Below are 72,089 nucleotides of genomic sequence, written 5' to 3'. Positions count from 1 at the left end.
AATAGCTGTAGAAGAGTTGTGGGATAAAGATTTCCAGCTCAATTAACTATGGGGTTTTATTATACACATCTAACAGCTACACATATCCTTCTAGAACTACAAGACACACGAAACCCAAACAAATAAACTTCACCTTGAACCTGAATGTTCATACCAAGCTTTGTATGTGCATTGAAGTGAGAATTGAAAGAAAAAAATTGTTGCTTTTTAAATTAAATATAAAAAGCAAATTGCCAGTAAAAGATAAAGAGCAAAAACCCCAAAATCTAGCTGGCAGACAGACATATGCTTAGTTTCTAGACAGATGATTTTGCTGTGTCTCATTTTTATATTGGATTCTTGTCTAGACCTCAGACAAGAGGCTTGCTGATTACCCATTTTGGAACAAATTAGGAGATGAAGTTCATTGTGCTGCAAAAAAGATTTTATTTGTGGCTATGCAGCTGGCTAAGAGCAAATTAGTCTGAGGCAGTATACAGGCCATCCTACCTTCCTAAACTTCCAGTCCATAATAAGTGCTTATTTACCCAGAAATATTTTAGTCTTCAGTTTACTCCACAAAGCTAATAAATGATAAGAATATAATTCTAAATAATAATTATAATATTATTGTTTATAAATCATAAATAATAAAGCATACACTGGTCACCCAAAAGTTTTTTCCTGTCATCTGAAAAGTGTTTTTCTTCATGGAATACTATGCAACGTATTTTAAGTCCACAGATGTTTAGGAACTGAAAAGCAGCAAGCCATTTCTTGAAGGACTAGAAGCTTTCTTCCTCTCCAGCTGAGAGATTATTGCAAGATTTGTCTGATGACATTTGTTTTGCAAATTCTAGAAGCTTTCCCTGGATTTTTTTTCACCCATCAGTAATAGGAATATAATAATATCTGCACATATTTATCTTTAATTGTTGGACAAAAGCCTGAAATAAACAGGAAGAGTGACTAGCATACCTCATATAGTCATTCTCACACACATCCCATACCACAACAGACAGAAGAGAGTCTTTTTAATGCAGTAATCAGAAATATTTAAGATAATTAACAATGCTCTCTTGTGTTCCTCCTAGATACAATTGTTTCTTGTACAAACTCTTCAGCAAATTTAATAGATTGGTTAAGCAACACGTGAACCATGTAAGTGGATGACATATTTCTGGACTCCTCCTCAGCACCAATAATACACAGCTAATGCATCATATTCAGTAAAATGGCTATAAGTGATAACAGGTGTTTAGTGTAATGGAAACTGCTGCTAGTTGGTCAACACGTAAATTAATTTTGTTATTTACAGAACCAGATGGTCAATTTTGGAGTACCAGCATGGGTAACATTAATAAGCCTCCTTGCTGTAGAACACAGTGTCTCCTCTGTAGCTTCACCAGTTTCTAATTCCAGCTACCATGTGAATTGCAAGAGTAACCCTCTGACAGAAAGATTAACTGGCTTGCCGTCTGCCCAAGAATACTACACCATATATCACCAAGTGAAAGTGGCTAAAGGTCATACAAATGAACTTCATGAGAAATTAAGAGAAGTGGTAAGAAACAATACCATTCAGCTTTTTCACTTTTTTACTCTGTGCTGCTTAAAGTGTCAGTATGATTTGATATCATTTTCTACCTGCTTGCTTTCTTTCTTAGAACAATGGCTTGGTATTGTAGAAAATACAATTTAACTATGGAGTTCAGTGGATAAGCCATTTGAATTATAAAACAGATGGGCTTATTACTATATAATGTTAAGATTTTCTTCAAAACTCCTATTTGAGACTCATAGACTGACTCAATCTGTGATTCAGAAGAAATTCTTTTTCTGTCTGCAGTCAAAGCTTGTTCAGATGAAGTAAGGCAGATACAAGTGCAGGCAGGATTAACAAATCCCACTTGGCTGAACTTCCAGAACCAAACCAAAAGGGCTGATGAAGACCTCCAGCACTACAGCAACATTACCCAGAGCAGCACTCTGTGCCCAGGCTCCCACTGGCAGTCTGAGTTGTGAACAGCAAGCACAATGCAGCTGGGGCACATCAGACCCAGAGCACTCCCTCTGTAAAACTCATGGGAGCACATACAGCACCCAACAGCAGCTCCTGCCACATTGCCAGGTGCTTGAGAATCACAACCAACCTCTCCCTTATCCTCAAACTGCACTTGCACAAAGTCTAAAGGCAGCAAACCAGGCCACTTCAGGGAAGCCCAGGCATGCAGTAGTCCTGCACACACAACGAGACAGATCTTACAGCAGAAAACATTGAATCGGGCTCCTTTGGCTAGCTGTCTCCTCATCTGGGATCCCCTCCATTTGTGCTGCACAGTGCTGGCCTGTCTGCCTGCATGTGGAGTGACAAAGTGGCAGAGAGGCAGGATGAGTGTGCTCACAGCCCCTGCAAACTGCAGAGAAGCTCCTCTCTTCCCATGTGTCCAATGCATTCCTGTTACACACTTCAAAGTTATAATGATTTGTGTGCAGTAGAAAGAAATAGTAATTGATAACAATTTCGTGCCTCACTTAAGTAGGTTTCTTTGGTGAATATAGACAAGAAGGCAGTCACTGCACACTGCATCTTTGACACTCCTCTAATCCAATTTAACTGACTTAAACTGAAGGAAAACATAACAAATATAAATATGGAGTTAATTCTAATCTGTAACTACAAACATACAGACCTTATCTAGAACTTATATCTTCTGTTTCCTTTTCTGTGTGTTCCAAGGATGCTTTTTTTTTCACCTCTTCACTACTAAGAGATTATGCTTTAAAAATGCAAAATGTTCAGTTACTTACTAAGAATTACCATGTACATATGAACTAGTTTTGGAATTCAAGTTGCGTATCTGGAAGCTTCATGTCACACTGAATTATTCAAGTAAAGAGTAATGTATTAAAATGGGTAACATACTGAGTGTCCTTGGTTTTTTTTTTAATCCTGTCTATTTTGGAAATATTTTGGTCTGCTAAGAAAGAAAAGCATGCAGCAAGGTGAAGTAACAGACATTCCTATGGATTGCTTGGATCAGTGGTATCACATACCTCAGTCCTCCACTCACAGATACAGTGCCTCTAAATACATTAAACTGTACACTACTTGTGTTATACAAAACTTCTGCTGTTAGAATGCAGTGCAATGTGTGAGACATCAAGCAAAATGTCATGGAAGAGCATAACTTGTTTTTTGGGGGTTTTTTTTGTGAAATATGTAAAGCTCCAGACATCTGCAAACACTGTGCACTAACAAGGTACTTCATTTTTACAACTGGGAGTCCATGGGGCATTAGTTGGCCAGCTTAGAAGAAGAGGAAATCATGGTAAAACATGTAAAATAAATATATTTAAGTCACAGAAACTATCAAGGCCTTTAATGTACAAAGCAGTAACACACATCTGCAGGTGAGTAAAGGTTATCATTCTGGCTCAAGTGTTTTGACTGAAGCCACAAAAACCAGGGACAAGGACAGAATTAGGGATCCAAGTTGGCACTTAATGAGGCAACATTCATGAGTAGTCATTTACAGCAGGGTTGTGTTGCTCTGTTACATCTGTTGTGTACTGTATGCCCAATGGATATTACATAGATCTCGGGAAAAAAAAATTTAAAAAAAAAAAAAAAACCGGGAAATAAAACAAAGACTGTAGATATATATCTCCCAGGAAACACCAGACAGAAAGGGAGAGAGACTTTGCTTTGGAAGAGTTCTTGCATGTGCCACAGAACTCCCCAAATGGGCCATTAGAAGAACCAAGAAACCTGGGAGTAGACTGCTTGAAGAGTTTTGAGTTGCACAAAATGTTGATGGTTGCGCTCAGCCAGGCAAGCTGTTGGCAGCTGCTCAGAGTGTCAAATAACAACTCCAAAATATCTATTTACAGCCTGAGTCTTTTCAGTGCCCCAGTTTGCAGCACAGTTCCTCAGATTATACATATGATTGTTTTTTGCTTTATTCCTGCTATTGATGTTAAACTGTGCTTACAAACAAGTGTGTAGTGATTTAGAAAAACACTCTGAACACTGAAAACCAGATGCACAGCCTGTGAACTGTATGGTATTTGATGCAGATCCAGCTTTGTACAAGTGAATACATGTCCTGTGATGCAGGAGTCTTCCTTTACAAACTGGTGGAAACCTGTGTCCCATCACAACAGTCCCAGCAAACCCCCTTTGTTACAGGACAAAGGCAATAGAATTTACAAAGCTCAGTCTAAGAAGAAGGATCATTGCTTTTCTGGGGAGTGGGAGGCACATTGTCTGACATTTGCAAGACTGTATTGTGTCGTCCTACTGAAGAAACAGAGACACAAGTGCTATGTGTGCAGCACACCATTTTCCACTGGGGATCTTAATCTCACAACTGCATCACCTACGGTGGAGAAAATTCTTCCTCCCAGTATCAAAACATTTCCTCCCAGTATAAAAATATTCAAAATATATGCTGCATAGGTTCCTTAAAAACAGTCCCTGACTTTTGTCCAGCAGCTGGCAATTTGTTTCTATTATTTAATACCAAGAGTGATATGCTTGAGTAAGACTCTAAAGTAGTTTAATTAAAGCATTAAATAAACAAAAAAAAAGTTTTTCTCTTGGAATCCAAACAAAACAAAGAATGGAAATTGACAAAGGAGAGGAAAAAACTCCCACAGCCAAACAACAAAAAAAACCCAATTAACAGACACCAAACCTCTGATAAACCATTCAAGCAAAACAAGCTTATCTCAAATCACAATGACGGCTCATTATAGAAAAATATAATGCTGCACAAACCACAGAGTTTTCAATAATTGTAATCATCTTACCTGCAATTCAGTGACAAGAGAACAAGAGGAAGGTGAAACTGCATAATAAATTGGGTAAGGCCTGCACTGTTCTCCATCATCTGTAGGAAGTGTGCAGTCATATTGGCCCCAGCTGAAAAGGCTGAGGCGAACAGGTCGTGCTCAAAGTTCTGGAGTGGTGGAGGGGGGTTGGCAACCCCCAGTGCAGGAAGAGCTCCCAGGTAATTCCCAGGTGGCTGTGCTGGAGCACAAAGCTGAGCTAAGGGTCCTGAGCAGACCACACACATGCACTTATACAGCACAGCTTGCAAAAGGAAGGTTAAAGACAGTGCAGAAATGTCAGGAGATGGAGCAACAGCTGGCTACTGGCATATCTTAACATGAAGATGGCTTTTAAGCACTCCGTAGGGGTTAGAATAAGTACCTGCATGCAGCAGTGCTGCACAAGGAAGCGAGCTACCAAAGTACTTTAGATATTTCTAAAGAAAATTAAACACCTTTCCTATCACGGCTTGAGGACTGAATGATATTTAGTGTAAAGACAGGAAGGAAAAAAGTTGCATTCGGTTCACTTAGGAGCATATAAGGACAATAATTGCTTTGAAAATTAAGCTGTGTAAACACCGTAAATTCCATTTAAATAATCAGAATAAAACATTTCTACCATCCCAGTATCTCAGCCATAACTAGGTACTAAATTCTCTGAGAATTCAGGATCTTCCTTTTCTACTCCCAATCAACAACCCCGATAAAACCAGGCATATCCATAAGCTTGTAGAACACAACATATTTCACAAAAATGTGACAGAAGGTCAAGATCAATTACAAATGTCTGAATAATAATCCCATGAAGAGGTAAATTTTTGAATATTACCATAAAAATATGTAAAATCCTCTCTGTGACATCTGAGGAGCTTGTGTGCTGGGTAACTCCCTGTTCTCCAGGGTGCAAAGCAGTTTTGCCAACAGGTAATTGTATTAGGAAGACAGAAGATGGAAGTCAAGCAGGAAAATATGTGATTGTCATGGACAATGCAAGAAGAGAATTTGAGAGGGGAAGTCTCTGTATGTTTCATACAACAATCTGCAGTTTTATTACACTTTTCTTTAAAAAATTCAAAGCACTGTGTAAGCAAGGTTTCATGCAGTTGCACCTTGGCAGGACACCAAGACCTTTCTGCTTATTCCATTTGTTTTCTTCCAAAAAATCCCTTTGTGTCCTTTAAGACTGTCATGTAAAATGGTGAAATAATACCTAGTTGAAACAGACAGTCAAGCACCAAAGTTGATTTTCTCTTCTTGGTCTCTGTGGATACCTCACTATTAAATTACAGCAATATTTCTAAGATAAATCTGATACCTGCACTCTGTGTGCACTTCAAATTTCAACTTCTCAAGGACTTTTGACTAAGAGACCTCCAAGAAGAGGAGCAAGAGAAACCAAGTAAACCACATCTTCATGCCTTCATAGGCTGCTGCCCACATTCTACCCACAAGTCTATAAATGAGCTAAAATGGGAGACTTGTGTTACAAATTAGTTCTTAATTCTCAGCTAAGAGGTTTTGAACCTCTATCCTCGGAAGTATAAAGGCACCCGGACCACAGCATCTGCAATCTTAATGTCACATCTATGCACAAGTTATAGGTTTAGAAAGGGCCTTTTCTAAAAAATCCCTCATAATTTTGAACAGAGAATATTTGCAAGCAAGTGTTTAAGAACAAAAATACAGCCTTCCACAGGTTTCTGCATGGCTTCAGAGATTAAGTCTCGCTTCACAAGTCATTTAGGAACTAAGGACAGGTCCTCTGATTTGGTTTCTATTGATAGTTAAGTTACTGCAGGGTACTAAGGCTTATTAAGTGTGACTGACATGCTACATCAGCAGAGTTCCCAGAAGTAATGTTGCTTGATCAGTATACCTGAAATTTGACCAGTTTAACTTGTTTCACTCAGAGGGTAATTTAATGTACTGATGCTGACTTAATATGCATCACTTTACAGTTCCTACTGAATTTCCTCTTGGAGCAGTTAGCTGCATTAGAATATTGCTATTTCCATACCAGGAGAGCACTACCAGCCTGCACATCATTTAAATTTAATGGGGCTTGATTTATCAGAACTACATTTTAGAGATATTTAGGCTTCTAAGGATGAAGCTAGTGCCTGAGGCACTTTGGAGGAAACAGTATTACCTATGTGCATCCCACGACATCTGATTTCTTTGCAAATAAAGACCTACATGAGTTACTTACAGATATGATTATCAAATTAATCCAGGACTTCTCTAGACGCTGTGGCCAACAGATAGCATAAGCAGAACTGCAATCCACGAAGAGTAATTCAGAAGTCTGTGCAGTAACCACAGAATAATCTTTCTTCCCTTTAACTACTACACTTTTCAAATCAATACACACTGATCAAAAAATACTATGCTTTAAAAATAAAATTTTCTTAGACAGCAAAGCCATTTTTAGAGTCTGATCAGAAGGGAAACTCCAATATTATAGTGTTTGAATCTTTATAAGTCTAATTATATTTTACCAAGGCCTATATTGTAGCCAAGTGTTGGTAGTAATAATTGACTGTATGTGTATGCACATTTATTTTCATTCTTAAATCAGATTTTCTAGCTTTTTTTAATATAAGAATTTTTTATCTGTTTTATAATTGTAACATCTTTTTTTTTTAATTAATAAGTAATTTAAAGAAAATAATAATATAGACTGCTAAGGGACAAGGAGTATTTTCATAAGATACCAAGGGAGATAGGTAGATGATTCTTTCACAAGTTACGTTTTGGCCACAAATCTATACTTTGTTCAATATTTTAAATCGGTGGCTTTATTCAGTACCACTTCTAAAGATAATTACACTACTCAGGATTCATAATACTTAAAAAAAAAAACTATAAAGGTACAGCAAATTAAATTTCAGGAGCACTTTTGTTTCTTAATTGATCAAAAGAATTATGGAGCATTGTACAACTGTAATGGCCATGGGTCTAATGGACATGTCAGCCCATCTGGCCTGTAAATGGCAGGAAAGTCACTTCATCAGACAAGCCAGCAGGCTAAATTCTGCCGTCACTACACTGAAATAGATGGTGTTGGGGCACTGTGTTTAGGAGCAATTTGACCCATTGACTATAGTGGAAACTGTGCTAATGCATGTAAAAGAATAAATGGATCTTTCTCAGCTTAAATACAGCAGACTGAGAATCAGGAATGTTATCTCATTTACACTGGCAGGGGCCATTTGAAGCAATGTTATTGTGTTAATGCAAACTGACATTCTTTATGTCTTCCCAGCAATCTATCAGTCTGCTGCTATGTATATCATATATAATGTGTATTGTTTTAGAGAGTAAAAATGATCATTTTAAATACATAATGTCATGCATTTGTCTTTATTAGAGCCAAAACAACAAAAGTCTGCCATCTCACTCTACAATCAAACCTCTATTTCTTATTAAAGACAATTCCATTATTCTGCAATAAGGGACCTATTAGATGCCCTCATTTTGGTGAAATTACTAATGTAGATTGAGTTTCCTAGAAGAATTACTGAACTTCCGTACTTTTTGAGATTCTAACTTAATTCATGTGCTTATCATGATGATGTGTGTTATTATTTGTTACACCAAGCTGATGAATTCTCCCTAGGCAATGTGTAATTATTAGACAGTCCCTATTACAGGAACTCTGAAAATTGCTATTATAAAGTGACTCCATGTAGTTTACAACATCCCTTTTATATTTCCTCTCCTGACTCAGAGCTGTCACTCTGACCTGTCTGTATTAATTCAAGGACGAAAGTTCTATTAAATTTTCTAATTATCTAATTATAGTGACTATTTCACATTAAGATATAGGAAATAAAATAAGAAGACTTGGCATTGTTTTATCAGTTTAACATTCCTTAGGTATGTGAGGGTACTATCTTAAACCTTATCCACTAAATGCAGCTTAGTCAAAAGTTTTAGGATATGCTCAGTGAAACTGGGTTAAAACACTTCTACAGATGAATAAGCAAAAAGGGAAATGCTATCACTTTTCAGATCAACTTACAAATGTCCCACATCCTTCATTCAAACAAAAGCCAGTAGATCCATAATTAAGAAGAACCCAGAGTATTATTGGCTAAGTATTTCACCACTGATGCTTTTTACTGTGTTGCTGTTCTTTTTTAAGTGTTTATATGCAGAGCTTTAAAGTACCAGAATATTCCAGCTACAATTAAAATTTTAGTTTTATCTCATAAAAATTCAGGAAAAAGCTTAAAGGTGATAAACAGGAACACAAGAAGAGAACACAAGCAAAGACACATGTATTTAATTTTTAATACTTAGCATTTTCCTATTCTAAATTTGTAAGCCTCATTTTAAATGTTCTATGCCATCAGTGAGTAAACGGCCTCCTTGACATATGCTGGGCCAGTTAGACACCAACAAGTTCCAGCACCTGAGGGGTGACAGAAGTAATTCAGCCCAGTCATGGACCTCTTTCCCTATTATAGCTAGCTCAACTGGTCATGGAAATCATGCACTTTCAGCAGAAGAAACCCATCTTCAGAGCCAGCTACACTAATGCAAAGCTGATTTACAGCACAGTTGGTTTCAAAGTTGCCATTTCTCAAGCACCAGAAGATTTATTCTAGGCCTTTTTATTTAAAATCAGAACACTGAACTAAACTGAACTAATCAAAATATTTGCTGAACTAACTGAAATCTTCCACTTAGAATCAGCCTGACATCAAAATGCACTTTGTGCATTTTGTGCTTCATGAAGACCGTAGGTTTAAAGTGTCTGGAGACCAAGAGAGAAGTTGTTTGGCCCTCTGGTCAGCTGCACGGAGGAAGTTCTCTGCAGCATGAGAGTGCAGAAACTTTCCACGAATAAAGCCTGGCCATGAGAGAAACAGTATTTAATCTTTAGCAAAAACAGAGTTAATGTGTTCATTACACTGAATTTCCCCTGTTAAGACTTATTCCACTGAGTTTGTGGAAGCTATAATAGTGAATTAAGCCAATGCAGAAAAAAAAAAAAAAAAAGAAGGGAGCTATGTTTATTGCATTACAAAGCTTAGGAAATAACTTCTAGGACCTCACAGGTCACTATGAATATTTAACATCCCATAACTGCTATGGTAGTGTGGTTCTGGTTTCATTTTTCTCCAATAGAAGAAGGTATTTTTTCAGTGTGCACTTGTTGTGGAGGAATTTCAGTTTACATTTCAGTGATGAGGCACATAAGCAGCAGCAGATGGTATTTGGAACACAGTGAAGATACAAAGATATCTGGGGAGCTGGGAGAGAGGATCTGAGCATTTCAAGCTGCTTTTTAAGCCCTTACTGAAGAAAGCATGCACTTCTTCACATGTTTACTTGCTAACATTGTTTTCAGCTACTCTCTCTAAAATGCTAACAATAAAATATTGTTCACTATTCTTCAAAACATTGCAATAAAGCTCAAAAAGAAATCCCAAAGTATACTTACGTTTTCCATCCTTTATAATTCCCCCCTATGCACACTGCTTAGCAGAAAAGACTGCTGTATGAGTTTGGCAAATGTGGAAATGAGTTGCAGAGGGGCAGAGGAACCTCACTGGAACCTTGTAACACTGCTAAAAATTCAGCAGAAGTCTCCAGGCTTAAGCTTTAATGCATTAACTGTGATGTTGCCTGTAGGAGAAATCAATAAAAGGTACTTGAATGTGGAGAAAAACAGGAAACAAGCAGTAAGGAAGATCTGGTGGGAGTTTAGCTGGTTATCTTTAGAATGTGCAACGAGACAAGATTATTAGGATCTGGAGCTAGTCAAGAGACCCTGAATCCAAAGCAAACCACGTGGATAGGTGATTGAAGTCCTGGACTGCTACTAAAAGCTCAGTTTTCTTGGGAATCAAGTGCTGGTGATGCTATTCTTATGTTACACGTCACTCAGATGGAGAGTTAGAGATCATGCAGATAGAGAAAAAAGTAGCTCAGGTTGTGAATGCAAACAGGTAGGCAGATAATTGCAGTGGAGGCAGGTGTGACATGATGTCTCAGACTGAACTTCTGAGTATTCATGCAGAAATCTACTACTCCCTCTATTACCTTTCATAGAACCTATAGTGAACCAAAGTAGCACATGCCAAATCCTCTGGTTGGCAAAGAGACAAGAAACCAAAATCAAAACTTAGGAGGCTGATCATGGACTATGTTTCTCTGCACGCAATATTCGGGTTGGGAAAACAGAGGACTTTGGGGACTGAAAAGAAAGTGAAGGTCTTGACTGAAGGAAGTAGTGCACCCACTGCTGTGGGTGAATTCCCTGGAGGCCAGAGCTGCATGGAGAAAAATGCAGGGGATACCCAGAGCCCTTGGATCCCAAAAACCAGGCTGGGTTGTGATGAGCAACAGCACAGTAGGAACCAATCCAACTGTCTGACCACAATTCCCAGACTGCCAGTGACCTCCCTGACAAAAAGGGATGGAAAGATCTAATGATCAGAGCTCTGAGACAACAAGGGAGCAGGAGGTGTGTAAAACTCTCATCCTGCTTCTTAAATAGACCTTAGAAGCCAGATCCACTCTGGGTTATCATTCACACTGTCTTATTGTGGCACTGGAGTCTTTGAAGTACTGTCAGGTCCCATCTAGGCATGGCTGTGGTGAATTAAGCAAAGGGAGTCCATTTTTAAATTTTTCTACAGGTTCAAACTAAAGAGTTCATGAAGTTCTCAGTCCAGAGAATTTTAGGTATGCAGGTACCTAAGATACATTTAGAAGGTTTTGAATATGATTTTTTACCTTCATGCATTTCATTTCTAGGTTCAGTTCCACATGCACTCTTAACAGAGTTTTGTTGTGTGACAGAGATTCATGAAGGGATCAAATGGTTTGTGAGACACACCAGTACAAAAACTAACTAAAAAGCAGAAGTCTGATTGACCTTCCACCTACCTCTGCAGGTCTGAAAAATAAATCATTCCCTCTGCCTGGACCTGGCATAAAACAGGCTGATTATTTTACCTTTGTTATTCTTACTCTGGAGCAGGAATTATGTGACAGTTTATTTTTAAATGCTAGCTTATTTTAAACTGTCACTGAGTAAACAAGAACACACTAATTGTGATTAGTGATGGACAAGGATTGCCTGGAGGAAAGCTTGGATTCAACAAGAAAGGTTCTAATTTTTTAATCTCATAATGAAATCAAAACATGGAGGACGTATCTGAACTGAGTAATGGGCTGCATATTTGTAAAAACTCTATTCAAATGGATGAAGCAAACAGGATTTTGCTTTAATCCACATGGAGTCATCAGAGCAGTTCACCTTCCTATAGTACTGCTGCTAACCTGTTACAAAATAAAGACTCTGACAGAAGGAAATGCTTTTTGCCATCTCCTTTGCATGCAGTGCCTGGGGAGGTTCCACATCTTAGGGAGTTCAGCTGCCATTGCAGAGACAACGGATCTGCTAAAGAAACAGCTAAAGAGATGTTGTTAAAAGCTAGTTTACATTTAAAGACAGAAATATGCACCTCTAACAGGTTAAAAACACTGAGCTGTTCAGTGTGGAACTGCTGAGTGATTATTTAAACATCTTAGGATAGGTGGGAAACTATGAGAGGAGTAGGACAAATATTTGGGGGAACTGGAGCCAATATGACCTCCCTGATTGCCAGCAGCAGTCTGAAGGGTATTTCAAGAACATAAGTAGTGAACAAAGATCAAGTTTTAAGGTACAGAATTTTAGCACCGTTTTCTTTTATGTGCATAATTTGTTTATATTATTTTAGCACCTAGGAAATAACCAGGATGAGGATCCCAGTGCCTACTAAATGAACATTTGGGGAAACAGATGGAACAGATGAACATTTATCACTTGTTTAACAGTTAATGCACGGCAATACTCCAGTCGTTGGGGTTGCTCAGTAATTCCTCAACAACCATCTTGTGGTTAACTCCTGATAGGACCTGACTTCTTAATGGCACCCTCTGAGGTGCCTCAACCTCTGGAGGAATAAAAGTATACAAAAATTGCACCATTGCATTTCAATGCAAAATTTCCGTGATTGTCTACAACACTGAAAATCTGATTATACTATTTTTTATAGCTACATGCTTGCATCAGAAGTGATGTTGTTATAAATAGATGAGCCTGCAGTTTAGATAATGCATTAAAAAAATCATTTTTTATTAAATCAGGATTGTATTAAAACATGTTGCCTGCACAAATAAGATTGCAAAATAACAGATGTTATTTCCATAATTTGGGGGTTTAAGCACAAATTGAATTTTTATTTTGATTTTTTATATTATTAATCAGTAAAATTTAAGCATTTTAATCACAAGTTTTCTGCTATCCTTCTATTATTTTATATTTTACAGATGATATGCAGATGTATTAAAACTGCTGAGTTTACAATACAGATGTAAACAATATTTAGATGGATTAATGCATGGTCTAATGCTAATTAGATCAAGAGGGTTACAAGAATAATTAATTAAGCCATTTAAAGTTTGGTTCAAATTTGCATTGTACATACACAATTAAGGTGACTTTTTCTATTTCAGTCTACACCATTGGTCTATAAAATTCACAGTTATATATATATATATTTTTTAGTATATTTTTTATTAAAGGGAATATGAGAAAATACTTCTATTCCAGTGTAGTCCAAATTAATTCAGGAAATAATTTCCCTCTCTCTTTGTAAGCAAGGAAGACACAGGGTGTGCCTCCAGACACCTGCATTTCCTTTTTGCTCCCCAAACAGGGCTTCAGATTCCATCTAAGGATGCTTAAATAAGAAGAGAAAATCTGGACGGTACCCAAAGTCTTCAACAGAGAAAGGAGAGTAGAAGCATATTAATGAAATTCAACTCAACTCAAACTTCTATGTATATATTGGTAATATTCCTTTCAGGTCTCTTCAAAGTAAAGCCTGAAATTTCTCACCACCTTGATATTTTCGTTATGTTTCATTCTTCTGAAAGCTTAAACAGTCAGGAAAAAAATAAATGTAGTACACAATAAAGGCATATATGTGTACAGACACATAACTGGGCCAAAACTGTAACATACAGAGTGGGTCTTGTGGTTTTTTGGTGCAGGTCTCCAAGCAAATCCTAGCCAGGAATTTAAAAAATTCTAGTCTTAGAACTTTATAAGAATAAAACCTAACAATTTTTGATATTAACATCTTAAGCATAAATTTGCAATCTTAAATGTGTGAATAATAACCAAGGAAACACACTTCTTATATATCAAGAGTCAGTGAATTTTATCTGCTGGCTGGACCTGACAGCCTTTTCCTGATAGAAAGTGGAACACATTTATTTCTGTCCAACCTAGCAAACTGATTTTACCTTAAAGATCTGTAGATATTGTTTTTATTAACGCTAACACTGTATAACCTTACCTGTGTAGTACTGATTTATAATAATATTTTTTAATATTAAAGCACACAATGGAACAATACCTAATGAGGGTCAGATCCCACCCCTTTAAATCATTGTGAATATCTAATTCTATGCACAACAACTCATGGCAGCACTTTTCACAGGGTAGGCTGTGAGAGTGAGAAGGAGGTCACCCCACCCCAAAAAGGAACTGAGGCTGTTTCATTCAGCATCCAAGCCATTAGTCTTGTCTTCCTGTTCATGCAGCTATTAATGTATTGACAGACAACTGTAGTCATATAGTTATGTGAAATACAAGGAAAAAGTTACACAGAAGTTGCCTATAGACATGGTACGTTACCTTCCCAGACACTGAAAAAATTCCTGAAGGAGCAATGTTTCTTCATTTGCCAACACAGGAATTGCATGCACCCCTCCTGCTTTGACCCTATCAACTCAATAGAAAATCAGAAGGAGCAAAGGACTGTTACCTCAAAAAGGGAAGGTTAAATATCCCTATGCAAATAAAGAACTCAATAGTCTCAATTTTGTCTTGAAGAAATGGTCAAAACTTAACGTGAGTCTTCCAGACTCAGCTTCTCTTTTAAAGCTGTACCCAAGGCAGCTAACAGGACTGCACTCAGCCACTTCCTCACAGCAGTCATACAGCTGACAGGCAGTAGACATTGAAGCAAAGAGAAAGGTTTCCAGCTTGCCTTTCAGAATCAGCAGATTAAGCCCATTTTTTTTTCCCCTGCATCTTTATAAACCGTCATCTTTGTCTCATGTGTGTTGGATATTTAACTCCTGTTCTCTTCCACCTAACCTTGACTCGTATCAAACATCATTCCAATGTCATTAGCTAACACTAGATTATCCCATCCCTACAGTCTGGTAATCTTTAAATAAAACAGGCTACTGGGATAATGTCACAGTAACGAGCATGCTAATACATGCACTCCAGAGAAGTGGCCTGTACTTTCACTTAATCCCCTAGGATGTTCTGAGAGGTGATATTGCAAGGATGAGAAAGACTTGTCTTCCAGGGACCTGCATTAGTCAGAGAACAGCTCTGACATATGGCAGCAGAGATCATGCTTTGGAGCCAAGGGAATTTTTAACATTTCTTCTTTGATGATTCAGAGAGGCTAGGTTGGCATATAATTGGATCCCATCAGCACATAATCTACCAGTGAGAATAATTGCATGCCTGTGCTCAAATCATCAGCTTTCCAACTTCTTTGCCAGATAATCTCCTCAGTGTGGTTGAACTAAGTAGCAACTTTAAGAACACCAAAGGTTAATTAAGCTTTCCAGAAGACCATGTGTTGCTGTTTTGATAGCAACCTTTGGAAATATTACCGCATAACCTTATGTATTTTCATATCAACATGTTTTATAGTAGGATCAGCATCTGATTTCAATACTTATTGTAGCAGAAAATGGATTTCATTACACTGTAAGACTTCAGAAGGTTAAAATAAATCAGAAGAAACATTTTTACTAAAAACAATTTGCTTAATCCCAGTCTGAATACCAGTTTTCTCTCTGCTGCTCTTTGTACTCAAGGCCTGACCAGAAATATTCAAGTCAAGAACTTGCAAATGTCTCATCTCTATGCTAATCTGGATGGAAAATCTTGGAGTAGGGATTGCTCAAATGGTGTTCTCAGTTCTCTTCTGAGAAAGGTTAGACAGCAAAGGTTAGAGACCCCCTTTCTGGATTGGAGCTGCTGTCACTTACAGGACAGTGGAACCAAGTGAAAACAGTTCACCATCAAACAAAAATTCAGTCATCATCAACTGAGCTGAAAAATCACTTTGCAAAATAAATGTAAAGTCTTTTCATTCAGTGCATTTTGTTTAAGCACATATTCCATAGCTGAAGCTCTGTCTGAGTTTGATGTACATATTTACTAATTTTCATGTAATTTTCTCCTTTCAAGCACTTCTTTGATAGTAGGAAAAAAAAACCAGATTACTTCACATAAACCCCACTTTTAAGTAACATGTTTTAAAAAGACAGACTTTTAATTACAAATCCAATTTTGCATTCTACTGAAAATAACTGTATTTAAGGGTTGAAGTAGATGATCCTTCAGGGTCCCTTTAAAGCAAGGCTATTCTATGCTTCTATGTGTTAGAAATGTGGACACCTCATGTATTAAATATGAAATAATCAAAATATTTGTTTACCTTCTTTTTTTTTTTCAGAAAATTATTGCATCACTTCAGCTTTATTCACCACCTTTATTAAAAACAATAAATGCAAAATATGTTTGTGTAAGTAAAAGACTTATTTAATTATTTTTCTTCTCAGAAGTTTTTCTCTTAACTTACACAGGCATAGGCTTCCTGAAGCATTTGTATCTCAACGTTGAGCTCAGAATATTTAGTTTAACAAAAAGCTTTTTCAATTTATATATATTTTAGAAAAATTCTGATAATTTAAAATGGAATATTTTTATTCAAAATGTTGCAAAGAATTTACATTTCTCTTAAATCTATAAAACCAGAGATGTATTTCAGTCTCTTCATTCCTCTGCTGTTTGAATTTTCTTATTCTTTGTTTTAGCTCACCCAGCAAAATGTTCTCTTTATGAGAGGGGATCTTCTTTTAGCTTTGCAAATAATAGCTAGGTTTGAATAGAGGAGAGCTATTTCTATTGATTTTGTTTGTACAGTGAGTTACAATATTGGACTGACTGTCAGCACTAATTTACTTTTGCTGTGAAATACAGACTAAAACCATTTAAGACCCAAGTACCTCATGTTCTCTTCATCCCACATTTCTTTACAGGCAAGGAGGAGTATCACAGCTAATATTTAGTCCTGTTATAAATGCCAGGACAATTTATTACCAAAGTCAATAATTTGATTTATTAAAAATTCAAATCACAAAATTTGGAATCAAATTACAGAATTTTAAGCAATAAACCACCACCACCCCCCCCCCCCCCCCCAAACAGCGACACTTACTTGACAGAGTTTCTCCTGGGAAAAAGAGAGCCAAGGGTGACCCAGAGACACAGACCCTGGCAGTCTGTGTCTCTAGCTGGGTACACAAATTTGCCATGTTCGAGGCTTGGTTTTTATACTCTTTATTCTGCCTCTGGCAATATTTCCCCATATTTCCCTTTGTTTCTTGGTTGCTATTCAAACCCAAATTCGTCTCCGGTCGGATTGAAAAGAGCTCCCCTCCCAAGTCCATGTGTTAATGTTCAGTTTCTATGGATCCTTATAGTTGATGAATGTTGGAGATATGGGTGATATTGCTTGATGTCTGTGAAGGTGGCTCCCGAGGTGTGAGTTGCTGATACCGGCTCATCTCAACAGGTCCCCTCCCGATACTTGAGAAAGCTGCAAAGTCTTTTGTTCCCTTCTGAACTGACCACCTGATTTTCAGGGTGGTCAGTTTCACCATCTGCTGCAGAAACCTCCTAAAACATAGACTTTTACTTGATATAAATTTATACAGCTTTATAATTTTCCAATTTACCATAAGAACATGAATTAATCATCTCACGTTTTTCACAGTCCAAAGATATATTTCAAGGGTTGTTTATCATAGGCTCTAAAAGTATATTTTAATTATAAGAATATGTTAAAATCCTCAAAGGGTTCTGCCTTGTCTTTGGTGTTTATATTTTTTGCAGCACACAGTAGTCTTGTGTACCTGGTGTGTGTTTGTTATAACAAGAAAAATCAACCACAGCACCATGGCTTTACCCTGCAAGAGCACCTGTTCTACCTGTTGTTATAAATGCCAATCAGATATTCCAATTTTAAATAATAATTTGGTTTATTAATAACAAATCAAATCACAGAATTTCGATAACCCACCAACAGCGGAGAAACTCGACAGAGTTTTCCTGGGAAATGCCAAGGATGAACCGTGAGATACAGGGTCTGGCAGCCTGCTATCTCCCCCAACGGTTCACAAATTAGCCCGGTTCGGGGCTTGGGTTTTATACACTTTATTCCGCCCTCGGCAATATTTCCCCATATTTCCCATTGTTTCCCCCTCAACTATACAAATCCGGGAGTTGCCTCGACTAAGCAAAAAGAGTTCTTTTTCTCAGTTCAAATGTTAATGTCCAATTTCAATAGATCCTTATAGTTGACGAGTGTTCGGAACATCGGAGATGGGACTCGATGGTCCGTGGAGGTGGCACCCAAGGTGTGAGTTGCTGGTGCCAGCTTATCCCGGGGTCCCCTCCCTGGTGCTTGGGCAGCTGCGGCTTTCCCAGAAACTCCTTTGTTTTCATATGAATGGAGGCGTCAGTGTTCTCAGGGCTGTCAGTTTCCCTGTCTGCTGCAAAGTCTCTTTAAAATATAAACTTCTACCTGATATCACATTATACAACTTTATAAATTTCTAATTTATCATAAGAACATGAATTAACCATCTATATTTATAACACTGTTACTCCTACAGTTGTGAACAGCAAGATATTAAGAGCAATCTCTCTTGAATTTCTACTTCTTTATTCTCTTATGCTTCATAAGATGTGAACTAAACACATTTTATATTAGATATTTCAGGGTTTTTTGTTCTCAATCTTACTTTGCCATAGAGATAAATTAAAAAACAGAATATACAGTTTTAACTTCCAATTTCTATTTTATTTGTTTGATGTTTGTGAGTGGCCTTTTAATACAAATACTCTTTATGGTATCAATGAGTAGAGTTACCTTTTTTAAGCATCCATAGCCATTCTGTTCCATTGTGGTTTTCAGACTTCATAAGAAGCAAGAAAAAAATTATGCTCCCAGCCAAGAAAATTGTTGATGAGAAGGAGGTATTCAAATGATTCCACAGACCTTGAAAAGTGTTTTTCATGAAAGTGCTAACATTTCTCAATTAGAACTAGAGAATTAAGGACTCTTATGTTCTCCTAAAATGTTTCCGTTCAGAAAGAAAAAATTTCAGGTTATTCATGTGGACTCTGAAGATCAGTTTTAACAAATGTCCTTAGGCAAAATGAAGTTAAAAAAATAAGAATGAAGTGCATAAGGCCCATTTTTTTGCCCAAGAGCTTTAAACTCCTTTAGTGAATCTGTTCCTTCAGTGAGGACTGAAAAACCCAATTAGGTCACTGCAGCAGTAGGATGACCACTTGCATAGTCGCCTTCTTTTCACATGATAAGCTCAGACTATTTGCAACTCTGCAAGAACATTTCAAGTTAATTAATCCTTCAATTTTCCCACAAGTCACTCATTAAACCTGTCCTGATAATAATAATTTATGAGGTTTGTTATAAAACTCACCTTGAAGGATTGCAAGAAGTGAAATGCATATGAGATTTCATGCTGCAGTGACCACTGATAGAAATTTGTAACATCTGGGCTGTCTTGGATCCTCACTTCTTAATTCTTTGAACAGGCTGCTAACATAAGACCCATATGCCTGCGAGCATGCTTCACATCTGTAATTGATGTCCTGCTGTCTACTGGAACACTCTTCTGTACCCATAAGATATTAAGATGAATGTTGCACCAATCTCTAGGAGAAAAAAATAAAAGTCAAAAGCCTGTAATTCCTTCAGCAGCAAGAAAGCAGTTAAAATTACTATGCAGTAGCACAGACTAGGTTTAGTTTGAACACAATTTTTCTATTTAGGCAGGAAAGAGAGCCATTAAAAACATATCAGAAGTTGTGATGAAAGCCTTAAGGATGACATAAAAGTTAAGTGAGAGACAATTAAGAAATTTTCCCAAATCTTTGGGGGTTTTTGTATGGAAAATTGTTCATTTTCCATGCAAGTGTCTGCCAGTCTCATCAACACTGTACTTTCCAATAACAAAGTAAACTGTAACCAAAATTGACTTCAAAGGGTCCAAACTCTTGGCTTTCCCCACAGTCAAAAACAGATCCTGTGGTGACAGGACAGAATTTGCACATGGATTTTTCTCTCTGGTTATGGGCACAGAGAACAGTGGCATAAAAACCCCACTATCTTTACAGGTATGGTTTGGAACTCCAGTTTGTCCTTCTTGTCTTTATTTCCTAGAAAATAGTTGTCACAATTATTAAAGTAAAATTTAGTGTTCATTTTCATACAAATATAGTATCATATGAGTCGTGTGAAATAAAGGGGTAATTTTTTTTTAAATTGTGGAAACCACTTCATGTGTATTATATACCCCGTTCTTCCCCTGCAGGTACATCAAGAAACAGACAAGAATCATGCACAGGTCTGCTGTGCATGATTAAATAGTAAAATAAAAACCACAAAAGTAAATACAGCATACAGGCAAACTTATGAAGAGCATATGTGAGCAGCACTGACCTTTAGTTAAGACAAGAGCTGACAGGGAATCCAGTTGCTTTATTTTACATATTCTTTTACAAAATGAATCTTTAAAGGATATTAAACTTGAATTCTGAACCCATTTCTGTGAGAACCAGAGAACATCAGGAGGAGTCTGCACTTTAGCAGCCACACAATTTCATGGGCAGTGCTTACAAACACTTTCATCCACAACAGTACAAAATTACAAAGCAAATCTCTGCTTTTCTGTGTGTGCATCTTCCTGTTTTCTCCAGCATTGCTAATGAAAGCCTAATGGAAGCTATTAAGCCTTTTTAAAGCCATAAAATCCATTAAGCCCCAAACATTACAGATAGGATACTCTAACACACTCATCTAAAAATTAATGTTAAATATGTTTTAATCAAATGATGTCAAGGCCTATCCATCTAATTTTACATATCCAATCTTGGAGCCTGTTTTAGTAGATGGAAGTCTCAGGCTTTTAAACAGACCTCCTAAAATTTTGGCAGCCTGTGACTTGGAGTCTTTTTATCCAACTCCAGACTCCCAAGTGATGCATCTAAGTTGGAAATAGTCATTTTAAGTTCTCTCTAACATCCATGGTGTAAGCTGGTCTCTTCCAGATGTCCATTCAGATCTTCTTCTTGCCCTGAATTGTGGCGGTGCATTATTTTTAGTTTATTATGATTTCATATTTGTTGTAATAACTCAGTTTTGTGTACCCCATTTTCCTTCTTTATGTGCCCTTAATTCAGTTCTATGTACCCCTACCCCCCTCATTAGTATTCCTTTGTCTCCTTCAGTTGCTTTAAGTTATGCGTGCACCTGTTATGTTATGTGACTTTCAGTTATCTGTCTATTATCTTTCCCGCCTTGTGTAAACCCATCCCACACATCCTGGATTGATTTCTGTTAGTTTTACCCGCGGATGCAACACCCTAGATACAGACCTTAATTGGTTGCTTCAAATTTACCGCTCCCTTTACCCCTCCCCTAAGCTTGTTGTATAAAACCCACTGCCCGAGCCCTGCTCGGGGCTTCTTGGGGTTTCGCTTTTCAGTTGCTCATCTCCTTAATAAACCTCTTCAGTTCACCCCAAGACCCGTCTCGCCTCCACTCCATCTCTGCTTCCGAAATAGACACTGCTGAGAACATCGGAGTCCCTGGGTGGGGAGGTGAGAGCTCCCCAGGGGGAAGGTGTCGCACCCCTGGCCGCGGTGTGCCCTGGGACTGGAGAGAGTCACACACCGCGACACTGAATATTTTGTCCTTGTCTTATCTATCAAAAAGAAAATATTAGTAATTTAAGAGGTCTTTGGGATTGCAGAAGCACGGGAGGCTCATTTATGTTCCAAAGAGTCAACATCCTGGAAACTTTTGTTTCACTGAGCACTTTTGAAATTAATTATGTCCTCAGACTGAGACAAGGTTGGATCACTAAACCTGGATGGTTATCAGTTATAAGAAAACACAGTCCACTAGGACAAAAATAAGGATAAGCATAAGTGTAAGTGTAAGTGTAAGAATAAGAGAATGGTAAGTCCAGATAACTTTGCCCACAGGTAGGGCACTTGGAGCAGCAGCATTTTCCCCAGGAGCAGGAGAAAGAAGCCAGGCAGTGCACCAGGGCTTTGAAACCTCAGAGGTTATGGGCATATCAACACAGAAGTAAAGCTTGAGGCAAAAAACCTGAAGCAACCCATGCTGAGACAGCTGCATCCAAACTGCACCTTGTGCTTCTGAGAGCATGAGAGAGCATGCTGCGCATTGAAAGGAAGGGTACTTTCAAGCATGACAAACGTAGCTGCCATTTGGCCAGGAGTCTGTTGGCTACTGCTGCAGCAAGATTAAATTTCTGCTGGAGGTGTCCCCATCTCTTTAAAACACACACAGCTAAACTTGCTGGGGATTAACTTTTGATGTGTGTATATCTATTTTAAAGCTTGACAGGTAGGTCAAGAAGCCCAAAGGCAGGTAGTGCAAGCAAAAAAGAAGGAGGGAGATGTTCTTCACTGGTAGAGGAATCCTGTTTTAATTCTGCAGGTAGAGGCTGGGGCAAACAGCACAAACTCCAAGACTCAGAAGTCATTTATAAGAGAGAAAATTGGAACCACTCAAAAAGAAAAATGAAAAGGAAAAAAAATAAAGGCAAAAAAAGAAAGCATAAGGGTATTTTTAAGCCTTTAAAAGCATGAGAAAGCACTCAGTAAGAGCCACTATAGCAAAGTGCTTGTGAGGCTGAGGCTCTTGGAAATGAGACACTTAGCCTTCCAGGGTCTCTGAGAAGGCAGAATTGAAGCTGGAGGAAAGGCTTTCAGGTGGCAGATACCATTTCTGTAGCACGTCATGCTCACATCCTCCATGCCCAAGTGATCAGGGCTGCCTCAAGCACCTGAGAACAGGGCAAGTTAATGCAGACATCTGATTAGGTTAGAAATGAGTATGTCCTCCAGGCTGCGTATGAAAACTAACAATATCTAAATTATGTGATCTAATTATGTGATGAGGACACAAAAAAACAAGCAGAAAAACAAATAAAATTTGACAGACAGTGAGTGACCCAAAACTAAAGATGAATGATTTCTCTTCCTTAAAGATATAAAATCCAAGCATAAAAATACAGTTATATGAGCACAAATACTCCTTGTGGTTTAAAAGTTTCTGTAGCCTTCTATTATCTTACAACTATAGAACTTTTCTAAAAGGAGGATGACACACAAACATTAAATATACTTATATTCGTACATATTTTGAAAGGCTTTAATTGCTTTATCAAGTTCACCCCTAAAAGTACTTGAAGGAATTTAATCAAACTGTAACAAAAACCTTTTATGCAGGACAGAATATGAAGGAAGAAAGCAAGTTCACATAGATATCATTTAAGACAATTAGTGTAATTGGAAAATCTCTTTAAAAAGAGAGCACTTAGGTAACCATAATAATCCAGACTCCACAGAAAAAAAAAATCCCTAAAATTCTAAGAGCTAAGATAAACAACCTTCAAAAACTTTTATGGTAGGACAGCTATTAGGATAAACAGAGTCAAGGTTGCCTCTTATAAGCTGTCTGGTTAGCAGTACTTCTGCATCAATGATAGGGAAAATATCTGCAAGGTCTCACTCAAGCAGCTTGTTATAGAAAGCTTGCTTCTGGTCCACACCAAGTACTGGAGTCAAATGAAGCCAGTAAGACATTAATAAAAAATAAATATTAATACTGTAATATAATGAGCTCATCATTCATTCTTCTATACTTACTGTTAACAATGTAGATTGATTAATTAATTAATTGATTAATTAATCTGCCTTAATCTAGCAGTTACAGTGATTCATAGAATTTCCAGTATAAAAATCATGTTTCATGAAAATCCTTGTCAATTATATAAAATTACATAGTTTGCTAATTCAATTCAATAAAATCTAGGAATAATTATGCAACTGCCTTCAGCAAGTGACTAAAAATTTATGTATGAGCTAGGAATGAATACGCTACAATCAAACATGAAACATCTTTAAGATTTAATATTCAAGCACTCTCTTCCTCTGTAAACAAACCTTTCTAGACTTAAATCTGCAAGACTTATGAAGGAGTCACAGAACAGAGCAACAGAAATACTTTAAGTGTATTTTGAACAAGCACAGGATGGGTAACATCTTCCTTTCTTTCTTTTTCTCTTTTTTCTCCACAAATATTTAAAGTCCTTTTGTACTCATAATTTAGTTTAAAATATATTAACCTCATTAGCTACAGTTAGAATATTTCCCTATATTCTTGTGAGGCATGTGCATTTAGAGGGGTTTCCCTGTCTAACAAAACAATCAAAACCAAAAATATATCTTGCCCAGTGGAAAAGAAGCAAAAGGAAAAGACCATTTTATGGTTACAACCAATGTCTCAATACAGGGTAAAAGTACCTGAGAAAGGTCAGGTGTCCTTCAGGAGACATTTTCTGCAGAGCATTCACAAGTCAGGGCTCCTCTTTCACCAGAACAAGCACTTTGCAAGTTTTGTCAAAGTAGCAATGTTCTGGAATTAGTTCTCCCACCTCCAAACTCCCGAGCATTAATGTGTTCTTTTCCTTACTAGCGATAGGGTTCCCCATGACCAAGAAAAATGTTGAAAAGATGCTGGACAAAATCTGCTTGATGCAAAAGCAGCTCAAAAATATCATTTTTACATTTACAAAGTCCATTGTAAAAGCAGGGATAACTGGTCTTGTCTTCCTGGGTGCACCTTGAGCTAAAAGATAACACTTGAGTAATATAAAGAGACTAAAAAATATCAGGATTTGACAAAATTCCAGTTTTGGATGTAGTAGCTGAGAGGTTCCTATAGATACAGAGCTTCTGCCAGAGTAACCACCTTACCTCTGAAACAAAGCAGCAAGGTGTTGCATCTTCCCCCAGCTGCTATCTCAGCCACTCTGCCTCTCTCCCTCTGGGACTAGGTATTCAACAAGGCACCGTGGTTGATAAATTTACAGTGAAGTCCCGGACTCGCTCTTTTATCATTGTTAGGTTAATCTACAAGCCATAGATGACAAAAAGAACAAAAACAGTCATAGCAGTTAATGTGATAAATCACTGTTCAAATCAGCAGGCCACTGGTAGTGGTCCTCCCAGTACTGCACTGGTAATGGGTCAGAATGTGGCTTCTGGAATGCAGCTAATGAACATGATTAATAGCAGTAGGGTGTGACAGACTGGGCATTCATTTTTCCTTAACTTTACCATGTTAAGCAGTTTTACTGGCATCCTCAAAATGATAGATACACCTAATCAGTTGTAGTAGAAGTCCCATTAAGTTCTCATTAAACTTCTATATCCTGTGTATAACCTTGAACAATGCATTAGACACTAATGAGTGTATTCTCCTTCCACTGTGCACTCCACTTCCAGAGCCACGAGTGTGGTGTAAATACATACACTGAGATTGTTGGAGTGGGTTTCCTCTGCAAGCCTCAGAATAATTTCTTTGCCTGGTGGAAGGGACAGTCGACACTAGCTGTACAGTCTGTGTGTATTTATTTGCATTGCACTTGAGTCCTAAAGGCAGGCCAGGACCTCACTACATTACATGGTGTACAAACACACACAGAGGACACCAGAGCTAAGCATGAGCTAAAGATAGCAACATTACAATACTCAGACTCCAGCTCTATCATTTTTTTATTAATAGGCTAGGTGCAAAGATGAAGGATAGCATGGGGGTATTTTTTATACTGCTTTTCTTAAAATTACTTAGTACCTCTGTTAAGGCTATAATTAGTTATATGGTGCAATTTCAAGCAGCAATACACCAGCAGGCAAATAAAAATAAGTATTTTGCAAGCTGTTTCTCATCAAAAAGTGATAGTGTTAATGTTATAAAGCATCAGGAATGACTGAGAAATCTCAATGCTGTCCAAAATAATGAGGTCGAGCTGGTAGGATAGGGATTTCAGCAGTGATCCAGTGAGTTATGTGCTCAGGAGCTGATGGAAAACCTTACTGGTCACATTAAGCCACTAAGTTGAGTTTCATTGCACCACAGTGTTTGGGAAAACATTAATAACAGCTTTTCTGTTTTATTCAATACAGAATTTTATTTTAATATAGACCGAGAGACTGGATTTCTTTTATTTCCTTTTTTGAAAATTTATACCGAAGTCTAAAAAACAAAACAGCAGGAGTAACTTGTGTTTGCATGTATCACTTAAATCAGTTCAGCAAAGCATTAAGAATATTCTTAGATCAAAATGTATTCTGTTTAGAGAAGCAGTTTGAGATCTAATCACAGACTAGCAGCTTGCATTCACTTCAGCCAGTCCAGAGAGGAATTCACATTTCATGGCGGTTCATACCATACCTTGAATTCTTTGTCTTTCCAGGGGATAAAAGTTAGCCCAACAGGTAAGCTGAGAAAATTTAAAAACTGCTTCAACATAGGTCTGGAATGGTTTGGAAAGCAGTTGGAGGAGGATCACAAAGTCTCAGGTGTTTAAACGAAAAAGTGCTAATTAGGAAAGTGCTATTTTTCATCTACATCTACAATATCTTCATCTGGCATATGAGAATTAGTTGTATTTCTCTTCTAGCAGTAAAAGTCAGAGCTCTAGAAAGTGAGTTTGACTTCTACAATTAATTGCCAGTTGAAATATTTTGAGTACTTTCAAAAAGCCATTTATCATTGCAAGACAAAAGCTATATATAGTGTATGGAACAGCGAAAGAATTTACTGGAGAAGCCAAAAGCCCCAGTGCAGTGTTAAACAAGTGAACAAAAGAACAGCATCATATGGGAATATATCACTATCTGCATTTTTTTTCCTGAAATACCTTTATTCCAATTTGTCTTGAAACCTTAACTTCTGAAAGATTCTGTCCTTCCTTCTTTTAAAGCTTCCTTCCAAAGGCATCCAAAAAACCTTTCTGTGACTCTTCAGCCACACTTCTGTCTCTTAAAGATGATTCTTGTACATCAGAAATAACAGAAGCCTATTACTTTTTCAAACCTAAGGAGATAATATATTGTCTACACAACACATTCTAATGTAACTTATCTGATTTTCACAGTGGACCATATGTACATTTTGACAACAAAGATTTATGATAATGATTTTCAATTTAATATAGCTATTCCATAAGATGACCTTCATTGAGCTAATAGAGAGTTAGGGGTAATTTTGGTTTGCATAATTCAATTTGCAATGCAGATTCAGAATGGAACCCTTGCATGTTTCATTTTTTCTAACACTTCTGTTTTCTACCTCTACTGTAACATATTTCTACTTCCACCACAGATTCAATGTGATACCTTATATTACATACAATTATGGGGGGAAGAAACCCAAAAAAACCACAAATACTAATACTTTCAGGCTGAGCGTTAAATGGACTTGGTATTTTATGTAGATTTTCAGTATTTCTTGAAGAGCTTCTAATTTTTCTTCAACATTGTTAGAGAAATGTTTGTTTTTGCTCAGCCACAGTTTATTGGAGAAATTGTATTACTGTGCTTCTGTGAATAATGTTGCCCAGCTTTGAATATGCTTTATTCTGTGCAAGTAGAGTCTGTGAACTTTAACTGTCTGAATGCATCAAAGATATATATGTATGTATATATTTCTTCACATGAATTTATTCATCCTAGAGCTAACTTTAAACAAGACCATGGAGTCACATCAGTTCTTTTACCAAGCTTTGTCCTTCCCCACATGCTGGGCTGTGAAATGGATACCCTACAAAACCAGAGAGCTTCTACAGAAAAAAGTGATGCTGATCCTTTTCTCCATCAAAATTTTATAGTTCATATAATTCTTGGTTTAAAAAATTACCTCATATTTATTTAAGTTCCCAATGACTTTTACATAAGAAAAGTTAAAGTAATGAATTCTATCCCAAATGAGTTCTATTGCAAAGGTCTTTGCTGGGTGCAAGTTAGGCCCGCACTCATACCAGGACTCATTTTGGTAGACTGTAACCAGTGCAGTTACAGATAGAACACCAATAACTGGGTCACAGATCTCCAGCCTAAATTATCTAGGAGGAGACCTTCCTTTCCTAAGGGGCTTACCATCTGAATACACTGTCTCCTCTACCCACTGCCTGGAATGAAGAGTCTGATATGATACACGTGCTAATTGCAAAAATAAGTGGTTAAATCCTCTCTGTGAAGTGTCTCCTAAAATTGCTAACTTACTTTGCTAAGTCCCTTCTGTTACAATGTTCTTGCTCACGCTGAAGGAGAGCTAGGAAACACTAATAACAGTAGTCTGTTTCTGTGCCTCAGTCAGCCTGCACAAAGTATCTGTTCTGCTTTAATATATTATAACCATAGAAATGAAAAGGTGTGAATAACACATATTAATTGTGATTTGAAGTGGAAAATTAAAACAAGATGGAATATATTTAACAAGGATGATTTCTCTCATATGCACTTTTCTTTTAGATTGTAGTCTAATATTCTGTAACAAAGTCACAAAACACAAAGTATTGTGTTAATGGACTGCTTAGTCACCTCTAGGACAGACAATTCATCCCTGCAATGTTAATCTCCCTTGTTTTGATTGCAGAGTTACTTATGTTAATATTAAAGCATAAGTGCCATTTCAGGCATCATTTTAAAGCAGTTTTAAACAACTATTTGAAGAGTGCTAGAGACTAGAGACATATTTAGGAACGTTTGAGTTCAGGTCTAATCCTGCTCCATCACATTCAGACAGCAGAGTCAAGGAGACAGCAGCTGTGGCTTTTGGAGAGCATTCCCTGTATTAACTCTATTACAGAGAGATCTCAAGAGAAAATAAACGCTTTTTCAGGCAAAAGCACTCTCTAGGATTTGTTTCACCCTGAGCTAAAGATCTAGAGAGGTGAGCTGGATCTTACTCTGAAAATACTTAATTTTAATTTGTGTTTATGAGTTAAGCTAATGATGGCTCATCACTCACAACTACATCAAGGTCCTTATCATGCTGTATCTGAACTCTGACAAATGAATTCTACACACATTCAAGAACAAGTTTAACAATAACAAGCAGTTAGAAGAAAAACAAATATCAGGGAACTCTGGCAGCAGGCCATGACATAGCTGGAAGTCAAACAGAAATGTACTTTACTTTTAAAATATAGGAGAACAGGCTTTAAATCTGTAGAGGGAAAAAGAACAAAAGTTTAGCTGAGTAGTCATAAGTACAAACTTTAAACACACAATTACAACAGGAGGAACCTTGTACATATGAGCAGATTTTGGACAAATTAAGTTGGTTTACAAGCATCTTCATCTCCAGTGAAATGCCATTTCTTTGGCTTGTTACCTTCTTATGGTACTGTATAAATCATTGGAGATTAAAATCAATAGAGCTACATAAATGAAGATGCACTAGCAATTAAGTGGATGGCTGAATAGGTCTGCCTGGGATGGAGTCCAAAACAGACTGCTTGGAGTTTCACCTCACTCAGAAATTTAGCTGATTCATTTGGGTAGCAAAGGAAAAGTTACCCAAAATCAAAACTAAAGCCATCCTTATTAATTTCCTAAGCATATGCTCCTTCAGAACTCCCTCCCTGTGTTAGCTGGAAGGAATCCTGAAAGTCTCTGTGCTACTGAACTGAATGAGAGCAGAAGAGAAAGTAGAGACTGGGAGGTGGAAGTGTTTATCAATCATATCTCACCCCTCCGCAGAGGGTTTTAAAAGTTTTATCAGCATAGAGTCATAACACAATTCCTGACAGGATACCTGGAAAGAAGAGTGTTCATCTGGGGCATTACAGTAAATAATTAAATTAAATTAATAATAATAATAATAATAATAATAATAATAATAATAATAATAATAATAATAATAATAATAATAAAATTAAATTAAATTAAATTATTTACTGTAATTAAATTACAGTAAATAATAACAATAATAAGGATTTCTCAGCATAAAACCTTCTATTAAAAAAAATCATACAGCTGTGAAAAAAAAATCCAAGATTTAGGTTATTTCTGTGCAAAATTTAAACAGTCTTTAGTAAACCCTCCCAAGAATGTGGCTCCAGTTACATGGTAACTGAAATAATGCCAGATACACCTCATGGCTGAGAGGAAGGAAAATTACTATGTCAATATAGTTCATAGGCATTGCAATGTCACACTCATTTAACAACTTTCTAGGCAGAAATGTATATATTTTAACTCATATCAAAAGTGTTGGAGCAAACAACGTCCACATATTTTTGAAGAAAGGGAAAATTTAAAGGTCTCAGTCTCTGGAATCAATGTTAGAAAAATTTAGAGATTTAAGCTGTGTAAAGTAGATAGTTTCGACATTAGTATTTTTCACTGTTTCAAATTTCTGTAGGAAATCTCTGTGCTCATTAATAAATAAAAGCTGAATCTTTCTGGGAACATGATAATCACTGGCCTATGACAATACTACATATCTCGTTCAAAACAGCATCCAGTTCACTGTACACGTTTGTGATATAAGGCAATTGTCACCAAATAAGTGCTTTTACAAAAGGGCATAAACCAGCATGTCTTTAAGTGTAGGAACTGAACTGCAGAGCTACAGCAAAATCCAATTCTCTCCTTTGTCAAATTTAACAATAGAAGGATCATTTCTTTCTTCTGAGCAAGCAGGTCTTAAAAACTGATCATGTTGCCAAAGCCACTCCCAAGGATTTTTTGTGATGGGATGTCACAAATGATTTTTACATGGAAATCAGACAGACTGATTCTAAGGCACCACAAAAGAAATCTATAAGGAAAAAAAAATTAAAAGTAACCAAATAATTCCATATCCAAGACAGATTCGAAAACAAAGAAGAAAGTTTTTTATTCCGGTCTTCTAATTTGCAACACAGAGAAATTACAGTAGCACTCCTGCATTTAACAAATAAGAAATGTCAAAACAAGGAAGGCACTAAATCCATATAGGAGCATGACAAATCAATTTTGAAATCATGTTTTCTGCAATGAGATGCTGTTTCCATGATTGATTATTTCAAAATTTTACACAAATGCAAGGTCTTAGGCTTATGTTTTTGAGAAGGACAAAGCAATTCAGCAGTTCCAGAGAAAATTTGACATAAACTTGCATTAGTTCTTCTTTTTGTCATCATTATCAAAATTATGATACTTTATGGAGCCAGACAGAATTGTTAATAGACCTAAATTGTTATATGCCAGGTTGCTTTATGCTTTTGATTTCTCTTGCAAATAAATGGATTTTTTTTCCTACTGGTTATCTATTCCATAACTGAGATCTCTGAGAGCAATGCTGGTTTCTTTATTTGTTATGACTGGCAATTGTTCAACAGTCTTTTAACATATTGTTGGATAATAGAGTAGAAACCAAAAAAGTAAAACTTCTACCTTCCATAAAACTAAGTTGCCTTTCATGTGTCCTTCAGCTCTTAAATTCAGTCATCTTATATAAGGAGAGCAGTCAAGTCGTAAATGTGTAGGACTATAAGGTTAATTCTTCAGTAATAAGAACTGTAAGAACAGAACATATCAATGGAGTATTTTTACAGCTAGAAATTTCTTATTTATCATACAGAAGAAAAATTTTTAAAATCTGTAACATAATTCACACCATAACAAAAGTTGAGATCAAGTATCCAGTCAATACGCGGGTTTGGTCAAGATCAAGTTTTTACAAAATTAGCACAATGTTGCAGAAATAATGGAGTTCACAAATTGAAAAACAGATTAAATAATTTCCCTGAAACTTTTCTCATAGCACTAGGAATCAAAGTTATCGTATACAGAAACTAATGCCAGAAATTAAATTGAAACACATTCTCCATTAATCCCTCTTTCATCTCAGTGTCCATAGAATAAGCATGTTTCTCTAGCACTTTACACCAGAAGCTAAGACAAAGGGACAGAACCATAGAGAGCAGTAATATAATGGGGGAAAATGTCAGAGGATATTTTTTATTTGGATTCAAAACAGTATTACAGTTTTACCTTCATAACAAAATGTTGATTTGGTATTAGAAGTGACACAAAAAAAGAAAACAACTAGCTTCTGCAAAGCTGTATAACACAGGTGAGGAGGGGATTCTTGTTCCTGCCCTTGGGAGGTGTCACATTCATGCACTGCTGAACACCTTAGAGTGGTATGGAGGTGGAGTAGTGGGATGAGCAGTTCCAAAAGGTCACTCTCCCTGATTTTCCAGAAAACTGTCTTTTCCTACAATAAAAAGGGTTTAGGTTTTTTAATAACCAAAAGCATGATCAGATAAATTCACTTATAGTCATTTCTTCCTTTCCTGAGCTAAATTTTTGACACAATGATTTAGAAGTCTCTGGTGAAGAGGCAGACTCTTCTTGCTGTACCAGATGGGAAGGGAGAGTGTCTAGAGCAGAAGCTAGACAGAAAACAGCACTCCATATGGTTTAAAAATAGCTTTTAGGTGCTTAGAACTAACTGACTGTTAGGTTCATAAATAACATCAATGGGACAAAAGTAAGAAAAAAAAATAAGAAGAGCAAACACCCACTTGGACAGACCACAGAAAACAAGAGCTACTAGATTAGCTATATCAGTACACAAGATGCAACAAACAACCTCTAGATAAGATCTCCTTAGTCTCCCTCTCCTCCTCCTCAACTCAGTGACATCAATCACACATTGCCTTCACACTGCCTCGGGTGACCACATTTTTCAAGATGAAAAAGCCCCAGCCAAGCTTCCTGTTAAGTTTTTTACCTCTACAAATTCCATTTCCTTGTAAAGTGGTTATCTTGAACTAGTCTGTTTCCTGAACATCATCATCCACAGATGCAAAAATGTGGATTTGTGATTCTCTTAGGAGATAAAGCGCTTTGAGACCCAGACAACTTTGCTACAGAGCAGTGGTTTCAATCTGACATTGGATCCATGAAGTACTTTGGAGACTGAAAGAAGCTACTTTGAACAAGATAAACTACTAGATAATGTTGCTGTTACCTTTTTATGACAAGTGTAAAAGGAGGCTGCTAAAGTGTTTATCTTTTTCAGCCTAAGCATTTGCTTAGGATGTCTTCCTTCCTACTGCTGATAATTCTCTAAATTTTATCACAAGACCAGCTGGCTGCTTTTGCTGTCATGTCTCTTCCCACAAGATATAAATGTGGTATGTTCAAGTGGTCCAGACCTCCAGCCTAGTTATCCCAGTCACAGAAAATATACAACCACCTTAACAAAATATTATTGAACATTCCATTAAAGACTGCAACATATTCTGCAAGTTATACCTATGGATGTTTGCCCAACACATCTTACCAACAGACTTGATGTTGGTAAATTAAAACTTGATGTTGGTAAATTAAATACATATAGAGTCCTATCACATGCCCCCAGGGTCTAAGCCTTCTGGGACAGTCAGAAGGCCTTGGGTTTGAACAGTGTCTCTTTCACTGTGTTGTTTGATCACTGTGTTTCCATTTCATGCTGTCCAGTATTGCTCAATGTGAAAACTAAATGTCAAACTGTTTCTGGTAATCAGCTGCTCCTTTAGGTTTGATGGGCTGTTGCAGACGTCATGGAGCTTAATTCAAACATCATTTAGTCAGGACATTTGTGTCACTTACAGTGATTACAGGGGTCAATAATAATAAATATACATTAAAAAGCTAAATATGTGAGCTTGCCCTGTCCTAGAAGTAATTAAGTACTGTATTGCCCAGTTTCAAAATAGGTAATGGATAATTACCTATGGGAATGTTGTTTACTTATCCTCACCTACAATTTAGGAGATTAAGTCTGAGTCTCCTAAGGCTGACTGTGCCAATATATTAACGAATGCTTTTTTATTTTCTTCCCCTAGTTTGTAAATATTTCCACTCTCCCTATAAGTTCCTTGCACAGTTTTGGTCTGTTTCCCACCCAGGTAAAAGCTGAGCACACGCGTGGTTGGAGGTGGACAGGGTAGTGGGTCATTAACAGCTCTCCTCAGTTATTGCCCTTCCATACGCTCCATGTAACTTTCTGAGGAATTTAAAGTCTATTTCTTTAATTTCTTGTACGCTAATCAGGCTAGGTTGAAGGCACAAGGCCATCACAGTTCTGAAAGTTTAACAGCAATTTGGAAAAAGTAATAGAGCTGCAAGTCTGAACTTTGTAAAAGGATCTAGTGTTACTGCAGAAATCAGAAAAACAAAGAGGCTTCAAAGGTCTGAGTAAAACATGAGCAAGCACTAAGCATCAGAAGGTATGGATAATGACAAGCTAATAGGCAGCTTTTCAGTATATGCCATTCTTTAACCTGAGGTAAAAACTACTCTCCCTGGAGACATATTTCTGAATAATGACAGCATGGATAGACATACCCATTTAAGTTGAATTGCTGAGGAATCAATGAATGTGGTATGAACTGGCTGTTCATACTAAAGTGTCTGGGCTGGAAAAGGCAGCCTCAAGCCAGAAGAAATAGCTAACTGCATCAGACTATTTTATTTTAAAAATTTTTGCTATTACTTGTGTAGGGTAAAAAACATTTAAAAAAGGAAATCCTGGACATTATCATTTTATTTATCTTGTTTACTCTTTATGCTCCTCATCAAGCTTAAAAAGGAAAGCTTCCACAAAAAACCATTGTGCAATTACCTTCTCCTGATCAGTTCAATTTCACCAAAATGTTTTCACTGGTAACCCCTCAGCTCCATCTGGATCTTACCCACCGTGCTTACAGCACATTGTTTCCAACACCAGAAGTACCCTCCCATGCAAGAATAGTAAATTAAAATTTTTTAAAAAAAGGTAAAGGACAAGATGGCTTGCCAGGTTTCTCATTAAACTGACAAAACCCAAAGCTTAAATTCTCCTCCTTATGTAGTTTGCAGTAACAAACTGAAAAGCCTACAGGGGAGAACAGCCAGCCTCTGGCTCAGAGCGCTGCCTGGCTGACAAGCAGTTAAATGTGTGTGGAGCTGCAGCTACTCAGGGGGGCTCTCATTTCTGGGAGCCAGAAAGGGAAAACTTCTCATTTAGATGTAAAGTAATTCCTTCCTATCTTGTCCCCCTTCTCTCCACTGTGCAAAAATATCCCAGGCCAGAGACAACAGGGAACTTCAGAGGGGAAAAGGGCTCAGGGGATGAGGCATTAATCATTGTCTGTGTGACTTTGTCGCTATTGTCCCACCAAGGGCAATCACAGAGGGCAGCAGTAGGACCATTGGATTCCTGGAAAGTTCTGCCTATCAAACATCTCAGCCAGCCCCATTTGCTCAGGTGTGTTCAGTGCTGATAACATAAGTGCAAGCAGCTCTGAAAACAAAAGGAGACCTTCAGACTACTCATTCACTCAGTCACAGAATCAGGAGAAAATTAATATTGTATAAGAAATGCTGATGACATGTTGGATGTGAAGAAAGGAAGTTTCCTTACCAAAGAGTATTTTATCTTTCAATTAAATAAATATTCTTAAATTTCCACTTAATGCTGTTGCTAGCAAATCTCTTATTTGGAATGTCATGGTCTCTGTCATACCAAAGCTTAACTGAACATAGGTGCTCTCATTCAGACAGAAACATTTTTCTCCTGAAGCATGTATAAACACTATCTACCTCTTACTTCAGAGACTGCTTTTAAAAGATTCTTTTCTAGAAATCTATAAAACTAATAAGAAGTATTCTTCATTCTTGCTAGTGATAAAAGGAGGAGTTAGATCCCAAAGATAAAGCAAGTTAAAAAGATAAAGATCTGTCTCCCCCACATGTTCAGCGTATATCAAATCTCAAGGTCAATGTGTAGCTAACAGATAGTACATGCAGAAACTCAGCCAAAGAAAACTTTGAGCTGTGAGATTTGTGAGTTATTTTAGTGAGCTCATTATTGTCTTGGTCAGAGCACAGTCTGGTCCCTATCATCACTGCAGACTGTACTACCCTCCAAAAACATCACCCATGCCTGGCCTTGTACCTCTATCCCTACAGAGGCACCAGGGTAGGACATCTCCTCCAGGGAATGCACACACACTAGATGCATAAAGTGGCCATCTGACAGAGGTTTTCCTCCACATAAAAGCTACAGAAATAGAAGCTGCTCTGAAGAGAAGAAAAATAAGAGGCATTGGTTCAGATGCTGGTACTAAACCTGAAGTCTTCCTTTTTTTTTCTAACTTTATTCTTGAGTGACCTAAAAAATTTAGACTTTTTGCTTTCATTTACTGTAGCAGGTTTTTTTCCTATTTAAAAAAATATGTACTTCTGAGAAATATTTTATAATGTAAATGGACTTCAGCAGGCTGCATGCTCAAATTGGACTTGCTTTTTTATTTCAGCTTGTCCACTAATGGTTTTACTAAGTCTCCAAGGATCTACCTCGTACTCTTAAGTCCTCTTTTTTTTCAATATTTTGATTTCTACTGCAAGATACCTCCAGGTCACATTGACAAAAAAACAGAAAAAAAGTGTAGCAAAGTTGAGCCCACACATTTAGAGATGTAGATGAAAAATTTTTGGACCATAACTTTGTTATTTGATATAAAGTACATGAACTACTTTAAAAGAGGGTTAATAAATTTTTTAAATTTTAATACATTGGTGTGGTGTTGTCCCATTTTTTTATAATGAGTCCCAGTCATCAATTTTGTATTCTTGACTATTGCAAAAGCCATATCTACATTAGTATTTTTGTGCCCATGCACTCTTGTTTAAAACTCATTTGAAACATTTTTGGAGATAACACTCTGTGAACAGATAGCTGGGTGTTGTCACCAACTTATTGATTTCATTGAAGTCCCAGATTTATGTCATTTCCATGCATGAGAATTCTAATTCTCATTTAAGGGCATTACCAAACCTCAAAAATGAGAGTTCAAAACCAACACTAAAGCATAGTCTAAGTGTCCAGGGGCCAGAAGACAAAGAAAACAAATTCCTCAAGTTAATACCTGGACCTTTTAAAAACACTCAAAGGTGTTTCAAACATTTTGAACTGGAATAGTACATACATAAATAATCATATACTAAATTTACAAAAATTTCAGTCACAAAAGAATCACTAAGAAAACTGAAACAAAGTTTATAGATTACATGTCCTCATTTTTGATAATGTACTAAAAATGAAGTGGAGTTTTTTTCCTAATTAATGCTACTTGACAGTAGGTCACCAGCTTTTTGACTGATCACAAAATCCGCATGAAGAGGAAACAGATATTACTGAAACATCTACTGAAGATCTTAATGTACAAAAACCTAGTGCTGCCTTAAACTTATTTCAGCAGCACAAAAAAAAATGTCATTTCTTAAGTATGATGTCATTTACTGAAAGAAACTAGGAAGGTTTTTAGAAGAGTCACTTCATTTTCATGGAAATTCCCAGAAAGCACAGGTACTCACTCACCAGAAATGCCAAACCACCTCCACACATGAATTTAAGAATTTTTCTTGCTGCATATACTTTATATATAAATGCATATATGAAGTGGTTTATTTGTGTTTATTTTTATATATTCATATATAAATAACTTTTCTTGTAAAGATGAAACCAATACACCTTTTTGATTCATTACATTCCAAATAGGAGACATTCAGCAGTGTCAGAAATGAAATCAACCAGACGCAGATTTTATTTTTATGGAAATAATTTCAGAACAGAACTGATAGAAATAGTTCTGACAAGCATTTTCAGAGCAGATATCTGCACTAGCAAGCTTCAAGAAGGGCTGTGGGTCCTGTACTAACAGGCTGCTGCTGCAGGAGCCTGACTCCAGGTGAGATCCTCAGGCTTTCTCTGAGCTGTCATTTACGCCTGACTGTGCCCCAACTCCCAACATTACCAACAGGCAGAAAGCACAACCAAGGTGCAGGAGCATGCAGAATGCGTCTGGCATCTCTGCTCTTTTTTTTCACCCACTGGTTAAAAACTGATGTGAGCTGAAGGGGTAGCAGACTTAAAATTGCTGTTTCTGCCCAGAGGGACCTGAGCATGCATCAACCAGGTCCCAGGGAAACCATCTGCAAAATTCTCTGAGCACAGCCAGCAGGCTGCTCCAGGGCAGCACTCCCTCAGCCAGCCCACAGAAACAATGTGACATTATCAAGTACTGACTAGGACAGAGAGAGGTCATGAGCAAACAGGGTTCATGGAAAAAGGAACCTCCAGACCCTCTTCAGCTGTTCTTGTATTTGAGGAGGCAGTGGAAGGGGAGCAGGGACAAGTCACAGACACATCCCCTGGTATTTTTGACTGATTGCTGTGCACAGCTCCCACCCTGCTGCATTGCTTGCGTGAGATCACCCATTTTAAAGCATGTTGCATGAGGACACCAACCATCTAAGAATGGATTCTCCTAGCTCCCAAAGTTCAGTATTGTCAGCTTAGTTGACAAGTTGTTAATCCAAAGGGCTTACTGAAAACCCAAAATGTTACTCAGGTTCTATTAAACAATGAAACTTAAATACTATCATCTCTTGTATTTGTATAGCTCCAAGCATCAGTTAAGAATTATACTCTCATTTTCACAAGCCCATGGCACAGCTGAACTTGATTTTCTTAGAGGTCTTTTCCAAACTTAACTCTTCTATGAACAATTCCATGACACAGACACACACACAGAGGCTGTACCTCTTCAGTCATCCTCAGCACTACAATATACTAGAACCAGGGCATTTTCATCCTCAGTACTTTCAACTACTACAACCAGAGAGCCATCTGTTTGAATTTTCAAAACTAAAGTTTCCATCTCTAAAGTTTCTGCTATCCAGGCTCAAATTTCCCAAGTCCTAAGAATACAGGAGCTCCCAGGTAAGGTTGCACCTATACAGAACTCTTGAATGTTTTATCACCATATTTGACCTTATACATATCAAGTTAAATCTCAGATAACTCTAAAAGAGTGTCTCCTAGTAATAAAAGGTATCCTGAAAGCAAACAGCCAAACAAGATGCTGTAACTGGTCTTATCAAAGCTGAAAATTTTAAAGTCCTAGAAACCTTATGCAATCCCAACCAGTATGACTCACTGTAACAAAGATGGATGTCCTAAGCAAATTAAAATTCTGTCAAGAAGATGGGCATGCAGAACATTTTTCCCTGAAAAGAGGACATTAGTTTTAGACAGGCTTTTCAAAATTAGTGTCTTGTTGTATATAATTTATATATATAAAGGGTACTCTTTTACATTTTTATTTCTCTTCATTTCTGAAGTGCAGACATATCCCATATGGTGAAGGAAGATAAGAAATGTTACTGAAAAAAGGAAAAAAACAAAAGTGGTGGGAAGTAGTGCTTACTATGACCCTGCACAGCATCTAGCACAAGTGGGATTTTGAGGTTGTCACAGCTGCCATTATCTGTTTCCCCTCCCTCACACCCTACTACATACAATCAGAAAGTTTTGGAGTCAACATTAGTTAAATTTTGCTGGCTTTTTCTTCAGGTGGATCCCAGACAGTTTTAATGAAGAGATTATTCTTTCATATTAAAGAGAAAATTGTATTTCTACATGGCTCAAAACTTTCTATAAATCTGCAGAATGTGAAAATAGTACCTCGTAATTAGGGTGCCAACAAGTGAGATGGCATATATGGGTCCCAGCTCAGAGCTATGAAGGTGCTCTCCTGAAGATAGTCTGAGACCTGCAGTTCCCAATATGTTCTGTGGAAGTTCTGGGTTCAAATCTCTGCTGAAAGTAAGAAAAGGAAATGCTGAGGAACTGCTCATGCTGTGTTCACAGAGATCAGCCCAGTTTTGAGAAGGAGGCATAACCTTGTCAGTGAATGAATCTGTTCGGGTTCATTAGGAGAGCCTGAATTCAAAGCAAAACATCTGTTAAATAATGGGGAGAAAACAGAGCAAAACAAAGAAACAAAACTAAAAACAAATTTAAAAATCTAAATCAAAACCCAAAAATCCTGCACAACTTTACTTTTGCATTTCCTCTCCTTTATGCCTTTTTCTCATTCCCAGAAGGGCTGCTCAGTGCTTACCTGAAACAATGCCAGCCACTTGACTTTCTGTTCCTTTTCAGATTCATAGATAAACTAAAAGCAGGAACTCAGTAACACTTCTCCTCCTCAAGTTTCTTGATTTATGTTCATTAAAGGATGTGCTGTACAAAACCTGGCTCTCAACATCCCCAGTGTAGCTGTCTGATTCGGAGCTGTTCACATGAGCCTTAACTTATTCTCAGCAGAGAACATCAGGCACAATTCACCTTCCTCAGCACAGCTATCCCAGCTGGGACTCTTATCCTGTTTAAATGTAGGTATCTAATGGTATTTTTGATGCCCCTGGGATATTCCCCAGCCATGTCCTTGGAGGAAACAAAACTCCCACAGCCCATGGCCCTCCAGCTAGCCCAGTGCAGAAGACATGGATAACCTAAGGCTGCATCCCTTTGGTAGTTTTGGTTTGGAGCACTAGAGCAGTGGTGAAATAAATCCCCAAAACGTTCCCATTTACTATGTGCCAGGTTGTTTAGCAGAGAGGTTTTGGGGTGTGCTAACTAGTTTTGTTTAATGGTTTGCAACTGAGCCAAAAAGCCCACTGAACATTTGCAGATGTGCTCCAATACCAAGGATGTATGAGTTCATAGTCATGACTGATCTTTCAGACCATTCTAAAGTACACATGTTAGGGACACCTAAATCAGGGAAGACTAAACCATGCTGAAGTAAAATACCCAGATTACATGTATGGAAAATTTTAAGTCCTCAGCACCAAATACTTTGATCTACTGATCTGCTCCTGTTATGCTTTATTCCTTGATAAGCCATGTCCCATCCACTAACATGTGAATTAATTCATGAGCATTGTTCACTTACTATCAATTGTATTCTACTGCAATTCTCTGCTTTGTCTGCTTTACCTTTATCTCTCAAAACAACGAGAACAATTAGGTGTTTATTATTTTATTATTCTTTCAGTCAAAGAAAAAGCATCAAATTAATTTATCAGTCATCGAAATGAAAATTTTAAAAGGTGCAGCCTTTCAAGTTCCAGAGTTGAACAATGATGGGGAAAGCCATTGGAGCTGCAGCCAAAAACACTGGTTTCCTACTACTTGTTAGGAGTTAAATGTCATAAACCAGCACAACAACAAAGAAGAAATAGTATAAGTGGTTTCCTTTTCTGATGAAAATTAACAGAGAAAATTTTGGTTCCAAGAAAATAAAATTTTATTTTTCTTTAACCCTGTAGACTTAAAATCAATCAGACCTTTGATCTAGAATTTATATTTATTTTTGGCCACTTATCCAAATTAAGCCTTAATACTAATTAAAAATACAACTTTAAAAGGACAGGCAAAGGCACTGAAATACTTCTGTGGTGTGTTAACCCTCAAAGACTAAAGCCAGTCCTTGTTGAGAAACATGAAAATATGCTTTTACTTAGGGATTTCAATCTAATAGAATCATTCCAAAACTTACTACTTTTATAGCTGGTAGCATGACTCATTTCTGTGATTAGTTATGAAATTATTTAACTTTCAGCTTTTTTAATCAGTCAGAAGTCACTCTTACAGGTTGGCAGCCGGCAGTCCTTGATGAACATGTGAAATGCAGATTTCCCCTCATACATCTATCAGAAATAAGCAAAGTTCTTTGAAGTCTAGGGCCTTTGCATTCTCTCCGGTGCATTTGTGTACTAACCATGCACTTTTGTTATGTTCTACTGAAAATGCTCACATTTGGCTACTTAAGATGGGTACACTAAAACATGATTTGGATAGGAAAGTCTGAATTGTATTAGAAAATGCAAAAGCACTATGGATTTCTCCTTGCACAGTAATTAGAGTTCTGACAAATTGTAGCAGAACCCTATCCCTCCAGCTAATCACTTATTCTGTGCAGGAATCCAGCCATGATTGTAAGGTGCATCTCTCAGAATCAGTACAGCAGCCAGCTGAATTTGCCTGTAATCCATCAGGGTTTACTTTTAAAAGTAATACATCAGGGTTTCTTTTTTCCCAGCTGAGTTCAACACCTGTGCCCCCAATGCTTCATTTGAAACTCAGCCAGGCAGAGCCCAGAGCACCAGTCAGTGAAATGTAAAAATGTAAATGTGAAGATTCTGTAAGTTAGCTTTGCAGATGACTTTTATAGGAAGCTATCCTAAGCTAGAGGTATTTTAATGCCATCAGTTTCTCTTCTGCTATTGCATGGAGATTTTCTTTTCTTGATGCCTTCTATAAGCTTCCAATGTAGTAAAACTTTCAACAAACAAATAAAATCTTCCATCTACAGTTATACTAAATTTTAAAGTTGTAAACAAGATCAGCAATACTAGGTACAGCTGCTGTCTCTCTTTTGAAGATGGTGGTAAAAAGCAGGTAATTGACTTTAGGTAATCAATTATCTGAAAGAAAAGATTCTTCTAACCAAGACATAAATATACTAAGAAGCATCTCAGAGTCTGAATTAAGGAGACAGGGAAGATTCATAAGTCTCATTAAGAGAAACATCACAGAAATAAGCACCAGACAGCCATAAAAGACAAACAGTTAAATAGTCTCTCCCAGTGTAGGCTTCTGTGTGCACTTACTGCTATTCCTGTTTTATAACTGCCTGAGTTAATGGATAAATCAATTATCTAATTGTCGGCACAGGGACAGATCCTTACAAGTTTTACCTGCCTGGATTTGTTTGCTGAAGTGACACGAAACTCACTTGAATAAGCTGGTAGCCTCATCGCTGCAAAAATTCAAGAAGACAAATCAGAGTATTGCTGTTTGGGATGCAAATATACATTTAGTTTGGTATTTCTCTATTTAAGCATTGATTTTTCTCATTTTTGATGCATACTGACAGTGTCAAGAATCAGTCCGGGTATGTTAATCATCACAAAATGTCACCAAGTTCACTGCACTGCTCCTTCCTTCGGTGAATGTCAATGGCAAATGCTTAAAATCACCCTGATTAACATGTGCAACATGTACAGGCAAAAGGTGCCAGCTAGGTTCACAGAGCAGTACAGAGTCCACCTTACCACTCAAGGACCCTAACTTGAGTGGAAAACAGGCAGAGAAACAGAAGGCATACAGCTGAGTATCTCTGAAAACCATCTCTGAATTGCTGCTTTCTTTGAGGATGTGTCCCGCTAGCCTGCGTTTAATCCATGCAAATGGACTAAATCCCAGAAGCACACTTTAAAAAGAAAAAACAGACTTAGAGGAATGTTTGAAATCCAGCAGTCCTGAGACCCACCTGCCTACTCAATAATACTGTACCTCCTACAACATGCCAAGTTTTTTAACTGTGCCTGTAAATATTTCAATGTCTTGGATAAATTTTTAGTTCCCTAACAGGAGGAGTTCTTGATACAGATATTTCCATCTGTGTTATATTGTGGCAATGTCAGCCTAATAACAAGTTGAGTTCAGAAGGGCTCTCTTCTGTTTCCAGACAGGATTTTTTGTGATCTAAGGTTTTAAAAAGCTAGCTGTTGAAATAATCATCCCTTTTAAAATAGAGGTGAAAAAACCAAAGGCAAAGCTAGCAGTTAAATACAGGTAAATTTCACAAAACTTGCTGCTCCACACGGCCACACAGCTGAGCAGCTGATGTACTCTTTGTCCTTAGCTAAGCACAAAACCTGAGCCTGAAGGTCGCCCCCTACACACTGTTTCCAGAAATCAGACTCCAAACTGACAGCTGGACTGTCTGCCCTTAGCAGTGGCTGGAGCCCCAGCCAGGGGCATTTCATCTGTGCTGTTTCTGGGGTGCAGCATCAAGCACCCTTACACCCCCCAGATAAAGGGTCTGCAAGGAGATGGAGGAGGTAATTGCAAGCCCCTGCATGAGGCTCTGCTGAGAAACAGCCCCTCTAAGCCTCACCTCCTCTCCCAAACTGCCCAGTCTGGGTTTCCACAACATACTAGAAATTTACAGGACCAGGAAAGTCACTCCCAGCCCCAAGGTTTGCTGAAGATTGCAAGACACTTGTAAAAAATTTTAGTTTCAACAAAAAGCAAGTTCAAGTGCAAATCAAGACTCTGGTAGAGGTTTTATAGAAAATATTAATACAGCATTATTAATATGGCTTTAAAAACCTTACTAGCCCTCTAAAAGATTTGGATTGGAAAGTAAAAGCTCTTAAAGCATCCCGTTTGAAAGCAAGCATAAAAAGGAGAATGAGTTTTTCTGCCAAACTGAGATCTTATGGCTTTCTCTTCCTTTCATCTACTCCTTATTACCTTACTTGTTGTTCTTTTAGATGTATCCTAGTCACACAGATGTGGCACTAATCACGGGGTAGGAGTTGCCAGCTGCCTGGGAGGATAAAGCTACTCTGACATTATCCCATCAAGCACCCCACAGTGACTTAGGAGATACGGCCATTTAGCTGACCCCTTTGTAAAGAAACAGGTGCCATGTGAGCATGCTGGGAAATCCTTTCTAATGCAGTCATCTCCCCCTACACAATTCAAGGTTTAAAGAGGAAAGAAAAAAAGCAACTCCTATCATTTCTCACACTGATGTTAGGCACAAAGTGCTGAGAGTCCCAGTGAGAGTCTTGCTCGCTAAAGACAATTATGGCTTAGCACATTACCTGAGTAAAAAATATTTCTGTGTTGAAAATTCAAGATTATTGGGGGGCATCGATTGCACTTTATATGCCAGACTTGATTTTAGTCTAAGATCTACACTTGAAGATACTTCTGCCACAAATCTTGGGCACAGGTAAAGAATCGTTAACATTCTTCCTCTGAAAACCATCCGAATTTCCAGATTTTCAAGGAAGCCCAAGAGGCAAATATTTAAAAGCTTTCCAAAATTTGAGATTGCTTTTGAGCCACGGGAATGACAGAACACAACAAGCCATACCAAAAGCCAGGCACAAGAAACCTGTCTCCTAACCTTTGTGCTGCACCTGGCAAAGAAAAAGGTGACTTGCATTGTCCTCCCTGGTGTGGGTGCTGAGCGGGTCGTGGCAGGGAAGGGGACATGGTCAGCTCGCTGAGTGCCATGGCTCCACAGTTGTGTGCCAGCCTCACTGCCCTGCTCTCTGCTCCCCATGCTTGACTAGGAGAATATGCCTCCTTCCTCCTTGGCCCTTGCCACCCCTCTCTCCTCCTCTCACTGTCCACCACTTGCATTCCAAGCTGGATCCAAGTGTGGCTGTGCCAGCTGTGCCTGGCAGAAGGTGCTGGGAGGACGCTGACTCTCCACGCTGCCAGAACAAAGATTCCACTCAAACGAGCCTACGTGTTGTGCTGAATGCTGCATCCACTGACAAGAGCTGCAGCTTCAAATCATATCTCAGGACTTCCTCTCATGGTTTCTTATGTCTCAGTTACTCACCACACAGACCCCTGTACTGCCAGCAACATTGCATGCATGAGCAGGTCTCCTGAAGGCATGCAAGAAATTCAAAGAATGAAGTCTAAACTTTCTCTTCCTCCTGTTATTCTCATTTCATGGGCTTGGCAGCACTACAAGCCTCCTTTACACCCTTAAATATTAACACAGCTTTTCTCTTGATGTGGGATTCTTCATTATCATATGAATAAATGATTAATTGTCACTGTACCAAGCAAGTGCAACTTTTATAACTATATGAATCAGCACTGAGCCAAACCCTTCAAGAGTAGTAAGAATTTTCCAGCATTTATTGCACTTTATTGCTTCCTGGATCATTTAAAAGAAGTCGCTGACAAACAAGGCTTTACACAGGCTGGAAAGTTTACCTCGGATGTAGGGAGCAGTTCTGTATTTCAAAATGCAGACAAACTTACTTTCCCAGCAATTTAGTGCTGGTTCTTTGGCAGAAAACTCCACGGCTTGTCCAGCAAATGCCACTATTTGTGACGGCACGTCTTGTGTATTACCAGAAGATAATTTTAATCGAACTTTGAGCGTAGTTTTAAGTACTGTTCTAACAATCATGCTGGCTTTGGTGATGTTCTCCATGGGCTGCAATGTGGAAATTAAGAATTTCTTGGGCCACGTAAAAAGACCCTGGGGTATATTTGTGGGTTTCCTTTGCCAGTTTGGAATTATGCCACTCACAGCCTTCTTGCTCTCTTTGGCCTTTAACGTCCTTCCTATTCAAGCTGTCGTTGTGATCATCATGGGATGCTGTCCAGGAGGCACAGCCTCGAATGTCATCGCCTACTGGGTGGATGGAGACATGGACCTAAGGTAAGAGCAGCCGTTCTCTAAGTACTGCATGTGGCTCTTTCCATTGTAAATTTTACATTGAAAAGGACTGTTTGATCTGTCTGACGTTTTTCTTACCTTCCTGGCACATGCATGGTGGTTTCTCCTTGTAAAGATGGTTATTTACTGTAATGCAGTAAATATAAGCAGAATAGCAAATATCTTTGGTTCATTGGGATTTCATGAGGAAGATATCACAATAGAATTGTGTGCATTAGAAAAAACCTTTATTGTAAAACTTCAGGTCTTGGAGCAAATATCATCTATAAAGACAATTAAGATAACAAATATTATGAAAACTTTGCCCAAGTTAAAATAACTTTTCTTTCCCCCAAGATCTTGAGTAGTAAAAAAATAAAAAACCACATAGAATTTTAGGACCAGAATCCTCTGTACAAAATAGTACCTATGCAACTTCTCTTGAAGTAATGTTTCTTGGAAAAGGGCTCCTGTGGAAAAATATTTTCCTTCCTTTTGTGTTCTATACAATGTAGTATAGAACATATACAGGTATTTATTTTCTCTTTGGGAACTAGCTGTAATGAATATTACTTGTGATAATTCCTTCTGCTCCTAGAGCCTTATGCAAAGTCTTCCAAATGAAGGAATATTTTACAGGCTAGAAACCACTACTAAAGGCAGCCCTGCATATAGGGGGCAATGAAAACCCTTCATTGTGACAGTGTGATGGTCTCAACAACAAAGTGCTATGAACTCAGAAACAGATGTGTAAGGCACCTGACAAGGCCTAGGACATCAAACATACAGAAGAAGTGAAACCTACTCTTGATGCAAATTCCATGGGAGGTTCATTAACTCTAAGAGCTTTTAAAAATAAATTATCTTTTTATTTTTATGTTCTGATTACTCTGGTCTATAATAAACAGGATCATTTCTCTCTTTCCTACAGAGTAAGTTGGAGCGTTCATCCAATTTATCACATGCCAGTCTTAACTAGAAATGGAAAAAATAGTAGAATTGAAAAGATGTAGAGCTAGGGTAAATAGTCTAAGAATGTTAATATTTGTATCTTTAATACAAACTTTTTCCATCCGTTGAAAATAGTGAACTTTTCTATCACATACATATGTTAATGTAAAAACGTCTTTCAAATTATGAGTGAGGTCAGCTCTGCTAATCATTGACTTCCTCATTGTAGAGGAAAGATCTATGACACTAAGAACTGTAAGATTCTTAATTTCAGTAATACAGGTCTAAGAAATTACCGATGGGAAGATACTGAGTACAAGGCCAGAATGTTGTTCTAAGCTCTCCCTGGAAAAACAAACTGAGCTAAACAATGCTCGGTCAGCTCTGTATGTTCAGAGTTGCACCACCGAAATCAGTGGTAAAAATCCAAATTTATAATGCTACAAACAGGAACAGGATTTATATCCCATAATGCTGACAGAGAGCGAAGTTAACTGAAAATGCCTTTAAGAGGTTATTCTTTAGGTAAAGACTTCTACCTTAAGTCAAAGACTTTTGGTCAGTATCTTTGCAACAAAGATGGAGGAATCACAGGATACAGGAGGTACAGCAGATTGTCGAGGCAAGCATCATCTCTTCTCAACAGAAGAATAACATCAGAAGTTGTGTGGATGCTTTCTGGAACTACCACAGTATTAATAGAAACCTGGCCATCACATCAGACAATGTTTTGGTTTTAACTGTAATATTTTATGATTATTCATATCAATCCATGGTCATTGTCTATAGTTCTGCTTCAAAACCTCTCTGTGTAAATAAACCACAAGTTAGGGAAAGAATTAGTTTTATAATTAGCACTATAATCACAGATGAAGTATGATGTTTCATATCTTTCTTAGCAAACCCAGCTGATAGCCCCTAATGCTTCCCCATAGAAATATCTCTTGATATTTCACAAAAACAACTGCTTCTGTGAAAACAGGGACTGGGATTAGAGGATGGCCAGACTTTGGAAAAGCAGGTACATTCAGGGACAGTATAAAGATACAGAAAATACAGAGGTAGGAAACATGAGGGGGGTTATCCATTTGGGACTTCATCAAACCTTAATTGTAGCCCATGACTCTTTTTCTCTGTAAAAAAATTCTATAGGAACTCTTTTGCCAGAGGGTCCTGCAAAATCCTATTCAGTGACTCTAAAACAGAGAGTGACAGGAACCAAAATTAATGCAGATATTTCTGTGATTTCTGTATAAATTTTTCTAGATTTCTCTGAATCTGCTCAGTTTGTGGGCTAGGACCAGTAGTCCATATTTTGAGGATAAGTAACAAATAAGAAAAATCAGAAGTAAATCTCAGAAGAAAGCTTTCATAACCTCTTCTCAAAATCTCTTTCTCAAAAACTAGAATCCTCTCTCAGTATTTTTATGACCAAAAAAAAGAGATTTTTATGCATAATTTTAACCATTGTATTCCAATTCTGAGAGTTTCCTCCTTATTTTAGATGTCTTGCCTTTTCCTATTTCTTCTTTCCTGTAGCAGAATGCATCTTTTCGTACAACAGAAAGCAGAAATGTCTTTGCAAAATGCAGTAGCAATACTTATGCTAAGCCTCCCTGAGCAATTCTTAGCACATACTTTTTGACCTAGAGCAAAACAAGTCGGAAAAGGGAATTTTATTACATCACATATCCTAAACAATGAAATGGATTTCTATGCTGTTGAGTTCAGAGTGAAATTTTAACACTCTAGAACTGCTGTTATAATGGAAAGCTCCATTTGATGTCTGTCCCTGCCCCTGTTCCCTGCTTGCCATGCTCTCTGAATCCATTCAGACAGGAAGCTGGAGACAGACTTGACAACAGACCTTCCTGCTGGCCACCTGTCTGACTGGCTCCTTTGCACCAAAAGCTATGGTTCTGTGGCTGTAGAAAATCTTGATATTACATGTTCTTTTCTTTGCATCAGGAGCCATTCCTTTCCTGTAGCTTTTTCCTAATGTGATAAACAGGATAAATTGTCTGTAGCCAGCAACATTTCTTGCAGAACCTTTCACAAGTTGTGAAATGGTAATAAGAAAATAAGGAAGACTATGGGCTAGCAGGAGATGAACTGTCACTTTAACCAATTTCTTTGCAGTATCAGCATGACAACTTGCTCCACGCTGTTTGCGATGGGAATGATGCCACTTTGTCTCTTTATTTACACCAAGATGTGGACTGATTCTAGTGCAATTGTACTCCCCTATGACAGCATTGGTGAGTCCAGTGAAATAGCACTTTCCCTTCTGCCTATCCTCCCTTCTGTGACAACCTCCTCTATACCATCATCCTTCAGGAAGAAATTACCTCAGATTTTTAAAAATATTCCTCTCTCTCCTTTTTAATAGGCATTAGGTAGCAAAAGTCACTTCACTTCATCCACAGCTCTGCCAAAAAAAGACTTGAACCCATTAAAAATATTGTACAGATAATTATGACACGCTTGTGAGTGTTTTTCTTTCCAAAAGGTTTTGAGACCTACGTGGTAGTGGGATAAGAATATAAAAAAATTCATATAGGAATAGCTGCTTCACCTGGATAAAAGTGTTTGTAACAGCTTTAAGCACAACCCTGTAAAGTGCTAAATGCTGAGGCCATAATCTGGCAAAATACTTAAGCACACGTGGATAATTAAGCAAGTGATTAAAACTGCTGAGTCTCTTTGAAAGGCTGCAATCTACACTGCCAGGAGTGGCTTCATTTGACTTCCTGTCAAAAATCTCATCCAGCTACAAAGAGAAAATAGTTAAAGTATTTAGAAATACATGCTCCAGTGCTTTGCAGAGCTGTGGCCCTAGTGCTTATCAAGTGCAGTTCCATGTTGTGGTAATCTTAAAAGCCAGCAGAATCACTTTCACATTCTTCAGCTTCACTTCCCATTGTCCTTGGGGAAAAACAAAAATCACATACGCTGCTTGTGCTTTCAAAATAAATACTGGAAGGGGAAGGCCAAAACAAAAGAAGCTCTAAACCGGTTGCTGATACGGTACAGTAGCGAAACACCTGCAGGCAAAATGAACATTTAATACAGCTACTCAACATCACAGGATAGAGATGATTAGCACACTCAGATTTCTGTCTGCCTTTCTGATGCAGGTGAATGAGCATGTAGCTCAGCAGAATGGCAATTACTTCAACAGGCTGCCAAAGATAACAGAGTCTACAGAAAAGCAATTGGGCAGGTGCGGGTAAAATGTGTGCTCCTGCTCCGGGGTGTGCACACCGCAAATATCCCCTGGAGGGCTGCTCCAGGTACGTCTGTCCTGTCCTGAGCTCCTGCACCCCACAGGGTCTTAACTTCTCTCTTCTTTTTTTACAGGACTTTCTCTGGTAGCTCTCATAGTTCCTGTTTCGTTTGGAATATTTGTCAACCACAAATGGCCTAGTAAAGCGAAAATCATACTTAAGGTAGGATATATAAGGCTGAAGCATAAGCAATTATGGACAAATTATGGAATCAGTGGGACCACTGAAGCAGTACATTGCTATTCATAGTATTAGTATCTGACTTCATAAGACATGGAAAGTTTTCAGCAGAAAACAAATGAGGTGCCATGGAAATGTATTGCTTTCCCCCTGCACAAACATGCATGAGTTGCATGCATTATTAGAAACCATCATTATCTAAAGAACACACTTTTGACTTTGGCTGCAACTATGTTGGTAATTGAGTTCAGTATATAATGCAAACTGAAATTGGAAGGAAAATCATTCAGGTCAACGGAGAGCAGTTTTTCTCTGCAAAACAATAAAAAAAAAAACATCCTGGATCAAAATTTCTTTCTCCTTTTAAGAGAGTTTCCTGATTTATTGCAGGCCAATTTTTTGAGTGGGAAGTCAATTTTTATTAAAAAATCATAAACAGAAAATATTCCAACTCTTATAAAAACCTAAAAAAAATTATTCATAAAACACAAATATCTTTGAAAGATGGTTTCAGATACATCAAAAATATGGGGATTTTGGCAAAAAACTGTTCTCATCAAAATAATAATAATAATTCAGCTGCATTTAGGGTGGCTTAGGTTTAAAGAGATTTTCAGATGTGCTGAGAATTCTTGGCCCTTGTTCACCATTCTTAGTTAACAAATATATTATCTAAATTTTCTTGAAAACTCATCTGGTCACTTGTTTTTACCCATATTTTGTTATCATTACTTTGCTATTGGTACAGACAGCATAGAGCACAAAAGAAGTAAGGTCTTTTTAAGTCAATTCATTTTCATTAAAGTGTTAGCTTATCATGTTTTCTTTTTAAATGCACTCACATCTTACTATTTCTGTTTAATCAGTTGAGGGAAGAGCATGGGCTTGTACTCTCATGGAAAGAAACTCTACTTGATCTCTCAGCCAAGCCCCATTTTATTCCTTCTTACTGAGTGGGTGAGCAACCCACAGCACGGTCCATTGAGAGTTTGCTTTGTGTAGGACAATGAAGCATCCAGCAAAGATTGAGCCATAGCTGTCAGATTAAAGACTATATAGTGAGAAATTCAGACAAGGGAACAAAGAGAGGTGAAAGAAGAGCCTGTCATGGCCAGACCATGTTTCTTCTTCCTAGGTGCATGTGGTTAATAGCTCAGCCAAACAAAAGCACTTGCTCACTCAGTGCTCTTAAAAATGCTTCAGACAAAGACTGATGAAGCCACTTCAATGGCACTACATGTTTTAGCTGAGGAATAGATTCTCGTAAGCTTAGACTAAGAAGTCTGTCTCTGAGATCGCTGGCAACATAGGCTATAATGACAGACATTCCACTTGGGTATTGAAAAGAGAGTGAGTTATAACTTCTGTAGGCAAGCAGCAGTAAAGATCTCAGTACATTCAGCCACAGGAAAGAAGATCAACTGCAGTGCTTAGACCTAAGTAGAAGGGGTATACAAGCTCATAACCAGTTTTCAAGCATGAATTTTTATCCCCATTAAAGATTTACCCCTGCACTAGGCAAATAATTTCCTAGCACTAGATCACCAGCAACCTAGTGTCTAATTAGCACACACAGCACCAAGCCTCAGAGTGTGATTCACCAAGGCGAGGAGGAAAATGCAGTATTCTACCTACTAGGCTGTCAGTTTCTCAACAACTCTGGCAAAATATTTCTAATGTGTGCATTATTCCTCTCTTATATCACACCTGTGAAATTATTTTTAATCTCCAGCCCTAAGTACAATTATAGTCAAGGCTTCAGAAGACTAGTTTTAGAGATATCTGCTATAGATATCTATTACAGCTGAGTCTTGATCTAGAGCTGTAGTCACACCTTGAAGTACATCAAAAATCTGTTTGGTAAAATGGCAGCTATCTAATCTCTCTGCCTGCTGTGAATTGTATTGTTGTAAACATTAGGTTTTGTGCTTAACAAGATATTTCAGTGACTCGGAGGCAATCACAGGCATGTTTGACACCATGTTTGCTGCCATTAAATCTCCTTGAGATCTCAAATCAGATCCTTGAGATCTCATTTGTGCTGTATTCCATGATTCTGTGGTTCTGACTCAGTCCCTCTTCCTTTGCTTCACAGGTTGGTTCCATTGTGGGAGCAGTGCTCATCGTGCTCATTGCTGTGGTTGGGGGAATACTCTACAAAGGCTCCTGGAGTATCCCACCGAAATTATGGCTCATTGGCACCATATTCCCAGCAGCTGGCTATACTTTAGGATTCTTTCTGGCTCGTATAGCTGGTCTGTCTTGGCACAGGTAATCCATAGCCTTTATTCAACTGTATAAAGATTTTATTTAATGATTAGTCAATGCTGTGAATGCTCTGTAAGCATTAGTTATGGTACAGAGTCAATCATTCACTAAGTCTGTTTTTTGCAATACTATGTGCAAATTTATTTACAGATTCTGACTATAGCATTTCCTCTTTCATGTTTTCCCTTTGTGTGTCAATGTCTTGCACTTCAAACAAGTGAAACAGACCTGACTTGTAAGTGGTTTAGAACTACAGTAAAACTTCTGATGTAGATGCAGCACTCTACATTTCTGAACACCTTTACAAGAGAGGGAGACAGCGAGTGCCACATATGTGCCTTGAAGGTGATTCACAGTCTTTTACAGCTGCTGAACTGCCAGTAATTGGTGGTACCAGCTATAGATGGAGTGTTTTGTTGACTATTTCAGCTGAAGGGAACAATTTTCTTAGTTGTCCATTACATTTTTTGCTTATCCAGATTAGTAAAAAGCATAAGGACACACTGGATGCTATTTCACGACTGCCTTTGTACCCTTTAGATGTCGTACAGTGTCTCTGGAAACAGGCATGCAAAACTCTCAGCTGTGTACAACTATAGTACAGCTCTCATTCACTCCTGAGCAACTGGAACTGATGTTCACTTTCCCACTCGTCTACAGCATTTTCCAGCTGTTGTTTGCACTACTAATTTTAGGAGGTAAAGTATAGTTATTTTCTATTATAGCACTATAATTATCATTCTTATTACCAGTTTAATTTTTCATGTACGTGGAGAAAACAAGAAGAGATAAAAATAATCAAATGGATTTCAAAATCAAAGCATAGCTTTCAAGGAACCGTTGAAATGTTTGTAGCACTATAAGGAAAGAAAATGTTGCATGGATATATGTTACTACAGCATTTTTTCAGGCAATTTTTATAATTATTTTATTTAATACTAACCATATATTGATCCTCAGGCTACCGTCTTTACAGAAGATACCACGTCAAAACAAACACAGATGTTGAGAAAACAGCACAAAAAGAGGATTCAAAATCAAGTGCTGAAGTAAATGGAGGATTTGTATCAGATGAGATGAAATAGACAATTACATCTGCTCCCATCAGCTGTGAAGATAAAGAATATATGGTTTATTTACAACTTTTTTTCAAAGAAATATTTAAAAAAAGAAGTTCTGCTGAAATTGTACAGTGAGACTTTAAAATTATTAACTTAAGAAAGATCTACTTTGATTTTGAACATGGTTTTTGCCACAATTGTAGAATCTGGTTTTGAGGTTAATTCCCTAAAAATATGTAACATTTTATTATGGCTTATTTAACAAAAAGCAGAATAAAGTTGGGCTATTGCTAAAAAGAAGCAGATATCTGCAATACCAACTCCAGCCCATGGTCCTGCAAATCCATCTGCTAGTCTCAGCCCCACACAAAACAAAGAGAAATCTTGTGAAAATGTCTGAGCAGGAACAGGAGTTGATATGGAAGATCTGGTAAGGCTGAATATGAATCAAGCATGAAATTGGACCAAGCCAATAATGAAATGAAAGTTTCATTTAGGTCAGTCTGGGCAGACTGAAGCACTGTATTAATTGCTTGAAGCATTAATGTACTCTAAATTTATAATTTTAACAAGCACAAGGCACCTTATGGCTCCACTTTTTTTTTTTTTTTTTTTTTTTTTTTCTTTTTCTTTTTCTTTTTCTTTTTCTTTTTTTTCTTTTTTTTCCCAGAGTAATAGAAAGTAATAGAATGTAACAGTCTTACATCTTTGGTCTGGGTCTTTTAGGTGCTGGAAACAGGAACAGAGAGACAAAGGTGAGGGCTTAAGCCTTGAGCAATTTTAGTGACAGCAGCGACAGCTGGATGCAAAAGAGCAAGCAGAGGTTCTAGAAGTGTAAGGAATTGTCAGCTTCTGCACTGAAAGGAAGGCATTTGAAAATGGAACAAAAAATGTCCCTGAATCATCCAGGACTGCTTCCACCAATCTTAACATGAGACAGCAGTGCTTGGAGAGAGTTATGTGTTTTTGTTATCTTATGAGCTAAATAAATCTGAACCTGCCAGATGTCTATAACATGTAGACATTGGTCTATCTGACAATTTTAAGATTTTATTTTTGTCAGCCACCAATAGAAATAATTGGATGTACACATACATTACACATTGTTTGTTTCTGAAAATTCAGGTGTACATGCGGAAATCTCTCCTAATTGTGTGGAGAAAATTAGTACAATTCTAGGAGAAACCGTGCAGTAAACTCCTTGCAGCTGTAATTTCTTAAGGAAACACTCAGTAACATTAGTCCTGTGGCTGTTATGTAAAGAAAATATCCAGAGAACTTCAGGTAAATGAGTAAAAGTTCAGGCAAATACAACTGAAATAGTGGAATTTAAGTTCCCAAAGTGCAGCTTTCCACTGCTGCAGAAACATGCCCAGTACTAAAAAAAGAGTAAATTATTGTTGTCTACCATATTTTGGGGAAAGGGTCTCAAAATATTCCTGATTTCTGTGAGGCTTGAGGCTGCTTTACTTTTGGCAGGGAGATCAGAATGGTCATAACTTCCAAAGGAGGAGTTCGACATGAAGTGGGAGTTAGTACACAATGAGGTATTCTGTGTTTTATAGAACAAAGATTAAACAAAACAATGTGGCAAAGACCGTTATCGAGAAATCACAAATTGTGAAACAACAAATTCATCAAGAAAAGGATAAGCTGTTATTCGTAATATCTGTACTAAAATGGTTATTGTCTTGCTCCTGCATCCATCAAAAAATGGACAGTGGAAGTCAGTTAGGATCATGTTTTTCTTACACACAAAGCTGCTACTCTTCCCCCATGCTTGCTGAACTTCAACGTTTCTGTGTATATTTCAAACAGATCTTGAAAATGTATTGAAGAATAATAGTTTGTCTTGCTTATACTCTGTGTCTCTGGGGGTGTGTGTGTGTGCATGTGTGCGTGTGCATGTGTGTGTGTATTTAACACAACTGTGTAAACATTGAACTAAATAAAGTCAGAAACTATTTATAATTTTGCCCACTGGAGTAATTTGAGGTGAAAAGAATTGAGACTGAAACTGAACATGCAGACAGAGTTTATAGTTTTGAGACGTAACAAAAACATCTCGTTATGTGTCAAATGGGTGTGTTTAATAATCATAGAACCATAGAGCGGTTTGGGTTGGAGGAAACCTGGAGATGTCATGTAGTCCAACCTCTTTGCAATGAGCAGGGACATCTTCAACTAGATCAGATTGTTGAGAACCTCATCCTACCTGATCTTGACTGTTTACTTCTAAATCTCCAGCTGTAGAAGTGAAGTCTGGACAACACCAATATCAAATCACTTGTGGAGCTGGGGTGGGCTATCTCACAGTAGTGTAAGGAACCACTGGGGAAGATGTGTCCTCTCCCCAGAGGTGTCCAAAAAGATATTTGGCTATATATAGACCCATAAATTCTGGGATATGGGCTATTCAGTTGCAGGGGTCTGGTGGCCTCCAACCTTGCAGTTATTGTTGTCTTGGTATTGTCAAGAGGAAAGCCCTGGACTGCTGAGATCAGCTTGTTTAACCTGCTCAGTGTCACCTCCTCACATTCCACAGTATGCAAATCCTTTCAAGGAAAGGCAGTATTACTGAGTCACCACTGCTTTTTAACCAATCTTCTGTGCATGGAAACAACCTGTGGATGGGGTATTGCAGCTTGTGCAATTTAGAAGCATCATGCAGCATTGTTCAGGATAATAAATACCCATTCTAATTAATTGTTACACATACTGGCAATAAGGGATTTACCACTTCTAAGAAGTCGTACAGGTTCTAGGCTACCACTATTAGTTTACTTTTAGTTATTCATGACCAGAGTGCCTGGGTAGTCCATGCCTTTGCTGCAGTGCTGGTTCTCAAGCTATTGCAGTCCAAATGAGATGAAGCATGTCTTAGGACAGACACCCTATAAGTTGAAATGACAGTTGAATTAATTCCTCACTCATCCCAAGGTCTGTAGTATAAGGCCTACAAAGATGCAAAAATCACACTTGCCAAGCCAACCTGTAGCCATAAATCTGAATATAAAGAAGCATTCCCTGGTTAGCACAGAATTAATCCTGCCCACTGTCTCAGAACTGTCCACCTCTATAAAGCAGATTTAGATGGACTTAGACCAAATATCTAAATTTTTCATCTCAGACAGAGAAGAAAAAGAAAGTTGAAATTATTACCTCTTTTCATCTTTCTTTCTTTTTCTGCATAAGGTCTCTGAGCATCCACTTTGTCTCATTTAACCAGGAAGATAGGCTTTGTAGTTGAGCAAATAAAAACTAGACAAAATAAAAGACTGTATGGTGTTTCTAACCTTCTATTATATAACTTCTAATATCACTAATTTCTCATCCGACTTACAGACAGGTAGAAGAACTAGTTAAGTCATGCAGTGTTCTGTGTTAGTTAGAAAAGAGCATAATTTGGATAGAATTAACAACCAAATTGATTTGCTTTTTACATAAAATAAGCTTCTTGTTTCAAACTAATCAGGTTGTGATGTTCAAAACCTACTTTTATAATATTTGACAGCCAGTATAAGTTTTGTCAGCCACAGAAAAGAGAAAAGAGCTTATTTTTTTTACTGTCCAATCAGTTAACATACTGTATACTTGATGCAAATCTAAAAGAATAATCAGTAATCCCAAAATTTCCACAGTACAGACCTTCACTGCTTGGTATCTGACCAGAATTTGCTCTCCACAGATTAATAGTATTGCTTGTTTACATCCAGAATTAAAGAAAATATAACAGTTCCATAACCAAATGGCAGCAAACCAGGCCTGACTGGATCTTTCAAGCCAGAACTGAGGGGCAGTAGAAGTAAATTTCTGCTTCTGTCTCATAAGAAATATTCATTTTGCTCCAGAACATCTCAGTTATCCTGAACACTAAAATAACTTAAAATATCAAAAGTAAAAATAACTTTTACTTGTCAGGATATTTGCCAGTCTTCAAACTGGAATTGCAGAATATGGATAACTGAAGGTTCTGAAGGAGTCCTAATTTGTTTTCATTGATAGATGTGCTGTGGAATTATATCACCCTCTCTCTTTAATTTCCATTAAATTTAGTCATCTACAAGTAAATTTCCAGTACCAACCTTCATCTTTCCCTGGAAAGATTCAAAGTATCTCTGGACAACAAGCCATCATATTCTTCAGAGATCTGTTTTAGGACAGTGAGAATTCTGGAAGGAGACAAAGACATTGTGCAGAATCAAGCACAAAATTTAGTTGCCTGAACACAGGACCTAGTGTGATGAGAGATGCTTTGGGTTGTCCTGCCTGGATTTCTGCTGCCAGTCCCAGAAGTCACAAGTAATCTGTAAGTTTTGTGTCCTGCCCACACCTATCATGGCCCTAGAGCAACTGAAGTGGCACCACACACTTGTTTAATTAGCCTAATCCTCCTTGTGACTTCTGTGTAATTCATCCTTATTTGCACAGTTTCCCATGATCTATATGAATTTTTCCACAGTCAGATGAAAGGTCAGCACTCCATATGGCATAAATGTAAGGCCATAAGAAGACCCTTGTGATATATTGTAAAATATATCACAGAATATTCAGAATTTAGAGAAAAACAAATAACAAATTGTTACTTTCAGCTGCCTCTAAGAACTGACCAAACGTATATCTCCTTAAAAAAATTTTTCCCCAGCCTTGCATCTCCTCCTAGAATTATATGGGACTTCAAAAAGTCTAGAAATAAAATTCAGTGAGGACATTCTAAATTATGTCTGTGTATACAAAGAGCATACAAAAAAGTATTAGTGATTTATCTACTTGCTCGTAATGGACTTCATGTAAAATGATTGAATCAATTATCAGTTTCTCTAGAAAAATCATAAATCAGCCTACTACCTTAGATGAAGTTTGATTGAGGAAAACATGAAGCTTTAGAAATATTAAATTGAAATAAAGGGCTTCGTCTTTTGGATTTAAATTATTTGGGGTTCAGCCATGGGGAATGAACTTTTGTTTTTCTAACCACCAGTTGAGAAATCTTTTGTGATCACAGCAAATACCTTAAACTCCAAAGAAAGGGAAGGGAAAGCTCGACACTGAAGAAACTTCTTGTTGACCACAACATGGAGTGGATCAGCTCTTTTAAGTGGTTCACTTCCTCACTGCTACATGTCCTAGATATTGTTATAAAAAGGTTTTTGATCCAGGCAAACAGAACCCAGTTGATTTCCCTTAGAGCACACAAGTCTCACGCACAGTCTCTCATTTGCCGCTATTTGTTCCTGGCTATGAGAAATATTAGCAATTACACACCCAGTGTTTCTACTCACACAAATTTAACATTGCTCCATATCTTACAGATGTAACTTAATTGCTTCAGATATACTGATTAGGTCTGCTGATCAGGTATCATTAAGGTAATTTGATACATTCTTTTAAATATGACTGCAGACCTTCTGTCTCCTTCTTCTGCAATGAGTTCAAGTATTACTCATTTGGGAGATTTCATCACAGTTTTTAAATATGCTTTCCCCCATCTGAATTCAAACTAGATGTGAGGAGGTCATATTGAGATGGTAAGGCCCTGATTAAATAATTTGATGGTACAATTAATTCCCACAAGTGGAATTAACTGCAGGGGATTAATGAAAATGTCAGGGTTACAGGTTGTGCTGGTGATGTGTTTCTAATGTCAGTAGTAAATCTGCTGTAGGTAAAACACAAATTCTTTCCATGAAAGGCTTTTTCTTCAAAAATATACCCTGAACTCATAAAATAAACCGCAGTTAGTATGGAACAATTTTATGGAAAAGTGCAACTACTGAGGAAGTAGACAAAACATACAGCTTGCCTAGAAGAACACATATTTCAGGTTTAAGATACCCAATGACTGCTTAAAAAAAAAGATAAAATTAATGCACAATATCTAAAAAATGGACCATAAATTCATGGTTAGCAATTTAATATGATGTTCAAGGTAAAACTCATAGGATGGTCTTTCATAATCGTTTGCTGGAAGCTGCAGAGATATGTGCCCATACCTCTTACACCCTTTTCTAAAGCACCCACTTGTGTCATTGCCAAGTTAACTGAAGATCTGAGGTTCTTGTGTTTGTTTGTGCAGTCATCTCCAGTAAATGTTAAATTCAAGGAAAAATACAAGCTGCTTTCAAATATTTTGCCTGTTGAATGGAGCAAAACATCTGAGTAGAAAGGATAGAAGAGTCCATACCAAAATGAACAATGTAGTGATGGGGGGACAGGAGAAAATTCAGATAAAATTATTTTTGAAGACGTACATAGCTGTCTGTAGAGGAACTGTCATCTCATAGACTATTTTCAGTCTGTTCTGTATCACTTCACCTATTCTGCTATATTTTTTTCAGAAATCTTCTACAGACACCATTACACACACAAACAAAAACCTGCCACAGTCAGAAAATATAAAATGGCCAGATTGTTTACAATATCAAAATCACAAAGGATATTTGGTTAGCCACTGGAATATGGTCAGACTAGTTTGCAACTGAAGAGAACATATCCTCCTCAAGGTCTTTGTAGTCACCCAGGAAGATGGTGGTGCTACAAAATGTGTAGTGGGTTCAGCAGCATGAGTTGGGAGGTGAGGAATGAGGGATGTCTGGGAGAGGAATGTGTGTTCAGGCAGTGGTGAGCAGAGAGCACTCTTTCACCCCTTGTTCTCCAGCCAGGCAGGCTACACCAGCTGCACTTTGTACCATCCATGGGGGCAATGGAGAAGGATGAAGCAGTCTCACTCTTTGAGCTTACTTTTCTGTGTGGTTCCTTACAGAGAAGAGACAGACCACAAGCCACCACTTAGGCTTGTATGAACAAGAGAGTAGGCTGGGCTCAGACACAAATCCAAGCTAACTTGACAGTGGAGATGAAAGTTTAGGCTATCCCTTTTCTAGTAAATAAAGTGGGGAGCAATTTTGAAACCCAAAGCCAAGCAATACCACCTCATTCACATGCACAAAGCTCAGCTCTCTTCCCCCACAAGTAGGAAAAACACATTTCTGGCTCCCTTCTGGGAACATTTCCCTTCATCAGCCCTAGCTTGGCGCCACTCAAGAGTGCCAGGTCACGAAAGCTGAAGCTGTGCCAGGAAGGGTGCAAACACTCATGAGACAGCCCTCAAGCCCATGCCCTCCTCTTGGCATATTTACTGATGTAAATGTAACAATACATGCCCAAGCCCATTTTTTGTCTTTAAACACTCAAAAATGTCTGGCTTTAGAGGGGCCTGAGAATTCTGGGTAAAGACCATGTATTTTCCCCTATTGTTTCCTTGTAGACTTCTGGCAGCTCTGACTCATGTTGTTAATGATAAATTAAGCTTTAACTAAGTAGATATTTCAGCCAGAGCAATTTCTGTTTCTGTGGAAGAGAGCCTTCATTTATACTAAGAAATTAACATGTTCATTTCAAAAGAATACTATATCTTTGATGTAGTGTTGGGTTCGGGGTTTTTTTGCAGTTTAGTCATGATGCCATTTACACTGCACTTTGAACATTACATATTTTTATTGCTAAATAAATCAATGGCTATGAGAGGGAATTAAAGTGATCCCTGGAATTAAGTTCTCAAAGGAGAATTTCTACTTTTTACTGTGTTATAATGGCTAATTATATTGCATGAGCTATTTATGTTTAACTGCAAAGAACTAAAGGGCCAGGTTCAGAGATGATTTCCTGTCTTTAGGCTTTTCAAAAAATCTGTGACTCACATGCCTATGGTGATATTACTCCTGCATGTGCTGTAAGTTCACCCCAGCAAGCAACTAAGTTCCATGCAGCTCCTTGCTCACTTTCTCCCTCTCAGTGGGATGGAGGAGAGAATCAGAAAAAGGTAAAACTCTTGAGCTGAGGTTAGAACAGTTTAATAATTGAAATAAAGTATATTAATAATAATATAATGATAATTATTGTTATTATTTGGGGTTTTTTTATTTGCTATTGTAATGAAAACGGGAGAGAGAGAGAGAAAGGTAAATAAAACTCAAGCAAAACAAATGATGCACCATATAATTACTCACCATCCACTGGCTGATGCCCAGCCCATCCCTGAGCAGTGATCTTCCACTCCCAACCAACTCTCCCCAGTTCATATACTGAGTGTGACATTCAATTGTATGAAATATTTGTTTGGCTGGTTTGGGCCAGCTTTATCAGCCATGCTCCCTCCCTCCCAGCTTCTTGTGCACCTCCTCACTGGCAGAGCACTGGAAATTCAAAAGTCCTTGACCAGGGGTAAGCAGTACTTAGCAACAACTGAAACATCAGTGTGTAAACAATGTTATACTAAATCAAAAACACAGTACTGTACCAGCTCCTAGGAAAAAAATTAACCCTTTCCCAGACAAAACCAGGACAACATAATAAGAAGGGGCACTCTTGACAGCGGAGTAGGAAGATCAGTGCTGCAAGACTGCTCAGTCAGGTACATAAACACCTTTGCAAAAGTGCAAAACTGTTTGTTGCACTTTAACTCTTCAGAAAAGGCACCTGAATTCCAGAGACATCTTACAGTTTTATCTAGGAATTCCTTAGTCAGTAAAGTAACACAAGCATGCAGACTCTGAAAGTGCTTATCACATTCAGGTCAGAAACAAGTTTACCCCAAAGCCCAGCAAGGACCTAGAAAAGAGGAATTCTGCCACCAATTGCTCCTCAGTCTAACAGGCATGTTCTTAGCAAACCTACTTGACTCCCAGAGCAACAGGGTGTTTCTTCTATTTTTTATATGCAGTTCTTGTTGATGACCCATTTCCTACTTCCTTGTCCTCCTCTCAGTGTACATCAGCCAAATCACCTTTGCTTTGGAAGAGGTGGGGGGCAGAGGGACAGTTTGATTTCTTCCTCCATCTAAGGAGATTTAAATCACATTTCTCAATTCCCTAAAGAAAGCTCGACCACTTAATTCTTTTTACTACATTTGTGCTGAACATATATCAGCACCCTCAGCACAGAGCCTTTGGGCCAAGTTGTCCTTATAGTTCTGCTCTCAACTGGCTTCCACTGTGCCTCTTCTCTGAGTGACTGTACGTTCTCAAAGCAGAAGTCCTGTGTTCTAGCAGCATGAAAACTTTCCCTAGAGGTAGTACAACTGCTTACACTCCTGAAAATTATGCAAGAGCACAGAGAATAGTGTGTAGCCACCAAAGGGAATGTACAGAGTAGTCTGTGGTACAGTACTGCTCCCAGACTCTCCACCAGAATAATTGGACTGATCCAGCAGCAGATGCAGATTTTGACTTATTCACCAAGCTTGATATGGAGGCATTTATTGAGGCCTATGTTTTATCCCCTTAGAAGAGAACAGTGATGTTGATGGTGTAGTAATACAGGATTGAAAGACACCTGAGAGAACAGACACCACCCCCTGCCTTTGGGGCTGAGAACCTTTTCAGCCAGAGGGAAAGTAACCATGAGCAGAGCTCAGCTGGTGGATTGTAGAATGACCAGCACAGCTGCACCCCAGAGCTGTGTGTGTCAGCAGCAACCAGTGTCTGCCATGGCTCCTCCACTCCTTACACACTCCTGTCCATGGGTGGAGATTATCCCGTGCACAAGGGAATGTTGCTAAAGGACAATGTGGCCAGGAGCAAAGTCTGCAGACAGGGTTGCAGTTCATGCCTACTGCTAGCTGTTTTTGCAGTACTTACCAGTATTGGCAAAGGCCAGCCCCCAGCACTACGGGCTTGAGTCAGGCCCTGTCCCCTGCTTTAGTGGTGTACAGTGAGACAATCTTTCCCCTGGCTGTGTGGAGGTACCTGGGCCTCCATCTGAGATGTGCCTGAGCATGTGCCAGACCCACCACAGATAGTTCTGGTGTCCCCAGGAGGTAAACCTTGCATCCAGAAAGGCACTGTTGTACACACCAGCTCCTGGTCAACAGTTGTAGATAACGCCATGTATTGCATGGCACTTAACAACAAATGATAAGTCTAGACACAGCCAGAGAGGTGCAGAGAACACCTCCATCTTACCTCATGCAGATTGGCCAGATCACTAGCAGGGAGGTGGATAAAAAAAGGTTTATCTATTCCAGAAATACACATGTGAATATATGAGTAGGTATAAGCATAGAGGACACTACAAGGAGAGAAAAGAAATGAGGATAACACATATTAGTAGAAGTGTGAGAAGCTGAGCAGCTACATTAACTATTGATGGATGTAAAGTCTGAGCAGATAGAAACAAAATGGATATAACACGAGGAAATACAGGAATGCTGATTGCAATACTGCAATCCAACCAAGGTTTTTAACATAAAAAACTGAGATGAGGGCTCAGAACTAGCTAGAACAGTTTTTAGACAAAAACAGCATGTAAAGCCTTTCATACTGACATCAAGAACTGCTAAAGAATTAACATTTTTCAATATTCCTCTTTTTCTCTATGAAAATGTACCTTCAAAATTTAGAGATCAAAACAGATTACAAAGTAACAGCTCCAAGTTCAATATTCCTTCTGTCTTTAACTACATGCTGAATCAAAGAGGGTGTGTCACACGCTTTTACCAGTGAGTCTCATCTTTACAACCTCAGAGATAAAAATGTCTTTTCTTATCAGATAAATTTCAAGAGATATGATACAAGAGCTCATATAAAAGATGCACTTTGGATTAGAAAGTGAGCAATGGACAACTGCTAAATGGCAAAGAAGCAAAAGAAAATAATATATTTTCCCCTTCAACCAGTACCCTGGTAAATATACAAAGCTCTGTCCAATTTTAAACAAACAGTTCAGTCAGTTTTTCTCTGTAACTCTCAAGCAGAATTTAGTTTTACTGGCTGCAGTACAGGCCCTATCTCCTCAGCCCATTTCAATTTGTCTGGTTAGTTTACATCAGAAAAAGTGGGATCCACGCTAAGCGGTTTCATATAGTGCACTGTTCCACTGAATTTATGACACAGACTGAGCTTCCACAGAAAAATGGTGTACTGTAGCAAGTTTAATTTATTTATTCTTAGGAAAAAGCTTAGAAAGCAGCCTAAGCAAATATGACATATTTTAGCACTATTTTACTGTGTACTTTTTAAATAGTAGGCTGCACCAGTTGGTTCTCTCTTTCCTTGTTAACTCTGATATTAAAGTCATGAAGGTTGAGCTGACTTTTGCGTGGAGAAAGGTTTTGCACAGATGAATGGGATTTGTGAATTCTGGTTTTAGACTAATTTTAGATCTCAACACAGAAATCCTTTATAGCAGTTTAATCAGTCCCTTGAAATTTTGGTCTAAGTGCTAGTGAGTACTCCATCTCTTGAAGCACTATACTAAAACTTACTTTCTTTTCAGAACAAGAGTAGGTTTTGGCTGCAGAAATTTTGATGTGAATTCCACATTCTATCCTATACCACCAAACTAAACAACCTCAGTAGTCTTTAAAAAACAGGTAACTGTGGAGTTAAACTCCTAGGTCATCTCAGACCTATCATGTGCTATTTCAATTGGGAAACAAATTACTATATTGCTGCGTTTATTTTTCTTTCCTTCCAATTAGTTTACATTATTTTGTCTTGTCTTCTATTTTTCATTATCTGTCCCGAAGCTAAACTTTTGAAATCATATCAAATATTTACACAGAAATCAGAAAATACCAGTATTTAACATGACATATGATGGGAACAGGAAGACTGAGCTCCAGTTTCATTTTGCATAATCAGTTCCTGAGATCAGATGGTTTCACTGCACAGCAGGATGTGCCAGCACAGTGTATTTAAATTTAAAAAAATAGAAGACCATAAATATTATCTACAGCAAAATGTGTGAAAAAGGTTATTGCTTCTTTGCATATCTTGTTCTTGAAAACTGGCATCAGAGATATGAGATAGCAAGGTGGAGTACAAATCCAAGCACTAATTGGTTTAATTTTTAGCTCTGCATGACATAGGTACAGGATATGCTGATCGTGTACTGCCAAGATGCATCTGCTTCTACTAAGTATCTTTATTTACCCAACTCAATGAAACACCAACCCAGACAACCCAAGAGGAAACAGATATTCAATTAGCCTCATGAACATGTCCTTGGCCAGTCTGCCTTGGTGGATGTGGACAAAAGCTCTTTCCATCACTGCCTTTGCCTGCACTGCAAGATGTCACTCCTCTTGTTCACACAGCCCATGGGATGATCATAACACCTGGCCAGAAGTCACAGAATCACAGAATCATTTAGGTTGGAAAAGACCTCTAAGATCAAGTCCAACTGTGAACCCAGCAGTGCCAAGTCCACCACTGACTCCTGAAGAGCAGATATATCCTGAGTACTGGGAAAGGTCTTCTTCATTCTTCTTGTGGAAGACACCACTTCCTTAGGCTTAGCTGTAAAAAGAACCATACCCTGTCTATATAATATTAAATTCATTGCTGTGGGGCCAATTTTCAGAACAATGTGTAGAGTTCTGTTCAATCTGTGTATTACACAGTTACTACCACCAAGATATGCTCATTTTCTTCTCCAACCACCAATAAATCCATCTCTATCTGCCCCAGTCCTTGGAGGCCCTTTGACCCCTCTTGGTTTGCTCCCCCTGCACCTCTGTCCATGCATGGCCTTGAATGGAGAGGTTCCATTGCAGGGACTGGAATGTCGCGCCAGGTCGGAAGATGGTGTGACACCATGTATGTGATGACGTACACGTCTCAGAGAAAGTCACTGTGTCTTATTCTATCTAATCTGAGTACAGTGAATACTGCAGGCATTATTATGACTTCTAAGTGTTTAATTATCTTAGGTAATATTCTACAAAGATTGCAACACATTATATCCAGCAGATTCCTCTGCAATTTATTCTGGTTTTGCTGACTCAAATGACGGAAGTCTCCTGGGAGTGTCTTTAATTATGCATGGTCTGCAAGCTGAAGAAATTTGGTTGCCCTATATGGCAACAGCATTTTAATGTCAAAAATAAATTCCTTTCTTTGCTGAATTCTCTCTTCACTGATGCTGACACTTCACTACTGATACTTTTCCACAGAAATCTACTACTCTAATTTAGTGTCTTTCAGGCTTTTATTTGCCAAAATAATCAAGATCTGAACCTTTGTGCACTTTTAACACTACCATCTAGCTCTACTGCACACATGCCCTGACATATGACTGCAGAAACCTTCAGTTACACACCAGCTGCCCTCTCCATTTTATTCTGTAATTGTACCCAAACCTGACTGCCTCCAAGAGCAGGTACCTGCTTCTTTTAGAGCAATGCATGAGCTCTGCACAAGAACACAAAAAATTCTACTCTCAGGCTACTCTCAGGCTACAATTTCCTTGTAGGGTGGCACAGACAACAGGCAAAAACAGGCAGCTGGCACTTAATGCTCTCATGTTGAGCTAAGGCAAAAAGAATGTGAACAGGTCCATTTCCATTCAATTATGTTTTATGTTTGCAGACCTGTCCTTCAGAGACTTTGTTTTTGTCTTTCATGTTAATTGGCCAAAATAGCATAAGTCAGATCTGATCAAAAACACTCAGCGTGCACTAAAAGAGGGAAAGTTGAGAGGGGAAGGTCAGTCATGTAAAGGTGTGATACAGTCATTTGAGCCAAGCTGCTAAAGGTTTAGCCCTCTAAATGGCCAAGATAAATAAGATACAATTGGTGCTAAGTTAAATTCCAAGAGCTCCCAAGTGTAGGGTTATGAATGCCTGGAGGGACAGGTTTACTTCAATTGTGCTGTATTTATCTTGGCAATTTAAATGGCAAAAGTCCTTCCTAACTTGGCTCTTGGTACAAATATCACACCTTTATATGGCTTAACATCTTTTGTAAAGTAGAAATTTTTTTGTTCATGTTAATTAGATATTGCCATATGTGTGTATATAACAGTCAGATATATAGACACACACTCACATGAAATACATGCATCTATTAGATATCAATGGAAATTCTCATTGGATAGGCAAAATTTTCCTACTTCTGGGATGTAACATATACTCAGAGTTTAAGTCTTGAGGAAACTAGTTTTCTTAAAGCAAGTTCCTAAGGACCCAGCTAGTCCAGGGAGAAAGGGAACTGTAATGAAGGCTTGTAGAAAGAGATCCTGTCTAATTTGACTAGTTACTTCTATTATCTAGTAATCTGAGGGGGAAGTGGGGAGGGAAGTGTCTGCTTATCATTTCAAACGAATCACCAAATACAGTGAACTGGATTTTCCAATGACATAACTTTTCCTGATATCTCAATTAAAGATTGATGGGAGTTGCTAAAGATTGAATGAGGTCACACTGTAGGGCTAAGGTGGGCATTGGTGTTCTCCATCAGAGGAACCAAATTCAAGTGATTAAAGGCTAAAAAGGGTGGTGGAATTAAATTCTTTTTTAGTAAATCCTTGCCTATCATTGACAAGACTGAGGCCAGAAGCTCTCTCTTTCTTACATCATCTCTAAATTTTTATTGTGATGTGCAATGAACCTCCACTACTATTTGCTATTTTAGTAACCCAAATGTTCTTCTCTAGGATAGCAATAAGAAAATAATTGGAGGCAAGTTGATCTGTATTGATTTTTCTAGAATGCCAGCCTCATTTACCCTCAAATTTTAAACTGTACATCATGTGAGCTTAAATTAAAACACTTCAGCCCTCTGATTTCTAAAGGAGCACTTTTCTCTCTTAACAGCCATCCTTTTCAGATAATACAAACTAAACATTTTTTGTTGTTGTAGTTAAACTTTGCACTGATTTAAATGAAGGAGATTCAAGAGAGGAGACATGGATTTATGGGCTGAGAAGGTATGTTTTCTGGGAGAAACCAGACTTTGTTTGGGCACTTTTGGTCTGGAAAGTGTTCCCATGATGGGCTATTCCTTTGTTATGTATCAGGTTTGAAAGTTAAATTTCACTTCCCTACCATCTCTCAACAAAAGTATTGAAGTTAGAAGGCAGATTACAGGTTGATGACTCTACTACAGTCTGTAAAAGAAACTGATTTGAAATGAGATGCCTTGTTATGTGCTCCACTTTTAGTCACTTTTATGTAACCATTGCATTCTTCAACATAAGCTAGGAAAGCATCATCTCAAAATGGCTTTTCTCCACAAGATCAGTGATATGTTTTAGGGTTGGGGCAGTATTCTTCTGCCAGTTCAAAAAGCAAGTCATATTTGGGTGATATCACAACCTACGAACAGTAGATTGGGCAGTTTGTGCTTCTAGTCTTGCTGAAGATATCAAAAGAAAGGAAGCAAATAAATCTGTTAAGACAAGGTACAGGATTTCATTACCTTTCACTGTGTTTTATTGCATTGTCCATATCATCAGCTATAATCCTTGCTATCAGTAGAATGTCCAATTACAAGAAGCTGCAGATACCTATAATTTGTTTAGGTGGGCCATTGCATGTATGTATGTAATGCACAGTATTTCAAATAGAAACAATGAATTTCAAATAACACATAACAATCCCATTTGATGTTTAAGTAGTCATCACTGTTCCAAAGCCATGATTCCTTACAAAGCAGCTGATCTGGCATCGTCCACAATATTTTATGCACAGACAAATAGACATTAGGGAAATGGTTTAAGGACAGTTTACGAGCTGGGTTCAACTTACTGCTTAGCCAAGTGGTTTTGGGGCAGCCTGGCAGGTTGTTTAGGACTACACCCAACAAACAAACGACAGGGTTCAGGGACATGAGTGTGCCAAGGTCACTGCCTGAACTCCACATGTGACACAGAGAGGAAGGCAGTAAGAAAGAGATTCACCACAACTGTTTCTGAAGGAAATGGGAGGCTAGCACAAGACAGTAATCTTCAAATCAGTGGAGAAATTAAGATACCCAAAATTAGTGAAATGAGGAAATAAGGCTCCCAGGCAAAGATAGCAGCCTCTTCAAAGTTATGTAATTGGTTGTTAAAGTACCCTACTTCAAAATACTGCTGAAAGAGGGGATGGTACTACTGCTGCCATTCATCTTTTGCACAATAATATGAATAATTTGCACAATAAGTGAAAAAATTGTTTCCTGTAGTATTTCTTTAATTTCCATTAAATTGGAGGAGGAAAAGGAATAAATAGCAAACATTCCAAATAGTGCTTTGTGGTTTTCTTTTCTGCAGCACAGAACAATAGTGATGACTTATAAATATTCTGCCTTTTTTACTAAGGTTTTGTGTGTAACAGTACGTCATAGCTGGGGAACTGTAATTTATGTATTGTTTTTATGAGTGAGCCATACTCAGTCTTTTTATGACCTAGGGTACTGAATGTTACAATATAAGATAACATTAAGGTTCTAATCGACTCCAGTGTGGAAAACCAGTAGCATAAGTTTCCTTGAAACTAGTTGAGGAAATTTTACTATATTATATCCATTTAAAACTGATGAAATTTTACTACTCATCTTTCACTTTTTAAAAACTGATTTTGTAATAAAAAAAAACTTCATTGTTGAAAAAAATAGGTATAGGAAGTATTATTTACACTGCTGAAGAATTCTAATGAATGTTCTTCATTCATTAAGAACTCCCAAAATTAGTAATGCATGGTTTAGAGAACAAGGAGGTAGTAAAGAAACAGCAAATTCATAAAGAAAAAGAAAAAAAATCTGTGGAGTTTCTTAGGTTTGTGAATCCAACATTGATTTTTTTATGATCCTCCGAGTTTTTGCTTTCAGGCTAAATTATCCTCTATGAGATTCAGCAGAGATAGGTAAATGGGAACTTTAGATAGGCAAGCTAAATTATCTGGGGCTGTCTAGATTTATCCAGAGAAAAATTAGGATATGTCTTCCTACATGGTTTTGCTCTGTCTAGCAGAAAGAGATCTTGAACATGGATGGTGCTCTGATCTATTCAATTGAGTCAGAGAGGTGAAATAGAGATGCTTCTTTCTTTTTGACAGTCACTTGTCATGAACGGGCTGCCAGGCAATACAGATGTATAACTGCTGTGAGGCACAGTATTCTCCATAATATTCACTGGACATTTTTTTCATTTAGAGAAACTACATCATAAAGCAACCATAGCCTAAGGTACTGTTCTAAGCTAGTGCCTTGTAGAATCCCTAAATATCTTCAAGATATGGAAGATGTGTTAAAGCAGAGAGCGGTGCCCTTGCATGTGTCAAATTCAAACACTGGAGATACTTCACATCAAATAGTAACAGTCATGAAGCATGGAGAGAGCCATCTGTTTCCCATACTTGAAAGGGGTGTTGAAAAGGAAAGCTTTTTTTTTTTTTTTTTTTTCACTTAGCTAAGATTATGATTTTCGTGAGGCCAGAGTGTATGCTGAAAACAAGCAAAAACAAGACACCCTCTCCTTGGGAAGGTGACAGTTTGAACTCTAATATTACTCTAATGTGACTGGAGGAAAAAGAATACAGGTAGGTGAGATAAACCTCCTGAGTGCTATAGTTTTATATCAGAAAATTAGGTGTGGGCCCTGTGGTTAATCCCTAGATCCTCGCCATCCGGTGTTTGTGGAAATGTGCAGCTTGGAGCATTGCCATGGTCCTGTGGTGACAGTGAGAGACTGCTGATGCCAGGCCACGAAGGAGTGCTAGAAATAACACCTGCTCTCCTTCAGATGGAGATAACTCTGTGAGAAAACTGTGACAGCTGTTAGAGATATGGGACACAGCGCTGATGGATAAGAGCATTCAGAGGGCAAAATTTGCTCTAGCAGTTCTGAGAGCACTTGATAGCTTCCATAGCACAGTATGGCAGGAGATCAAAGGCAAGTATCTTCCAGAAGTCCTTTTCCGTCAACAATGCACTTGAATGGTTTCAGCTTTCTGTAAAGAAACTGAAAATAAAACAGAATCTAAATTATCTGTTCCCATTGCTTGGCAAAGGTCCCCATGAGAGATTCCCATGGATTTGGAGTGAATGTTTGCTCTACACCATTCTGCCTCCCTAAAAGAAAGGTATCAAGTCAGCATTGGTGGTTTTCTTGGTTTTTATGTTAGAAATATATGTATATTTTAAATTATCTTACAACAAAATACTCACAAAGGGAGTTTAAAAAAAAAAAACCAAACAAAGGGTTGTTAGGGTCAACAGATCTTTTGGGGCACTTTACACAATTACAGTATCAGAGATACCTGTATATACTTAAAAAAACAGGCCTTGCACAACTTACAGAGGATGGAAAGAAGAAACTTCTTTCATGCAGCCATTTCTACACTTCCACCTCATTAGTATCAGTATGTTTTTGTACAGCCACTTTTCCCAGTTTTATGTATAGAGAAAAATTTGTTGCCTTCAGCAGCACTGAAGACCTTTGTGGCTTCAAAATGAGTAGAGGATAAGGCAATACTTTCATGGAACAGCTTTTTAATTTCTAAAAGAAATAACATTTTTTGAAGAATCATACATCTTTGTATGTAGTAATGGGAAGTATTAATGGGAAAACACCTTTGCTATTTCCTAAGTAT

At 37.9% G+C, this 72,089-nt stretch overlaps 1 protein-coding gene and 1 long non-coding RNA gene across 2 annotated transcripts; one reads left to right on the top strand and one right to left on the bottom strand.

Annotated features, from left to right (window-relative positions):
* Positions 1-30,721: 30,721 nt before the first annotated feature.
* On the bottom strand, positions 30,722-61,941 carry LOC134548063 (uncharacterized). Its single transcript, XR_010079694.1, has 3 exons — positions 61,744-61,941; positions 39,396-39,530; positions 30,722-32,111 (listed from the first exon to the last, which is right to left on the bottom strand). It is a non-coding gene; the product is annotated as an uncharacterized LOC134548063 (long non-coding RNA).
* Positions 45,569-53,780, top strand: SLC10A2 (solute carrier family 10 member 2). The gene is made up of 6 exons (XM_063392402.1): positions 45,569-45,990; positions 49,078-49,196; positions 50,299-50,387; positions 52,501-52,676; positions 53,214-53,371; positions 53,634-53,780. The coding sequence occupies exons 1-6, from the start codon at positions 45,569-45,571 to the stop codon at positions 53,756-53,758; spliced, it is 1,089 nt and encodes a 362-aa protein (XP_063248472.1). The 3' UTR covers positions 53,759-53,780.
* Positions 61,942-72,089: the final 10,148 nt, after the last annotated feature.

The sequence above is a fragment of the Prinia subflava genome, chromosome 3 (genome assembly GCF_021018805.1).
Source record: "Prinia subflava isolate CZ2003 ecotype Zambia chromosome 3, Cam_Psub_1.2, whole genome shotgun sequence".
NCBI classification, from domain to species: domain Eukaryota; kingdom Metazoa; phylum Chordata; class Aves; order Passeriformes; family Cisticolidae; genus Prinia; species Prinia subflava.
This window is presented reverse-complemented; position numbering and strand designations above follow the sequence as displayed.

What these genes read in the sequence shown, in the direction of transcription:
- SLC10A2 (XM_063392402.1), top strand. Translation starts at nt 45,569, where the DNA reads ATGCAGACAAACTTACTTTCCCAGCAATTTAGTGCTGGTTCTTTGGCA. An exon ending in ACTCCCCTATGACAGCATTG is followed by an intron (nt 49,197 to 50,298) that starts GTGAGTCCAGTG and finishes CTTTTTTTACAG; the next exon opens with GACTTTCTCTGGTAGCTCTC. An exon ending in TGCACTACTAATTTTAGGAG is followed by an intron (nt 53,372 to 53,633) that starts GTAAAGTATAGT and finishes ATTGATCCTCAG; the next exon opens with GCTACCGTCTTTACAGAAGA.